At 39.2% G+C, this 72,089-nt stretch overlaps 2 protein-coding genes and 1 long non-coding RNA gene across 3 annotated transcripts; 1 reads left to right on the top strand and 2 right to left on the bottom strand.

Annotated features, from left to right (window-relative positions):
• The first annotated feature begins 14,141 nt into the window (after window positions 1–14,141).
• Window positions 14,142–15,806, top strand: LOC145443137 (uncharacterized). The gene is made up of 2 exons (XR_013916302.1): window positions 14,142–14,269; window positions 14,638–15,806. It is a non-coding gene; the product is annotated as an uncharacterized LOC145443137 (long non-coding RNA).
• A 12,449-nt stretch (window positions 15,807–28,255) lies between these two features.
• Window positions 28,256–59,660, bottom strand: LOC145443188 (relaxin receptor 2-like). The gene is made up of 19 exons (XM_080321178.1): window positions 59,636–59,660; window positions 59,416–59,568; window positions 57,709–57,790; window positions 57,477–57,544; window positions 57,256–57,306; window positions 55,559–55,697; window positions 50,580–50,696; window positions 49,960–50,023; window positions 48,397–48,483; window positions 47,479–47,608; window positions 47,274–47,419; window positions 45,965–46,146; window positions 44,782–44,910; window positions 41,054–41,152; window positions 39,625–39,846; window positions 37,078–37,229; window positions 36,340–36,516; window positions 35,788–35,871; window positions 28,256–28,417 (listed from the first exon to the last, which is right to left on the bottom strand). Exons 3-19 carry the CDS (start codon window positions 57,711–57,713, stop codon window positions 28,413–28,415), a joined length of 1,857 nt encoding a protein of 618 aa, XP_080177304.1. The 5' UTR covers window positions 57,714–57,790; window positions 59,416–59,568; window positions 59,636–59,660; the 3' UTR covers window positions 28,256–28,412.
• Window positions 59,661–63,451: 3,791 nt separating this feature from the next.
• LOC145443678 (low-density lipoprotein receptor-related protein 1B-like) lies at window positions 63,452–67,221 on the bottom strand. Its single transcript, XM_080321615.1, has 2 exons — window positions 64,085–67,221; window positions 63,452–63,910 (listed from the first exon to the last, which is right to left on the bottom strand). The coding sequence occupies exons 1-2, from the start codon at window positions 64,306–64,308 to the stop codon at window positions 63,718–63,720; spliced, it is 417 nt and encodes a 138-aa protein (XP_080177741.1). The 5' UTR covers window positions 64,309–67,221; the 3' UTR covers window positions 63,452–63,717.
• Between the last annotated feature and the right edge of the window lie 4,868 nt (window positions 67,222–72,089).

The raw sequence follows: 72,089 nt of genomic DNA, 5'->3' as shown, positions 1-72,089 counted from the left end.
TTTCGTTTATCAGTACTGTTACTTACAAAATAGGGCCTGAAACTGTTGAGCGTGAGGAAATGGTATCTTATGAATGCGAGCATTCGATATCACTCAAACATAGTTGTCAAACAGTGAGATGGATATTACTTGAACTCTAAACTGAAGAGTGGACGCAATGACTTGGACTCGGACTCGAGTCTTCACTCTGTGACTCCAACTCAACCCTCGGCTTCCCGACTTGGGCGCGGACGTGACTCGGTAATGAATTGGAAATGACTCGACTGAAATCGAGTCAAAACTATAAAAGTGAGATTGACTTGTGACTCCGAACCTTTTTATTGTGGTTGGTTACTGCCCTCATAACACCAACAAACGCTACCGCTACACACGCATGCATTGATTAGGATATGTAAAGTGATGCAATTCCTGTAATATGAAATGTCTTATTGCAAATTAAAGGTTGATTTCAGGCAGGTGGAGCCCATCAATTTAGTGGCTTGCGCTCACAATAGAATGTCGCGTGGCTAATCACTCGATAATATTTGATAAATCACGCTTAGTTTTCAGTCTGGGAAGGGTACCCAATGGTTAAAACACGTAGCAACATTAAATCGAGCGCAGCGCGAAAAAATAGAGTAAAGTTGCATAAATTCTCCCAAATATACTGCTTTATTTATGTTTATTCACCGAAACAATTTTGGGCCCCGCTTCGAGCTTCGAGGGGGATTTGGGTTGCGGCAGTTTCTGTCCTGGGTGTGAGGGCTAGAATAGAGGAGTCCATTCGATCCGCAATATTGTTATAAGCCTGATGATATTGCAATCCAGTAAAAAAAACTATGAATTTGGAGCTAGCATGTAGGAATCAAACCGGTCAGGCCCGCAAGCGTTTGAGATCCCTCTTTAAAAAACAAATTTGGCGGCTAATCGCGACACTGCATGTTTACCTCGATTGGGAACTGTAACACTTAACATAACAAAAATCATCGAGCTGTTCTCACGCCGATATACGTTTCCTTTTGTGGAAATGATTTGTATGGCTCCGTTAGCATTGCTTTGACCAAGTAGCTTTTAATGGCTTCTTAGCACAACCAAACAAATATAATTTGATGTTTAATGGCACAATCCGATGAATGGTAAATTCCGTTCGTCCCTTTTTGCGTTAGGCAACAGCTCCATTTACATTGTGAGTGTGAAAGAAACAACCCGAACCGCGAACAAAGGCACTCACATCCTGTACCAAGATTGTGGGGAGATTTGCTTAGGTTTGGAATTTCACCGAGTAAGCCGTCGAGATAATGAAATTTCCATTTCGAGTGTCGATATGCAAATCGAATCCTAATGGTGTCTGACATAATGTTACGATGTCTTAAATTCGGTCGACCGGTCTACAGGCTCAATTATTCGTTGTTACCAAGACAGCGTCTCGGAGATCTTTTCAACATATACAATATTCTGTAACCAAACACGGGAATGCCTTGTGATTTGAGACTGTGTGAAGCAGTCAAAATATGATTTTTAGTCATCAGTTTGATGTGTTCCTTTTGCACAGTTTGACAATTATATGTGGCACGAAAAAATATGTTGTACACTCAATGACTGTATTTAGTATTGATTATTATTGATTATTATTAAGCTCATTCGTTTCTCCGATTGGACCGCTCAAAATTTTTGCAGCAATTCAGCACTGGTGATTTTCATATAGATACAAAATTAAGCCGCGATACTCAGATACCGGTGTGATCGAAGTTGACAACATGCAGGAACTCCCATGGATATCGTGGCAGCATTGAATATTGTGGGGGATGTAGGAGCTCGAAATTGAATAATATTTCAGCTTGAATTGGGTCCAACGTCCAATCAGCCGTCACTTAGATTTTTTAACCGGTGTGTATTGCTTAATTGACTCGCATATTGTCATTATTAACCTTATTATGGACGTAAAAATCGCTTTATTATGCGGCTGTTGTTTTTGTAATTGCTATGGTGTCGACTTGTCTGGTCAAGGGATGTCGGCTTCAAGTCATCCACAGCGAGTCATTCTGTATTTTGCCTTTCAGTCGCAGGATGTAGCGACTATAGTGGACGAGCGAAAGTTTGAAGATTAACTTGTTCGCAAATAAAACGAAATGCGCAATCTTCATGCAGGAACCGTCGCGACTTCACAAATCATATACAACTTGAAAGCTTTTTCTTCATGTTAAGTGTTTCCGATTACTTGTATATTCTGTTGATGTTGAGATGACGCCCTGATTGACCAATGACGTGGATGACAAATGTCGTTGGGGTACTGGGTTTGAATTTGTGAAAAGGCGAGTCCAGCTCCATTATGACAGTCGGACTCAAGGCGGCTTCACACCCTATTTACACGACACGAATTGATGTCTAAAATATAGCTTTGGAAATATTTCAGATATGCAATTTTATTGGTCCTTATCATACGAATTCGTATTAAAGTTGCTTCCATCTTATTGAATCCAAATTACTTATTATAATATTAAATTAAGTACAATTTGCATGAATTAGGGGTAGCCAACCCGTCACATTACCACCAAAATCAGAGAAGGATAATACGTGCACAGTCAATTCGGAGTTTTCTGCCAAAATATACCACGAATCAGTTGATCACAGGGATGTGTACGTCAATGCCAGAATATTATGCGAATGCTTAACTTACGGCTTAAAAGGTCACCGTCTCCCATAGAAATTCGAATAGGGATTTAAAAATCATGACCAAAATTCCAATGTCCGCGTTTATAGTTTAATCTTCTCACAACGCAAATGAAGGGCCAACACCGCATCACGACTAAACTAGAGAGAGTATAGAAATATGACAACATATATCGTCGTTGGAGTCAGTGCGGTATAGACTATAGTAGGGTATGATTGTATTCAATCGGTAAATCCTTGTATTTTTGCCAATTCCATTTTGTGCAAGTTAGGGCGTTGCTAGTATAGAACCCCCGATCCGTAATATTATGTGGACCTATGGATTAAAAGGCACCATTATGGAATCATTCAACTGATCCAGCCCACAAGCGATCAAAAATTTATAATCTGACTTTCAACACGAGTTGAGATTGAAACCCTGTTCTGCAAGAACAAAGCTGGCGGCGGAACGCGACGCTGCTTTGTTCATCTCAATGTGGGAACTGTAACATTCAGCATAACAAAATTCATCCAGCTGCCCTCCCACCGATATCAGTTTCCTTTCGTAGATATAACTTGTATACTCTGGAGCCAGCACTATTTTAACCACACCCTGTACCACGATTTGGTGTAGGCTATGTGTTATTCTACGTTTAGAATTTCACTGAATGAGAAATCGAGATAATCCATCCGCGTCTCAACACGCCAATCGAATTCTAATGGTATATGATGTTACGGTATCTTTATTTCAGTTTAGAAGTCGGCGACCCAATGATACGTTGTTGGCGAGACAGCTTCTTGAAAATCACTCTAATGAAAAATAATGTTCTGGAAACAAACACGGGGATGCCATGTGATTTTAGATGACAGCTTTGTGTAAGGCAGGCAAAATAATTCCTTTCCATCATGAGTGTGACGTTTTCTTTCAAGAGTTTCAAAATTGTATGTGCCATGAAACTTATGTCATACTCTCTATGGCAGGAGTGGTCGAAGTTTTTTGCTCGCGTGCCGCATTCAACATGCTAATCCATTCGTGGGCCGCACTATATAAAATTGGGATTGTATAACAAAACGCCCTATTGGTATTTAATTATATAGTTGTGGGGATATGGAAATAATATATAGACCTATGCTTATTTAAAACAAACCAACCATCGATTTGTTGATATCGTACACCAGAGGTCGACCGATATTGATTTTTGCAAGCCGATACCGACACCGATTATCAACACACTTACAAGGTCGATAACCGATATCATAGGCCGATATTAATATGGAAGGAGCAGAGAACTATTTCGCCAAAAATATTATATATTAGGCTAGATGACCCTTGTACAAGCGACAGAAAGCTGAACGACAAAAGGGAAAACTGAAATTAAAAAGAATTATTTCTTAATTGTGCACATTAATTGTACTTTGGGATATCCCAAAAAGCAAAACGCGATGCAGAATTGAAGATCAGTCCAGTAGAGGCAGATTGTAATACAGGAAACAATTAGTTTCTCTGCATCACCCAATCAAGTAAAATGACGGCTGTAACGATGTTCAAATAAATGCTCTGAAGCTTTGAAACTGTTCTTATCTATATCTTACTTCCTTTGCATATCTGCTGAATGTATTGGGGTTATCGGTCAATGTGTGAGATATCGGTTTCATCGGTATCGACCCAAAATTTTATTTCTAAATTACATTGTTAATAACTGCTACTCAGTGCTCAGTGAATATGTTGATATTAGGTAATGAGAAAGAGACGGTTAATTAAAAAATATCTGTTAGCTGTCATGATTCGAAACAATGTTAAACATGATACATTTTAGCTCTCTTTAAACCCCTATCCACGTTCCTCTATCAAGACTCTAAAACAGTGGCTCCCAAATTTTTTTAGGCTCGTGTCCCTTTATGATAGTGAGCAATTTAGCGCCTACTTATCATGATATCACAAAATATCAAACAGTGCAACCAGAATGCTAGCAATTCCAACGGATAGTTTGATGGCATGGAAAATTATGGTTGTTGATGAGAGAATTGTGAAATATCAAAGTCGGACAACACACAGAGTAACAACCATAAACTTGGGTCGCTGCCTTCCGAGCAGTGTGCAGGTTAAATAGCCTTTATGTTGAGCGAAGCTAGCAGTTTTTCTGAATTTCGCCCTCCCTTGACTGAGTGTTTCGTGCTTTTGTCATAAGACCGTCTTTAATTAAAATCCCTAATCTCGGCGACATGATCGGCAGAAACTGAAAGGATGAGTTTACCCCTGACTCCAGTATGCGAATATTCAGTGCTGTAAGTTCTAGACCTAAACCTTCTTGGACTTCTTTCAGTTTTCGGCTTTGTTTGGCATGCCCGGTAATCCTTTATGGGTGATAGATAGGGCAGTTCAGATCAGAGTTGGATCAATTACATTATTTTATTTCAATTACAATTACAATTACAATTACTTCCTTGCATGTTTCCATTACATTACAATTACAATTACTCAATGCTAAAAATATCAAATTACAATTACAATTACAATTACTTCTAAACATGTCATTAATTACAATTATAATTACAATTACAATTACTTTAAAACAGGTAATTGATTCAGTAAAGAGGTGTTGTTTTACAACCGTAGCGACGTTATTAGCAACAATCTCAAGCTATTCATGTTTCATTCCTGATATGTAGAATATCCTTTATTCAAAAAATAGTCGAAGGTATTCGAACTATTCCTAATCATGAGTACTGAAAACTACAAGCACTGAAAAATGTTTCAAGCGACTGTTACCAACCAAAGGTTTGACCGACTAACCTCGAATAGGCTACAGGACAGTCAATGCAATGTAATCAAACGATCAGGCTACTCAGAGCTGAGTCAGGATAATGAAATGCAATTGGTAAGGCGTCAGCGATAAGGATGATACCGATAAGGCGCGTAAAATTAAAATAAATGCAAAAGCAAAGAACCTCCTAATAACTAAGAATTACAATATTTTGGTTTGCATTTATATTTTCACTTGCTCGGAAACTGTTAGATTGCATTTGATGAACATTCGGGTGCGAAAAGTTACTGGCTCCAGTAAATTTGGTCAAGATTGCAGGTAAGATTCGGATAACATATCTACAAATGCGTGATCAAGTTTGATGAAGCCTTGGTTGGAAACTTGAATTTTTTTTTTGCTATTGTTGCAACAAGCCTCGGTACTGGTCAAAGATTAAAAAACTTTGACCGTGGTGTAGGAAATGGTTCAGCACAGGTTTCAGAAGAGTTTATTTGCTGTTCATCCATTTTTGAAATATTTAGATTTAGTTTAGCCCACTGGTTCTCTAACTTTTTTAGTCACGCCCCCTTTATGACAGTCGTGCCCCCCTTATCGTCATGGCACACAGTGAAACCAGAAAGTTAGCAATCCTTACATATAGTTCGATGGTATGGAAGGTTATGACTGTTGATGAGAGAATTCTCCAATACGATATTCAGACTATACACCGAGCAATAACCATAAAACGGAGGTGAATCGGGCGAAGCGCGGAAAAGATTTCAATTCACTGGAGCGTCGCGCCCCGTTCAGATGCTTTCACGCCGCCCAAGGGGCACACCCCCAGTTTTAGAACCACTGGTTTAGCCTATATTGTAATTCACAAAGTTTTCTGTTGCTACTGAAGTATGGCAAACAGTTTAGTGTGACTTAATTATCTAGTTATAACGCAGCACGCCTAGAACACCGATGTGAATAGGCTAATTATTATTACATGTGGTGACTGTTTACTAAGGCCTTAAGGCCCCTCGTCATCATCCTGGTTCGTACCGGATTTTCACTGGTGCGACGAATAAATGATTGATTAAATGATTATTTTATGTTGTAATTGTCAGGTTTCCATGAAAATGTAATTGAGATTGTAATTGGGCAAAATTTTGATCAAATTACAATTACAATTACAATTACACAAAATAGAAATGCTTCAATTACAATTACAATTACAATTACAATTACATGAGAAAATGTAATTTATTACATTCAGCTCAATTACAAATTACAATTGATCCAACTCTGGTGTACATTTACCATACATTTGCCATTCTCTAGTCTACGAGAAATAACTCTGATTTGATATGAGAACTTGATTCAATATACACGGGTTTGCGAATTCAATAAGTGTAGTTCTAATCTAATTTGGAGCAAGCTATTTAGCTATAATTATAATTCAAGTGTTATTTTAAATAACTTGTGTGAGCCTATAGATATGATTCTAATTGTAATCTAATTTGGAAAAGCTGAAAATTCTGGGTTTGTCCAAGTATGGCCTATTCACATAAAAATCGAGGTGAATATAATTATACAGTGAGTTCTGTATATCATATTTAATTGGTTCAAAACACCACAAGCTTTCAATACCATGAAAAGATATGAAGCATCCGAAGAAAGATTCCCTTTGTCTTGCAGTCTCTGTTGATGTCAACTAATAAACTATGAAAAAGGACCGAATATTACGGAATATGGACTTGAAATCAGTGATATCTATTTTTGGATAAAGTGATATAGTTGGAATCATAAGCGCAACTTCAATGTTTAATGGAGTACGAGATGCTATTTAATTACCTGCAAATCAACAGAAAGTGGGATACCATGGGTCAGATTTCTTCAACTCGAAAATTTTCTTCGCGCTTCGCGCCATTCCATCTCAAGAGCTTCGTTGCTTGAAATTTGGATATGCCATTCTCGCCGAAAAAGTAATAGTAGGCACAATAAAGGATACAACATTTCTTACAGAAATGAGTATAGACTTTTTAGCAATTCTGAGAGAATGGTGCCTTTAGGCCAGGGGTCGGCAACCTTTTGGTAGTCACGGGCCAAATTTCGACTGTACAACTTTTTCGCGGGCCGGAATTTTTCATAATACTATATTTTATGCTCGCTTCGGTATATTATCATACATTGCTGCAATCTCAATCATACCATTACCAAAACACATTTATTTACACTTCAACAACGCAGAATAAATGTGACAATTGACGCAGCTTGCTTTGTGAAAGGTTTTCAACTTCTGGTAACAAGTCAGATGAAGCAAGAATCTGATCATATTTTAAATGGGCGTCCGAAATAGTGATCTTAGCTTGCTCTTCGTGAATTTCATTGTTGAAAACTATTGTTTACATGCGTACGTGCTACCAAATATCGATGCAATTTCTTTTGCATTGATGGTCAAGCTGGGATAAAGACCAATTTCAAGAAGGTAAAGTCATGCAGCGGTATGCTCTTTGTGTGAAATTTGTCATTCAATTCAACTGCATCGCATTTCAAAACGGCCCATTGGAAATTTTCAGGCAATGGTATTGGCGTTCACATTAAACGGAGTACTGAATAGTCGGAATTTATTTTGTAGAGAAGGAATTTAGTAAAAGCGGGAAATATTCAGTAATTAAATTTCGTATCACAGTTACAAATGTAGTGTTGGTACTAGGCTTCTCTCCTCCAGTATAGGAACGTGAGCATAATTTCTTTGTATTGTTGACATTCCCAGGGTCGCAGATTTGTTTCGAATGCGCCTCAACATCTCATGTATTCAGCTGTTTTCCCCCGAAGTTGCAAATTCAATTTGTTCAGATGTGACGTTAAATGTATAGAAAGAAAGCAAGATTAGATAACCATTTTCGATTACAAGATTATGAGTCGGCGATATTTATATTTTCGAGGAGAGTTGCTAACTCATTTCTCGGTTCGTACACTCGTGCAAGCATAGCTGCTCGACTTAATGCGCCAACATAGCAGATATACAGGACATCGCCATATTAATTCTCTGCTTCTAATATTATCTGGCGTAAATGTTGGTGATTCAGTTTGTGAGACGAAATCATATAATCAGTTTTCATCATTGTGGCCAAAACACTATTCAGGTTTGTTGTCTTGGCGCACAATGCCTTCTGGTGAATTTAACTATAAATAACTAACCTGCGGAGGCTAGTTATCTATAATTAAACAGTACAAGTTTGAGATTTTGTCACTGCGTCTGAGATGTTCCAAGCGTTTTTGGCGGAGGGCATAGCGTATAGTGGTGACGATAAACGCCTACCAATCTGGCGGCCCGGCTCGATTCCCGTCGGAGGTTTATCTGGGCTCCTCTTCCCCCGCCGTCGTCGTTCTTATTACGACAAAAAAAAACAGAAAAAGACCCGAGAGAAGAAAGAAAGCACTCACTAGGTATGGAAAGAACTAGTAGAAACGGAGGCGGCTTCAAGAAGATCAACATCGAAAAGAACTGTGATATCGGGCACTCTAGGCCGAGGTGGATGTTAGAATGATAGGATCGCAACTGCGTGTCGTTCGACATCCTCCTATCTGTTCATGACATCGCATTGTGTCTTATCGTATTACACATTGTGTATGACTTGTTCAGATGAAAAATATAACTCAACGATTGATTGATTGATTCCAGCAAGCAGACGATAAGGACACCTTTGTTGCCACACCCCATCAGAGTGGTAAACCATTTAAAAAGTACGGAACACCTTCGGTTGCGAGATACACCCGATTGATAAGTAGCCTACTGATGTAGTCTACTCTACAGACAATCTCCATCTCCTACTTCAACCACCTTCGTTTTATGGCGCAACAATAGACTAATACCATGTAGGCTACTTATATCGTAGCAATGCCGCATTCTTTCCAAGCAGTGCTGCACTGCAGATTGAAACTCATTATGAAACGGCGGGTCGTATTCTTGTGATAACTAATTATGATTTCGCTTGGCGGGCCGTAGGTTGCCGACCCTTGCTTTAGGCCATGGACGGGCAACATACGGCCCGCGACGTGATTTTAAGCGGCCCGCGGACAGTTTCCGGTCGTTCATGATAATGTGGCACGCGGCCACAGTCTGCTGCAATCCCTTACTATATACTTGCTTACTATACATCAAATGTTAGTGACTATAGGTTATACTTTAGCATGCCAGTGTGTATAGAGTGCGAGAGTGGATCTTACAAGTAGTCGTCAACATAAGAAAGCCTGCATTACCGGTATTTACGCATGAAGTCATCCAGACTGAATTGATACCTTGGTAAGTTTAAAAAAATCTAAACCCCCAGTTCATATACAATACATATTTTACCAGAGGCTGGCAACGTACGGTCCGCAAAGGGATTTTGAGTGGCCATCGCAGACAGTTTTTGACTTGTGCACAACTTTGATCGACCACAGAGGCACATATGTCTCATTGACTTCAACAGCTATTGAAGTAGCCTACATACATTCATTGAATACTGTTTTGGTCTCTGCTTCAAACTTACAGTTAACATTAAATACGAATAATCACATAGGTGGATAAATCCGCGTTTGATGTATCGATTTAGGCGTCTGACCCGCCAAATATACAATATTTTTTATATATCCGGTCCGGCGACTGCAGACGTTGCCCTCCCCTGCTTTAGGCCATTAAGCTGATTTAATTCAGGACGGTAAAACCCACACTGTAAATCCGCAAGGTCGTATTGAACACTTCATAACACTTTTTTCTGCGTACAGACACACTTTTTGGGCATATAAACGCATTGGGCCATTATCGTCGCAACGCTTCTGCGTATTTCTCCGTTTACTTGTAACACTTCGTCACTGCGGCTTATTTTCAATAAAATTTATACTTGGTAATTTATCATCAATTTTGCATTCATAAACCATCGCTACGTTTGGAGATCACATTAAATCACGGTATATGTAAAATAATATTACTCACTTGACCCAACACTAAATTTAAGGGTAATATTTCAATGAAATATACATATTTCCCTGTGACGCAGAGGGGTCACAACCTTCGTCGCGGTAGAGCGCGCTCGATTTCAGTTTGGATTTGAATTGGTGGTTCGTCAGGCTTCAGGCAGAGAGTAAGGCACACGAAAAAACTTGGCGAAATGGATATATTGAAGCAGTTTCTGCTACCTGATGGCGTAAAGGATCATAAATTCCATGTACTGTAAGGTATGGAGATGCGGTAAATGTTATTGAATGTATGTAATGTGAGAATAGTCATAAAATTAACTCGTTTTGACATTGCAGTAACGTCGTTTGTTTTAGATGTTTTAGCAGGCTACTCATATCCCTTATTCATATGAATGTTCTTTAGATGTTTTGTAGTATATGATTCGTCTGATCTTATTGCTGGATGATCGAGCTTCGAATCTGATAATATACCAGGCTGCGACCAGGTCCAGTACTACGGTACTGATGGGAAGCTGCTATAAAATTAACTTTTTTGACATATGGATAAAGGGATGTTCTCTCTATCCACACTGAAATATCACTATGTAGGCGATATCGTGGTCCATTGTGGACAAGTACTGCAATGTCAGCAATTGAATGCCGGTATGACAGTCATGCAACGGTTTTGATTGTTTTTCAACTGCAACACGTTTTACACTGTAGGCCTACTGTTTATTCCAAGTGGTAAGGTGTTAACTAAAGCGATTTTTGAAATGTCAAAATAGGTCAGAATTTTGTCAAAATTGTACCGTTAGGTCAAAAATTGCCAAAATTCTTTACAAAATCAAAATTTTGTTGGCAACTTGCATTTCGTTTGTATCATAGATGATTGCACTGTCGGTGAACTTATCATTTTACAATTTACATCTTGTAGCCTACTTTATAGTCCTACCGTTGTAGACGGACCATCGTCTGCTCATTGTGAATCATAAACTGTCAAATGAAACAAATACTCAACGTAGCCTATTGCACTATCCTAACTGAAGCAAGACTGCGTGGGCATTGGTTCTTCGATTAAAAACCGTATGATGAATACTTGCAATGTAGACAACTTTGTCATAATGAGAGAGAGAGTGCAGTGTACGCACAACTTCAGTGTTGCCGGCCAACAACTGCAGCTGGTGAACGTTCTTTCTTCATTCTTGCCAAGCTACTTAGTTAGGACAGACACTTTCTACCCGAAAATGTAGGAAAGTATCTTTCGTTGTACTACAACAAATTTTTAATTATTTCTACCATAATACGAGATGTAACTAATACTAGAATTATTCATGGGTCCAGATTTCGATAAAATAAGTTCTTTTTCATGTAAAAATTTGTCAATTTTCATGCTAAAAGATTTTTTCAGATCAAATTACTTCGGAAGAACAGAGAGCTCCAGCCAGAAATAAAGATAAGTTCTGGTAATACAATTCTAACACTATGTGAGAAAAACCTAATTTAAGTACATGGGGTCAAAATTAAGTTTTTCATCATCAAAATATGTGTGAATTTGAATTTTTTAGTCAAAATCTTACCTTTTTAGGTCCAAAAAATCGCCCCAATAATAGCACAGCCAAACAAACAATCTTTTCAACAAACCATGGATCACAAGGGGTAGTATTTGTTTTGCCCAATCCCCAAATTTGACTTTTCTGAGTTTATTGTGATACGGTAACTGAACTAAACTCTATTTTGCAGGTAGTATATATTGAACTTGGCACCTTTTTGAAATGCATTTGCTGTATGGAATACTGGTAAGCATCACGTTGTTTTGTAAGTGAACTGGTATATCCTTAGAGAATGAATTTGATTCTGTTGCAATCGGTTATCTTTGTGATAAAGATTTTTATGAAAGTTTACTGGTAAAATTTCACAAAAATTGTTAACAATCCAGGAAGTATACTAACTGCGCCAGAGTAAAATTGGTGGTAACGTCATGTGCAACTTTCCATTCCATTACTCAATTATTCTATGAAATACACCCTTCTGTCACGCACAACTTATTGCAGAAAAAAAAAACTGTATCCAGTATGATATCTGCGTGATTACTGAGCAGTTCAATTGAATTGCGAAATTTTGCAACAAATATTTTCTTTTCAATAGTCTTGGATTGATCCTCAAATTCGTTCAACTGATGTCCACTCTTTAAAAAGAGCCCCCTGGGTCTACCGTGCCTGCGCTATCAGACAATGTTGACAGTGACGTGAGGAGTCGTTCGTAACGGGTTTTGTGCCGGCACAGTCATCTTATGTGATACAGACCTTTGTCTCAAGAGCCCATGGATACATGTGATTATGTAAGCCTATTTTTTCATTTTATATATCACCATTGATTATGTAATTTGCTGGTTTTTGGAGTCCTACTTTTCTCACGAACTATCTCGCAGAGTAGCTTACGGGCTATTCGATATGAGCTGAAAAAGGCTTCATCTGTGTACACTAGGGCTGTTCAAAAATAACTTTTTTTCCTGAATCTTGCGGGTTACGTGATTAAATCGTTAGGTTGCCTTAAAAAACGACGCACACCAAATTTGAATTCATTCCAACCAATATTCGCGGATTTCGTAGAGTTTGAAACTTTCGAATTTGCCTATGAATGCAAAAAAAAAATTTTTTCAAATTTTTCTTCCAACCCCATAAAATTGTTGCGCTGTCTTCAATAACCATGCAAAACAAATTTGACTCAATTCCAAGCCGTAGAAGCGGAGTTATTTGAGTTTTTCGATGACAATTCTGGGATTATCCCCCAATCAAGGATTAAAAAATTAAGAATTAAAAATATTTGTAGTGTAGCTTAGCTGTTTGGGTCGAACAAATGATTAAGAAAGACTGCAAGTCCCAATCCTTGAATACTTGATTAAGTACATGCAGACTAGACATAGGCTATGGTCTTTGACTACTTAACTAAATTCCATTTCTGACCAATGTCTATTGTTAGCAGTAAGACTGTATGTGCTTGTAATCAGGATAGTGTGCAATGACAAAATTAGTAAGTTCAATTTCTTTATTAGTTGCTGAGTCATACGTAAGAGCTACACTTGGATTTTTTATCTACATTTTTATTAAACAGGATTGGATATCTGCCATATTTGAGTGATTCATACATTTCAGGATATTAGAGAGTCCATGTTATAAAAACTTGAATAAGGAAGGATATTTAGCAAATCTTTATTTCATGTTAATTGCAAGTGGATAATTCGAGTTGTGCCACAATGAAACAATTTAGCATGCCACAGTTAATCATATGTTTGCATATGTTTAATGGTTGTATGATAGTCATTCAACCGACAATGTGGCATATGATTTTCGAAGTAAATTGGTAATAATGCTGGAGTTGGAGTCGGTACGTTTAAAGACCCAGGAGTCGGAGTCGGTACGTTTAAGAACTCAGGAGTCGGAGTCGGTATATTGAAAATGTGTGGAGTCGGAGCCGGAGCCGGTGGTAAAATTTACCGACTCCACAGCCCTGAACAGAGGTGTTGTTGAATGTAAAGAGCTGGGGTAACTTGTATTTAAACTACTGCTTACTGATCTATACTTGGAACATCAAATTGAGATCATTTCCCATTTCGTGCTAATTCCAAATAATTTCGTTAATTAAATTTAATCTGGAAGGAAGTATTTTGAAAGATTGAGAACAATTACAATTACTGCAATGAAGGAAAAGTATTCAACACCTTCGATAAGATGTCACAAAGTTTTTTGTACTAAAGACAATCAATGTGTCCTTTGTCTGGTCAATTATTGTAATGGAAATCCAAACCCATAGAAATAACGATTATACTATATTTATTTTCGGATCTTGTTTGCAATCAATTACATTTTCAGCAAAACGAGGTTGATGAAGTCAACTGTCTTCTTCTCCAAGCCAAATTGAGAGACAAGCAAATACAATCCAAGACCCAAGCGCATGTCTTATTGAAACAGGTATCGTAATCTTCCTGTTTTGTGGACCATACAAATATACATAGACCGTTCATAGACGTACATAGACGTTGTGCTATAAATTTCATCCTGAGTTACAGTTCTGCATTCTCACTGTGGCCTGTGCGTCTGAATGTCAATGTAAATGTCAAAATGGCCGAATTGAAAAAAGCCCGGACCTAATTCAAGATATTTTTATTAGTCGTTATGCGAATTTTAGTCCTTCTCAGTGATAGGATTTCACATGTACCCGAGCGCCTTTCCTGCGCTTGGGTAACCTGAATGTGTGAAATATTTATATTTATTTCTGCATAAAATTTAGAATTTTCATTGACATATTCAAAACTTTGGAATTTAATCACATTTTCAAGGAGCACAACTTGGAGTCGACCAGTAGAAAAGAAGCAAACATCATGGCACGCCACGAATCAGAGATTGACCGATCCTGGATTGTAGCTGATGCCAAGAATATAAAACTGCTTCAGTGAAAATGAAGTATTCAGAAACATTGTTGACGTTTTGAGCTACTATGCATTGGATTGTCATACCCTGAAGGAGTGGTTCTCAAACAGGAGAAAGCATTTGAAGGGGCGTGAACCCGCTGTCAACTAAAATCTTTTTCGCACATGGCAGCTTCTACTTATTTCTCTGTGTATGGTCAGAATTTAATATTTGAATATTCTCTCATCAACAACTATTACCGTCACTGCCATCCAACTATCAGTTGGGATTTTTAGCGTTCTGGTTGCTTTTTTTAATTTCATGATACGACGATAAGGGGTGTGTGAATTTTTTTTGCTATCATAACGGGGCGTGTCCAAATATGTTCATGAACCAGTGCCCTAATGACTTCCAGATTTCATATTTTGCAGCAGACTGGCAAATAACAACAAAATCTTTTCTGTAAATCTGCAAAATTTGTATGGACTGAAAGAAACGATTTCTTTGTTATTTAAACAAAAGTGATTGGCATTAACCTGATATAAATCCTTGTAATGCAAGCCCAAGAATATTTTTGATGCATGGTTAGCAGGCCCAATTTCATTAAGAGTAAAAAAATACTTTGGTACTTGTTTATCGTGGTAGTGGTAGTGAAACTGATATATTCATTGTTTGTTTTTTTACAATAAAATTAGAAATTTACAAGCCATAATTTGATCAATTATAAATATGTTTTAATGATTTGTGTTGATCATGTTTTCCGTTAACGAACGTAACCAATGAATTTGATTCCATGCCATTGTCACGAAAGTTAAAGATACTAAATGATATTTTGTTATCACTATCCCTAATTCCCTATGCATTCATTTTCATGATTGAACGAGTTGCATGATATTTGTAGTGAGTTTGCTCTTGATCATTTGTGATGTTCGTGATTTCATGGACTATTCCGGAAACGGTTTCAACTGCTGATCTGAATTTATGAAACCCTGTCACAGCAGCTATTGGAAATTTCAATGTTTGCACGTATTTAATCACCCAGGTTGGGTATTATAAGCGTCATCTATTCATGAATCAATAAAATCTGATTTTATTTTGAGCCCTGCGTTCCGGTGACTAGTCAACCAGCCACTTTGAGGCTGAACACTTTTTAGGTAAACACTTTTAATTTAAACACTTCGCAACACTTCTAGGCGTTCAATTTTTCGATCACGTTTCGTGTTCAATTTTCCGTGTTGAGCAACACTTCAGAATTTACAGTGCAGTGTTGGGATCAAGTCACTACCTTCGAGTCACGAGTCATTTCGAGTCATTGCACATTTTGACTCGAGTCAAGTCAAGTCAATCGATTTTCGAAGATGACTCGAGTCAAGTCAAGTCAGTCGATTTTTGGAGGTGACTCGAGTCAAGTCGAGTCAAGTCAAGTCAAGTCACGAGTCAAGTCACAATTCAAGTCAAATTGCATTTTCGAGGTATCAGGAGTGATTACGTCATTGTATTTTGCTAGCTGTCTGAAATACAGATTGAGTAGTCATTGATTTTGAACAGAAGAAGGAATGTAGAGTTAAATATACACGCAAGTAAGGCGCTGTATCGCTCACATACAAGTAGAACTAATAAACTACGTAAGTAATTTCACAGCCTCAGCTTATAGTTACCAGCCAAAATAGAGAATAGAGAAACGAATTGATAAGATGCAATACATTACCCTTTTGCAAATTGATATGATACAATTCGAGCCTGTCCCAATGGTTGAGGACTATATAAACTATTTTCGAATTCAATTTCAATAAAACAAGAGGTTAAGTTAAGTTAAGAACACAGAACAGAAATAGAAATTCTGCTATTAAATTACTTTACTATACTATAGTTTAAGACAACGTAAGCTGTAAGCTTCGATCACTTCGTTTGTGATCAATATATTTGTGAGAGAACAATCGAGGCTCAGTAGAACGCACGATCATTGAATGATTGGTCGCTCTCACGGGTTACACCAGCGTTGCGCGAACAATCCGAACATATGCAAGATACAGTGATTTTTATCGACACTGATTACTTGATGACTTGAAATTGACTCGTGAATTTTGCTCCAAGTCACGAGTCAATCCACATTTCTGATACGCCGAGTCAAGTCAAGTCAAGTCATTTTAGCAAAGTGACTCGAGTCAAGTCAAGTCATACGAAAAAGTGACTCGAGTCTGACTCGAGTCAAGTCATGACTCGAGTCATCCCAACACTGATTGCAACCCAGTAAAAAACTATGGATTTGGAGCTAGCATGTAGGAATCAAACCGGTCAGGCCCGCAAGCGTTTGAGATCCCTCTTTAAAAAACAAATTTGGCGGCTAATCGCGACACTGCATGTTTACCTCGATTGGGAACTGTAACACTTAACATAACAAAAATCATCGAGCTGTTCTCACGCCGATATACGTTTCCTTTTGTGGAAATGATTTGTATGGCTCCGTTAGCATTGCTTTGACCAAGTAGCTTTTAATGGCTTCTTAGCACAACCAAACAAATATAATTTGAGGTTTAATGGCACAATCCGATGAATGGTAAATTCCGTTCGTCCCTTTTTGCGTTAGGCAACAGCTCCATTTACATTGTGAGTGTGAAAGAAACAATCCGAACCGCGAACAAAGGCACTCACATCCTGTACCAAGATTGTGGGGAGATTTGCTTAGGTTTGGAATTTCACCGAGTAAGCCGTCGAGATAATGAGTTTTCCATTTCGAGTGTCGATATGCAAATCGAATCCTAATGGTGTCTGACATAATGTTACGATGTCTTAATTTCGGTTTACCGGTCTACAGGCTCAATTATTCGTTGTTACCAAGACAGCGTCTTGGAGATCTTTTCAACATAAACAATATTCTGTAACCAAACACGGGAATGCCTTGTGATTTGAGACTGTGTAAAGCAGTCAAAATATGATTTTTAGTCATCAGTGTGATGTGTTTTTTTTTGCACAGTTTGACAATTATAAGTGGCACGAAAAAATATGTTGTTCACTCAATGACTGTATTTAATATTGATTATTATTGATTAATATTAAGCTTATTCGTTTCTCCGATTGGACCGTTCAAAATTTTTGCAGCAATTCAGCACTGGTGATTTTCATATAGATACAAAATTAAGCCGCGATACTCAGATACCGGTGTGATTGAAGTTGACAACATGCAGGAACTCCCCTTTAAGTGGCCATGGATTTCGTGGCAGCATTGAATATTGTGGTGGGATGTAGGAGCTCGAAATTGAATAATTTTTCAGCTTGAATTGGGTCCAACGTCCAATCAGCCGTCACTTAAATTTTTTAACCGGTGTGTATTGCTTAATTGACTCGCATATCGTCATTATTAACGTTATTATGGACGTAAAAATCGCTTTATTATGCGGCTGTTGTTTTTGTAATTGCTATGGTGTCGACTTGTCTGGTCAAGGGATGTCGGCTTCAAGTCATCCACAGCAAGTCATTCTGTATTTTGCCTTTCAGTCGCAGGATGTAGCGACTATAGTGGACGAGCGAAAGTTTGAAGATTAACATGTTCGCAAATAAAACGAAATGCGCAATCTTCATGCAGGAACCGTCGCGACTTCACAAATCATATACAACTTGAAAGCTTTTTCTTCATGTTAAGTGTTTCCGATTACTTGTATATTCTGTTGATGTTGAGATGACGCCCTGATTGACCAATGACGTGGATGACAAATGTCGTTGGGGTACTGGGTTTGAATTTGTGAAAAGGCGAGTCCAGGTCCATTATGACAGTCGGACTCAAGGCGGCTTCACACCCTATTTACACGACACGAATTGATGTCTAAAATATAGCTTTGGAAATATTTCAGATATGCAATTTTATTGGTCCTTATCATACGAATTCGTATTAAGATTGCTTCCATCTTATTGAATCCAAATTACTTATTATAATATTAAATTAAGTACAATTTGCATGAATTATAGGGGTAGCCAACCCGTCACATTACCACCAAAATCAGAGAAGGCTAATACGTGCACAGTCAATTCGGAGTTTTCTGCAAAAATATACCACGAATCAGTTGATCACAGGGCTGTGTACGTCAATGCCAGAATACTATGCGAATGCTTAACTTACGGCTTAAAAGGTCACCGTCTCCCATAGAAATTCGAATAGGGATTTAAAAATCTTTACCAAAATTCCAATGTCCGCGTTTATAGTTTAATCTCCTGTAATCCTCACAACGCAAATGAAGGGCCAACACCGCATCACGACTAAACTAGAGAGAGTATAGAAATATAACAACATATATCGTCGTTGGAGTCACTGCGGTATAGACTATAGTAGGGTATGATTGTATTCAATCGGTAAATCCTTGTATTTTTGCCAATTCCATTTTGTGCAAGGTAGGGCGTTGCTAGTATAGAACCCCCGATCCGTAATATTATGTGGACCTATGGATTAAAAGGCACCATTATGGAATCATTCAACTGATCCAGCCCACAAGCGATCAAAAATTTATAATCTGACTTTCAACACGAGTTGAGATTGAAACCCTGTTCTGCAAGAACAAAGCTGGCGGCGGAACGCGACGCTGCTTTGTTCAGCTCAATGTGGGAACTGTAACATTCAGCATAACAAAATTCATCCAGCTGCCCTCCCACCGATATCAGTTTCCTTTCGTAGATATAACTTGTATACTCTGGAGCCAGCACTATTTTAACCACACCCTGTACCACGATTTGGTGTAGGCTATGTGTTATTCTACGTTTAGAATTTCACTGAATGAGAAATCGAGATAATCCATCCGCGTCTCAACACGCCAATCGAATTCTAATGGTATATGATGTTACGGTATCTTTATTTCAGTTTAGAAGTCGGCGACCCAATGATACGTTGTTGGCGAGACAACTTCTTGAAAATCACTCTAATGAAAAATAATGTTCTGGAAACAAACACGGGGATGCCATGTGATTTTAGATGACAGCTTTGTGTAAGGCAGGCAAAATAATTCCTTTCCATCATGAGTGTGACGTTTTCTTTCAAGAGTTTCAAAATTGTATGTGCCATGAAACTTATGTCATACTCTCTATGGCAGGAGTGGTCGAAGTTTTTTGCTCGCGTGCCGCATTCAACATGCTAATCCATTCGTGGGCCGCACTATATAAAATTGGGATTGTATAACAAAACGCCCTATTGGTATTTAATTATATAGTTGTGGGGATATGGAAATAATATATAGGCCTATGCTTATTTAAAAGCAACCAACCATCGATTTGTTGATATCGTACACCAGAGGTCGACCGATATTGATTTTTGCAAGCCGATACCGACACCGATTATCAACACACTTACAAGGTCGATAACCGATATCATAGGCCGATATTAATATGGAAGGAGCAGAGAACTATTTCGCCAAAAATATTATATATTAGGCTAGATGACACTTGTACAAGCGACAGAAAGCTGAACGACAAAAGGGAAAACTGGAATTAAAAAGAATTATTTCCTAATTTTGCACATTAATTGTACTTTGGGATATCCCAAAAAGCAAAACGCGATGCAGAATTGAAGATCAGTCCAGTAGAGGCAGATTGTAATACAGGAAACATTTAGTTTCTCTGCATCACCCAATCAAGTAAAATGACGGCTGTAACGATGTTCAAATAAATGCTCTGAAGCTTTGAAACTGTGCTTATCTACATCTTACTTCCTTTGCATATCTGCTGAATGTATTGGGGTTATCGGTCAATGTGTGAGATATCGGTTTCATCGGTATCGACCCAAAATTTTATTTCTAAATTACATTGTTAATAACTGCTACTCAGTGCTCAGTGAATATGTTGATATTAGGTAATGAGAAAGAGACGGTTAATTAAAAAATATCTGTTAGCTGTCATGATTCGAAACAATGTTAAACATGATACATTTTAGCTCTCTTTAAACCCCTATCCACGTTCCTCTATCAAGACTCTAAAACAGTGGCTCCCAAATTTTTTTAGGCTCGTGTCCCTTTATGATAGTGAGCAATTTAGCGCCTACTTATCATGATATCACAAAATATCAAACAGTGCAACCAGAATGCTAGCAATTCCAACGGATAGTTTGATGGCATGGAAAATTATGGTTGTTGATGAGAGAATTGTGAAATATCAAAGTCAGACAACACACAGAGTAACAACCATAAACTTGGGTCGCTGCCTTCCGAGCAGTGTGCAGGTTAAATAGCCTTTATGTTGAGCGAAGCTAGCAGTTTTTCTGAATTTCGCCCTCCCTTGACTGAGTGTTTCGTGCTTTTGTCATAAGACCGTCTTTAATTAAAATCCCTAATCTCGGCGACATGATCGGCAGAAACTGAAAGGATGAGTTTACCCCTGACTCCAGTATGCGAATATTCAGTGCTGTAAGTTCTAGACCTAAACCTTCTTGGACTTCTTTCAGTTTTCGGCTTTGTTTGGCATGCCCGGTAATCCTTTATGGGTGATAGATAGGGCAGTTCAGATCAGAGTTGGATCAATTACATTATTTTATTTCAATTACAATTACAATTACAATTACTTCCTTGCATGTTTCCATTACATTACAATTACAATTACTCAATGCTAAAAATATCAAATTACAATTACAATTACAATTACTTCTAAACATGTCATTAATTACAATTATAATTACAATTACAATTACTTTAAAACAGGTAATTGATTCAGTAAAGAGGTGTTGTTTTACAACCGTAGCGACGTTATTAGCAACAATCTCAAGCTATTCATGTTTCATTCCTGATATGTAGAATATCCTTTATTCAAAAAATAGTCGAAGGTATTCGAACTATTCCTAATCATGAGTACTGAAAACTACAAGCACTGAAAAATGTTTCAAGCGACTGTTACCAACCAAAGGTTTGACCGACTAACCTCGAATAGGCTACAGGACAGTCAATGCAATGTAATCAAACGATCAGGCTACTCAGAGCTGAGTCAGGATAATGAAATGCAATTGGTAAGGCGTCAGCGATAAGGATGATACCGATAAGGCGCGTAAAATTAAAATAAATGCAAAAGCAAAGAACCTCCTAATAACTAAGAATTACAATATTTTGGTTTGCATTTATATTTTCACTTGCTCGGAAACTGTTAGATTGCATTTGATGAACATTCGGGTGCGAAAAGTTACTGGCTCCAGTAAATTTGGTCAAGATTGCAGGTAAGATTCGGATAACATATCTACAAATGCGTGATCAAGTTTGATGAAGCCTTGGTTGGAAACTTGAATTTTTTTTTTGCTATTGTTGCAACAAGCCTCGGTACTGTTCAAAGATTAAAAAACTTTGACCGTGGTGTAGGAAATGGTTCAGCACAGGTTTCAGAAGAGTTTATTTGCTGTTCATCCATTTTTGAAATATTTAGATTTAGTTTAGCCCACTGGTTCTCTAACTTTTTTAGTCACGCCCCCTTTATGACAGTCGTGCCCCCCTTATCGTCATGGCACACAGTGAAACCAGAAAGTTAGCAATCCTTACATATAGTTCGATGGTATGGAAGGTTATGACTGTTGATGAGAGAATTCTCCAATACGATATTCAGACTATACACCGAGCAATAACCATAAAACGGAGGTGAATCGGGCGAAGCGCGGAAAAGACTTCAATTCACTGGAGCGTCGCGCCCCGTTCAGATGCTTTCACGCCGCCCAAGGGGGCACACCCCCAGTTTTAGAACCACTGGTTTAGCCTATATTGTAATTCACAAAGTTTTCTGTTGCTACTGAAGTATGGCAAACAGTTTAGTGTGACTTAATTATCTAGTTATAACGCAGCACGCCTAGAACACCGATGTGAATAGGCTAATTATTACATGTGGTGACTGTTTACTAAGGCCTTAAGGCCCCCCGTCGTCATCCTGGTTCGTACCGGATTTTCACTGGTGCGACGAATAAATGATTGATTAAATGATTATTTTATGTTGTAATTGTCAGGTTTCCATGAAAATGTAATTGAGATTGTAATTGAGCAAAATTTTCATCAAATTACAATTACAATTACAATTACACAAAATAGAAATGCTTCAATTACAATTACAATTACAATTACATGAGAAAATGTAATTAATTACATTCAGCTCAATTACAAATTACAATTGATCCAACTATGGTGTACATTTACCATACATTTGCCATTCTCTAGTCAACGAGAAATAACTCTGATTTGATACGAGAACTTGATTCAATATACACGGGTTTGCGAACTCAATAAGTCTAGTTCTAATCTAATTTGGAGCAAGCTGTTTAGCTATAATTATAATTCAAGTGTTATTTGAAATAACCTGTGTGAGCCTATAGATATGATTCTAATCGTAATCTAATTTGGAAAAGCTTAAAATTCTGGGTTTGTCCAATTATGGTCTATTCACATGAAAATCGAGGTGAATATAATTATACAGTGAGTTCTGTATATCATATTTAATTGGTTCAAAACACCACAAGCTTTCAATACCATGAAAAGATATGAAGCATCCGAAGAAAGATTCCCTTTGTCTTGCAGTCTCTGTTGATGTCAACTAATAAACTATGAAAAAGGACCGAATATTACGGAATATGGACTTGAAATCATTGAAATCTATTTTTGGATAAAGTGATATAGTTGGAATCATAAGCGCAACTTCAATGTTTAATGGAGTACGAGATGCTATTTAATTACCTCGTTATTACTTGTGCAAATTAACAGAAAGTGGGATACCATGGGTCAGATTTCTTCAACTCGAAAATTTTCTTCGCGCTTCGCGCCATTCCATCTCAAGAGCTTCGTTGCTTGAAATTTGGATATGCCATTCTCGCCGAAAAAGTAATAGTAGGCACAATAAAGGATACAACATTTCTTACAGAAATGAGTATAGACTTTTTAGCAATTCTGAGAGAATGGTGCCTTTAGGCCAGGGGTCGGCAACCTTTTGGTAGTCACGGGCCAAATTTCGAGTGTACAACTTTTTCACGGGCCGGAATTTTTCATAATACTATATTTTATGCTCACTTCGGTATATTAACATACATTGCTGCAATCTCAATCATACCATTACCAAAACACATTTATTTACACTTCAACAACGCAGAATAAATGTGACAATTGACGCAGCTTGCTTTGTGAAAGGTTTTCAACTTCTGGTAACAAGTCAGATGAAGCAAGAATCTGAGCATATTTTAAATGGGCGTCCGAAATAGTGATCTTAGCTTGCTCTTCGTGAATTTCATTGTTGAAAACTATTGTTTACATGCGTACGTGCTACCAAATATCGATGCAATTTCTTTTGCATTGTTGGTCAAGCTGGGATAAAGACCAATTTCAAGAAGGTACTCTTTGTAAAGTCATGCAGCGATATGCTCTTTGTGTGAAATTTGTCATTCAATTCAACTGCATCGCATTTCAAAACGGCCCATTGGAAATTTTCAGGCAATGGTATTGGCGTTCACATTAAACGGAGTACTGAATAGTCGGAATTTATTTTGTAGAGAAGGAATTTAGTAAAAGCGGGAAGTATTCAGTAATTAAATTTCGTATCACAGTTACAAATGTAGTGTTGGTACTAGGTTTTCTCTCCTCCAGTATAGGAACGTGAGCCTAATTTCTTTGTATTGTTGACATTCCCAGGGTCGCAGATTTGTTTCGAATGCGCCTCAACATCTCATGTATTCAGCTGTTTTCCCCCGAAGTTGCAAATTCAATTTGTTCAGATGTGACGTTAAATGTATAGAAAGAAAGCAAGATTAGATAACCATTTTCGATTACAAGATTATGAGTCGGCGATATTTATATTTTCGAGGAGAGTTACTAATTCATTTCTCGGTTCGTACACTCGTGTAAGCATAGCTGCTCGACTCAATGCGCCAACATAGCAGATATACAGGACATCGCCACATTAATTCTCTGCTTCTAATATTATCTGGCGTAAATGTTGGTGATTCAGTTTGTGAGACGAAATCATATAATCAGTTTTCATCATTGTGGCCAAAACACTATTCAGGTTTGTTGTCTTGGCGCACAATGCCTTCTGGTGAATTTAACTATAAATAGCTAACCTGCGGAGGCTAGTTATCTATAATTAAACAGTATAAGTTTGAGATTTTGTCACTGCGTCTGAGATGTTCCAAGCGTTTTTGGCGGAGGGCATAGCGTATAGTGGTGACGATAAACGCCTACCAATCTGGCGGCCCGGCTCGATTCCCGTCGGAGGTTTATCTGGGCTCCTCTTCCCCCGCCGTCGTCGTTCTTATTACGACAAAAAAATCAGAAAAAGACCCGAGAGAAGAAAGAAAGCATTCACTAGGTATGGAAAGAACTAGTAGAAACGGAGGCGGCTTCAAGAAGATCAACATCGAAAAGAACTGTGACATCGGGCACTCTAGGCCGAGGTGGATGTTAGAATCGCAACTGCGTGTCGTTCGACATCCTCCTATCTGTTCATGACATCGCATTGTGTCTTATCGTATTGCACATCGTGTATGACTTGATCATATGAAAAATATAACTCAACGATTGATTGATTGATTCCAGCAAGCAGACGATAAGGACACCTTTGTTGCCACACCCCATCAGAGTGGTAAACCATTTAAAAAGTACGGTACACCTTCGGTTGCGAGATAGGCTACACCCGATTGATAAGTAGCCTACTGATGTAGTCTACTCTACAGACAATCTCCATCTCCTACTTCAACCACCTTCGTTTTATGGCGTAACAATAGACTAATACCATGTAGGCTACTTATATCGTAGCAATGCCGCATTCTTTCTAAGCAGTGCTGTACTGCAGATTGAAACTCATTATGAAACGGCGGGTCGTATTCTTGTGATAACTATAATTACGATGTCGCGGGCCGGACGATTTCGCTTGGCGGGCCGTAGGTTGCCGACCCTTGCTTTAGGCCAGACCTGGGCAAAGTGCGGCCCGCGAAGCTATTCTGTGCGGCCCGCGAAAGGTTTCTTCGAATTCAGAACATAAAACTTGCTTTTTGAATGACCAAAACCGTAGACTGTATCAAATGAACAGGAAATTCGTTTACTTTGAAGCCTGTTCAGTAATAAGCCACGATTACGCTGCCTACGCACCTGGCATGCGTAATCCAGATTCAAAATAAAGGCAATGTGGCAAAGTATGAGTAGCAATTGAAGTCACAAAACATTACTCTTTCCATATAGTTTAGTTCAAACCTTCCTCGTTGCCATTGTCACATTACGCGTTATAGGGTATGTGTTTCAATTTGTTACGAATTCTCGTAAGACAAGTCGATTAGTGCTCGCGATTACTATGACTCTGTCATATCTATCACACATAAAAGATTAACGGGCATGCCAAAAAAGAAAGTCGAAAACTGAAATTCAAAGAAGGTTTAGAATTTAGAGCACTAAATATTCGCATACTGGAGTCAGGGGTAAACCCATCCTTTCCGTTTTCGCCGAGCATGTCGCCGAGATTATAAATTTTAATTAAAGTCGTTCTTTTGACGAAAACACGAAACACTCGGTCAAGAGAGGGCAAAGCTCCGAAAAACTGCAAGCTTCTCACAACATGAAAGCTATTTATGCGGCACACTGCTCGGATGGCAGCGACCAAGAAAATACAAGCTTTTTACCATTGCATATTCATTTCAGTGCAGTGGTTCTCGAACTGGGAGACGTGAAAACATCAGAAGGGTGGCGCGATGCCCGAATTTATCGAAAAAATTTTTCGCGCTCCGCGCGATATACTATAGCTTGTAGCTGTTGCTCTGTGTATTGTCCGACTTTGATATTTCATAATTCGCTCACCAACAGCCATAATATCCAATGCCATCAAACTATCCGTTGGGAATGCTAGCATTCTGGTTGCATTTTGTCATGTCATATGATAAGGGGGCTCAAATTTGTTCACTATCATAAAGGGAGACGTGCCGAAAAAAGTTTGAGAACCACTGCGTTAGAGTCTTAATAGAAGAACGTGAATAGGGGTCTGAAGAGAACTAAAATGTAGCACGTTTAACATTGTTTCGAATCATGACAGCAAATAGATATTTTTTTAATTAACCGTCACTTTCTCATTCCCTAATATCAACACATTCAAAGAGCACCATTCATTAACAATGTGATTTAGAAATAAAATTAATATACGCTGGAGAATTTAGCTAAAAATGTTCCCTCGGCCCGCCAACGTATTTATTTTTCTCATTTGGCCCGCGGAGGAAAATAATTGCCCACCCCTGCTTTAGGCCATGGACGGGCAACATACGGCCCGCGACGTGATTTTAAGTTTCCGGTCGTTCATGATAATGTGGCACGCGGCCACAGTCTGCTGCAATCCCTTACTACTTGCTTACTATACATCAAATGTTAGTGACTATAGGTTATACTTTAGCATGCCAGTGTGTATAGAGTGCGGGAGTGGATCTTACAAGTAGTCGTCAACATAAGAAAGCCTGCATTACCGGTATTTACGCATGAAGTCATCCAGACTGAATTGATACCTTGGTAAATTTAAAAAAATCTAAACCCCCAGTTCATATATACAATACATATTTTACCAGAGGCTGGCAACGTACGGTCCGCAAAGGGATTTTGAGTGGCCCTTGCTGACAGTTTTTGACTTGTGCACAACTTTGTTCGACCACAGAGGCACATATGTCTCATTGACTTCAACAGCTATTGAAGTAGCCTACATACATTCATTGAATACTGTTTTGGTCTCTGCTTCAAACTTAAAGTTAACATTAAATACGAATAATCACATAGGTGGATAAATCCGCGTTTGATGTATCGATTTAGGCGTCTGACCCGCCAAATATACATTATTTTTTATATATCCGGTCCGGCGACTGCAGACGTTGCCCTCCCCTGCTTTAGGCCATTAGGCTGCTTTAGTTCAGGACGGTAAAACCTGCTGGGGCAGGACTACCACACTCGGACATTTCGGAGCTGACCGTAATTACCGTTCCAGAGCACGCCAAGACCTGTAACATATCTGTGCACTGGCGGCGGCGATTAACATTTTGACCTTAAAATATCGCACTGCATCGGCACAACCGTCGATATTAATATCTCCAGTCGCTGAAATGTCTCCTGTCCCTGAAATCCCGATGACTTTTGTTAAAAACCCTATGGGGCCCAAAACCAGCCTTTGAAGGGGGCTTGACAAAGTGCTGTTTCGATCCTGAATAAATACAAAAATAACTTAATTTGGTGATATCTAGAAAACTGGAGCCAATTTGCAGAAACTATTGCCATTTTCGAGCTCAGCGCCCCTGATGTACCCGTAAAATCGTTCTCACTGTTCATGTTGAAATGATTTTGTTGGTCAGTGTAATAATAAGTTGATAAACCAACCGAGGGTTCATCATGCAATGAGATACTATCGAAGTACGAAGTCAGTTACCGTGATTTCGACCGATCACGTGGTAGGCTGTCACTGCGAAAGTGTTATATTTCATTTGTACCAGCTACATCCCGTTGCGCGGATCCAATGGACCGCCACAATGTGGATAAGATCTTATCGAAATGGTGAGACACTTTATTCAAAACTGATCTCGACTCAACGTCGTTATTTATGATACCAATCCTCGAAAAACCATGTTTATTCAAGTTTACAACTCTCACAGATAAATTGCTATCTATGGAATCGAATTGAACGCTGCGATGACATGATATATTAAAAAAACATGCAATTCGTGTGACGTGTGTAGTCTTCCGCGTCTGGTTTTCCTCACGACCTTGCTTTATCCTTTAAAACATGAACAGGTTATTAGGATCTATCATAATAATGTTGAACAAGAAGACATGTTAGTTTCTTGGCAATAACAGGCTGCCATGTGCGGAAGCCACATTCTAGTCTGTACTGCTCCCTGTGACAGTTATAGTATAGTGGCGTCTCTTATATATATCTGCCTCTTTTGTATCCATTCGCTTTGGCGGAAGGACGCACATTAGAGTATCTGTAGCAGTTGTTGCGTCGTGAGTGATCAACTACAGACGTAGGTCTTTTACACTTTGTATAATATCATACGCCAACAATTTCTTTCAAAACGCACGACATGTTAGATCGATCCAAGAGGAAATCAGGGGTGCTAAGTCCGAAAATGCCATAATTTTTGTTGAATTAGTTCTGATTTCTGAGATATTGCTTCTTAATACATATTGCAAGAAAAATTGCAAGCCAGTGAGTAACATAGATTATTTCTCGCTTGGGGGTAAATAAGGCATTGATATCATCTTCCACCCAGCACTAACATAAACAATTTCGTGCTCTGATAAGGAAATAGGTAATGTTGTCCTGTAATGTATCAGTTTGAGGCTAATATGTTGCCCTGACAGTTTACGCTAACTAATCACCAAATTTAAGCTCCAGAAAGAGTCGAATGACAATATCTCATCTCGGAGGATTAGTGGGCTCAAAGGTAGTAGCCTTTTAAAACTCAGATAGTGTCCCTTGCTAATATGTTCAGAAATTTTACTTCATGGGTGTTTAAGGTATATGTTATGAAATGAGGGATAGGCTACGGCAATACAGAGAAATTGTTGCAATGACCGATATTTTGACAAATCTATGCCATTCAGAATCCTTGCGGTTTGGCGCGAGTCAAAGAATCACCAGGATGATAGTTATATTTTCCATGACCGACATGTCGGGTTGGAACCGAAAGATGATGTTATGGTACTATACCCTAACATTGACTGTGCTTTACAACCAGTTGCACGATCCCCTGAAATTCATGTTGTTGTTTTCGCGTCCCTGCAAGATCTAATTTCGGATCATGCTGCAATGTTAGATATAGTGGAAGATGTGGATGACAATAGTAGCTGCTGTAGCAACTACGGTGACATAGACTCAACTCAACATCTTCGCGAATGACGGGTAAACGGAAACATTTTACTTGAGTTCAGCCAAACGGCCCAATCATGGAGTAGGTTTCATCTAAAATGGGTCTACCGTGGCTATTTCTCGCCTCATTGATCATGTATTCTGATTCGGCAACAAGAATAAAGTTCTTCCGGTATAGGTTAGGAATGATCATGTTTTTCCATCACATATGACTGAAGTTGATAAGGCAGCCCAGCACTCATTTATCAGGGCTGTGAAGTGAGTTCCTTTTACCACCAACTCTGACTCCGACCCCAGACGTTTTGAATATACCGACTCCTACTTTGAATCCGACTCCAGGAATATCAAATTCACCGACTCCGACTCCGGGAATTTCAAATTCACCGACTCTGACTCCAACTCCGACTCCGACATTCCTGTAAATCTACATGGAAAATTATACCGCTGTTACATTTTTTTACGTGGGATATGGTTCACAGAAATTATGACATCTGTAGTCACAGAAAGAAATTAACTTTGTGATGGTGTGAAAACGTAAAAACTTGATGACATCTATAACTGCAACAACACTTTTCGGTAACATTTGGTTCGATTTTAAAGTACCTGGAGTCGAAGGTAGAGCATTTTAACAAATTTCGACTTCGACTCCAGCCAGCAAGTGGTTCTCAAACTCCAACTACGACTCAGACTACAAGGAGTGCTACAGAATTTCTATGACTCCAACTCCAACAAGAGAATATTTAACGACACTCTGACTCCGACTCTACAGCACTGCTTTTGACGCAGTTATATAATGATTGATTGGAATCACAGAAGCAAGCAACTATCTATTCAAGGGCTGGCCAACCTTTTCAGCCAAAGGGCCACATTCGATTGACGAACTGTTGCGCGGACCACTATCCGCGCGAAGCGCGAAAATTTTTGGAAGTTCACAGGTCAATTATATTGTCACCTGACTATATTGCGGGCCTGCTGTATATCGCTGGGCTCAGTTTGCAAGGACTGGGCGATTGGCGTCTGGGCATATCGATATCGAAAGTTTCGACCAACATGCGTCAATAATTTTGTGCCTAGGTTTCATAGTCGACGGTCTTTCTGCGAGTGAAAACGCAAAGTCGCATATGTTGAACGACACTCTGTCTCGTAATCGCGAATATAGTTAGATTCAATCTGATACATTAGGCGTTCTTTCATTTTCACAAAGGGGCAACAATATTAAAAGCAAGAAATCTAGTGACAACATGTTGCGCGAAACGTGTAGAAAATTTTTACTTTTGATAAATCTATCACAAATTATTCTGCTTTATTGTAGTGTACGAAGATCTATCAATATGTGACTGGCTCATGGATCTGCGAATGCGTCGGAACTGATATTTTAGTCATCACATCTCAAGTGTTGCGGCCAGACTAATCAAATTTTTGGTTGGCCTCACAAGTTCGCAATCTGTGTAATCCATTTTTGATAACATTAGAAATTTCGGAAATTACCTCGCGGGCCACTCAAAACCTTCTCGCGGGCCACATGTGGCCCGCGGGCCACGGGTTGGCTGGCCCTGATCTATTCCATATCGACCAGATGTGATGCTTACGAATTTTCAAGCTCTTGGATCCAGGACGAGCATGAAAACCCACTATCAATTCAGTCGCGTATATCACTTCCCTGAAAACCTCGGAAATATGAGTGAGGAACAAGGTTAGATGCTTTGACAATATATCAAATAAATAGATGATAATATGACAAAAATGCTTGCTACTTGATTTCGTCTGTGCTTACAAATTGCATTCTTTCTTTTGTAGGCTTGGGCATACCGGATTTGTTATTACTACGGCACTTTCTTTTACATAAACACGGAAGATTCTGACTAAAAATTCAATATGTTGTCACTTCGTTACCTTAAAAAACTTCATTTTTCCCAAATTTTGACCTCATGTATGACTATTAGCTGTTGTCCATCATAATGTTAGAATTGTACTACTTATCTTCACTTTTGGTTGGAACTGTCTGTCATTACGAAGTAGCTTGGCCTGAAAAAACCTTTTTGACTAAAAAACTGACAAATCGAAATCTGGACCTATGAAGAATTACAATAGGCTAGTTACATCACGCATTACGGTAGGAATAATCAAAATTTGTAGTAGTACAACGACATATACTTTCCTACAATCTCGAGTAGAAAGTGTCTGTCCGTAGATTGTCAAGAATTAAGAAATAACGTTCAACATCAGCGGTTGTTGGCTGGCAACACTGAAGGTTTGCTTGCACCGCTGGTGACATACCGTGCTGCTTCATTCTGACAATGTCTTCTACATCACAATTTTTCATCCTGCGCTTCTCGATTTAAGAATCAATGCCCACGCAGTCTTGCTTCAGTTAGGATATTGCTAGGGCCATTTAAAGTCATTAAAGTCATATTTTTTTTCTATGCAGCAGTAAATCGTGAAATAAATTCAAACGTAAAATCCGCATCCCTATGAGGTATATTAAGAAAGTTATAAAGTCATATAATGTCATATTTTCCTGGTTCGGTCATAAATCGGCTTTTTAAGTTATATAGTCACATTTCTGAGTTATAAAGTCATATCGTTGTATACTTTGAATAAAAAATACCAATTTAAGCGGCGAAGCACTTGAGCACTAGGAAAGTAAGGCAGTTACTAGTTGGGGTAGCTGGTTGAATGCTGCTCAATATGATGCCGAGAGACCTCCACAAGGCAATGAAATACTCAGTGCGTAGGAAGGTGAAAGAATTATTGTAAAGAGCGTCAAAAATTCAAACAACGATCCAAAGTTTACTATAGTTAGTTAACATAAATATGCCTCCACTATACCAAGATTTCAAACTCAATATTCGAAATGGAAAGTTGTACGTACACCGTCAAATAGGCCCATGCTGATCTAAATGCAGATGTGGTCAAAGTAGTCAAGAAAGCTACTCAAGTAGAAGTAGAAGTAGCGACGCAGAAATCTACTCAAGTACAAGTAGAAGTACTTCTTCCCTAAGCAACCTAAAACTACTTGAAGTAGAAGTAGAATTTGCCGGCTTTAAATCTACTCAAGTAAGTAAGTAGTTTTGAAAACGGTCATATAATACGTTCGCATGGACTTTCAAAAGCTGCAAATTGAGATATATGCGGAAGGTGCAGAGAGCTTCATGAACAATGTATATTGATGCATCCCAGAAGGTATAAATTTCCGACAGCATGAGCATTCGACCGAATCATGAGATGCAAATGATAGTTTTTCTATGGAAATTAGACACTAATCTTTTGTTTACTCGAACATTCCGTTTTAGAAAATGTCATGACATGTTCTCTCCCCAACATATTAAGGCCTTTAGTGTAGTCGAAGAGCAGTACGGAAGAGTTGTATGAACACGATGTTAACACTTTGCGCGATTCATATTCGATGATTAAAAATATGGCGTAACGTAAAAATGCCATATTGTGTAATTGTAATTTAGGATAATAGACGGCGATGCTACACTTGCTTTTAAACTTAAACATGTATGTTCTCAAGACAAAAGAACTGAAACTAATTAGAACTCCAAATAATGATACTATGAATTTAACGAGAACTACAAATACTACATCAGAAAAGCGGAAATGTATTTTATGTCTTTTGTCGAGACAGTTTTAACGGTGGTCTGCTAAAACAGATCTAACGCTCAAGAAGTCAGAGCCCACTTTCCCAGATTAGGACACACCATTGGCTGCTAGATTACGATATGATCGGTAAATGCTTGAATGCGGAACGCTAGTTTCAAACGTTATGATGGGTCATATTTACCGTGATGAAATATGTCATAGGGTCGCCAATGCGGTGCAATGCAACCTGCAACCTAAATAATATTCACTTTCGTGAAAACATATTTGTAACTCTATTATCTACTTCATGTGAAGCGCGACGGAAATTCCGTGTTTGACTCAATTTCTCCTGAAATTGAAAGTTAGAAATCAGTGAAAACAACCCGAGAATTCCCCAGTTTCTCTTTCTAATTGGTGGGTTATACTACTTCTACTTGACAAACTGAAAATAGCGAAAAGTAAGTAAGTAGATCACTAAATATTACGAACTAGAAGTAGCGGAGATTATATCTACTTGAGTAAGTACCAGAAGTAGAGGAAAACTACTTGAGTAGTTCGAAAAAGTAGAAGTACTTCGTTACTGACCACCTCTGTCTAAATGCCATTGATTTCGAAACAGATCCGTTTGAGCTCAGAAATTACATTAAGAAGCGATTGGACAAAACGATGTGAAACAAATTATGGAGCTACAAACACAAGACATTTTACCAGCGCTTTATGCAAAACTGCAGAAGTGTCAACCCACATCAGCGTCTGTAGAGCACTCATTTTCCTCACTAAAGTCATTTTACGTCCAAATTGTAACTTCGAAGACTCTAAAACTCCACACTACATGGTTTAAAATAAAAATGGACGTGTATTACTGTTGTGTTGCGTATGTTTTACTCTTTGGTTCCGTGAGTGACGTTGTTCGCATGTGAAAATACACTATCTTCACATAAAGTCATATAAAGTCATATTATTGATTTTTAAGGTCATATAAAAATGGCCCTAGATATTGCGGTACGTTTAGCAGATCACCATGTCAACCTCTTTGTTTCTTTTGACCGTTTATGATTCACAATGAGTAGACAATGGGCCGTATGCAACGGTAGACCTACAAAGTAGGCTACAAGCTGCAAAATGTCAAATGATAAGTTCACCGACAGTGCAAACATCTACGATACAAACGAAATGCAGGTTGCAAAAAATGTGGATTTTGTAAACAATTTTGACAATGTTTTGCCGTAACGCTACAATTTTGGCAGAATTTATTTTGACGCGTCAAAAAATCGCGCTCGATATTACCTAACTACTGATATTAATTGTTCACTTCGAGCCGTTTTTATGTGGTATATGAAGCTTAGTCTCACACATTAGAATATGTTAGGAGAATGATCTGATGGAAATACGAATATATGGGGCATTTGTGGTGTTAAATCAGGGGTCATCAACACGCGGCCCGCGAGGTCATATTTTGTGGCCCGCGACATGATTTAAGACTTCGGAAGTAAGTCAAGAAATCCATTTTGAAATGCTGAAATTGGCTACAGTATCAACATTTTGTTGTTGTTCTTTCAAAACAAGCTATTCTCTTGTGCCCAACATCACTATTCGTCACTATAGTTAAAACGGCTTTGGCGATGGCAACAGCATTCCATCGAGGGAGAATAATCAGCTGATATGAATGGGCATATTGCCTTGGTGTACAATGACCAAAACACTGCCAAGACCGAGACGCTTAGTAAACGACATAGGGCATTGGTTCTCAAAATGAGGGCGCGCACTTGTTGTGGGGGCGTGAAAGCATCTGAAGGAGGCGCGGAGCTGCGATGAACTGAGAATTTTTCCGCGCTCCGCGAGATTTACATCGAATTCAAATTTTGTGTATAGTCCGGCATTCGTATTATTGAATTCTCTCGGCAACAGTCTTAACCTTCCATGCTTTCAAACTATCCGTTAGGATTACTAGCATTCTGGTTAGATTTTGTGATATGACGATAAGGGGGACCGAAATTTTTCAGTATCATAAAGGGGGCATGTCTAAAAAAGTTTGAGAACCACTGGCCACCAATAACGATTCCTTCGTCGCTGAAAAGCGTTTCCTGGTATCGTCCACAGCTCAGAGTTCAAAATGAAATGAAATTGACGATAATTTTTTTTTGTTGCATTTGTATTCCTTTATTAAAATATTACTTCTTTTTTGGTCAAGTTGCCAATCGCCTATATTAGGTAGCATGGTGTTGTACTGACGTGGAGTTTTATAACGTGGTTGCCTAGTTTATAACGATAATGAACTTATGCGGCCCGCGGCTGCTACGAAAGTTGAAAAGTGGCCCGCGACCCATTTTGAGTTGGCGACCCCTGTGTTAAATATATGGAAAAAATAGATTTATACAGCAGAGCACCGTAAAGCTGATTTCATTGGCCTTTATATTTTACGAATTCTTGGTAATTTAGTGCAGTTATACTTGGCAAAACATTTAATATGGGCTGTTCGGACAAAATTAAACCTGGCTTCAAACAAATAAAAAATATTTAAAAAAATATCAAAATTATTCGATATCTTGGAAACTAGAGCCAATTTGCCAAAGCAAATGGAATTTCCGAGTTCAGCATCCCTGAAAATCGTTCTTATTTTCCATGCCAATTTGTTTGTTTGTTGACCTTTGATGCGTCGTCAGCTTAATTAGGAGTTCCATACTAACCTGTAGAACGAGATTGGCCGAGAGTATCGTCAGTTTGTCTGATGATTGACAAAGGAATTGCGCTTTCATTCGCAACAGTCGCATCTAAAATGGAATGCTCGACATTACATATGCGACAAACGAGTCCGCCTGGTGTAGACCTACCGCATAATTCATTTTCTCGGACAACCATACGCGGGCCCAAGGTCCAAGTCAGGCCAAAATGAGGGTCAAATTTTAGATGAGTTCAAGGCAATGTTCCCTCTGAATTTTCATGAGGCTGCGCGCACTCACCAACTCACTGCGCGGTCCCTTGGACAACAGTGCCTAATATAACGACTAAAAAGGTAATCATTTCGGCTTTTTTTGTGCGCAGAGACCGTGTCATCAATGCGCAATTGCGCACGTGCGCGGCTTAGAGGGAACATTGGTATTGGTAATATGTGTTTGTGTAATTAAAAGCCCGTTATTGTCGACTGAATATTATTTGAAGAGCTTCTTGGAGGTACAGAACTACAGAATATTATTTGCGAATGAATTTCCAATGAAACGTATCGAAAGAGGTATACTCACCCAGAGAAGACATGTTTCTGTTATAGGAGAATGTGTTGCTAATCCGTCTCAGAGAAGTTCTCGTCTTCCTGCATATTATGTCCGGTATCGCGGAATAGAGAAATGGATTCAATGCGCTGTTGATCGGAATGATGATCAGACCGATTGGCAAGTATGAGTCGCGTGGCACGTCCAGTCCTGGCAATACAATTTTCGGATGGCTTTTTATCGTCCATATATATATATATACATGAGCAATAAGCATAGCCGAAAAGCAGAAAAGACATTTTAGGCTATTAAATTGCATTTGTATTCGGTGTTGGTCTACATGTACTGTCATAGTTGGAAAAGTAATAATCTGCAGCTTTTCTAAATTAGAATAGAATTAGAATAACTGAATTCGCAAAAACTTGGAAATTGAATGAACTTCCAAAGTAGAAAGAAATACAAAAAAATCAAAGTTCATATCAAATCAGAATTCGTTCTCAAAAGCATGATAATGACGAAATTCTGTTCAGCAAGCTTCATTCGTTTTGTTCTATACAACTGTCCGGTATCATATTCAGAAGAAACAAACAGAAAATATATTATGATTAAAATTAGAGCATAGAAACATCTTACAACTTAGACGAGAACGACAATAACGATATTTCGCTTTAAATATTCTAATTGGACACCTAAAACTATACAGGTGTCAAGTCTGCTTGGTATACAAAACAGGCTGCACCGCTGCAACTGCAACTGAATATCACGCCTCACCGGCAAGTTGCAAAAAAGCCATCGCGCAAACTGGCATCCAGCAACAGAAATCAGAGGCGACGATGCGGATGAGTTTCCTATGCATTCGCGCGTCCTGCTCTCTCCTGTGCTTCTGTATATTCACGGACATATGCTTCGGTACCATTACCGCTCTACAACGTCACAGAGATATGGTCGATGGTAGGCCAAATATAATGTAACGAAAGTTTACAATAAATATGCAAAAACGCTCTCGGCGTAATAAAGTACTTCAGAATTACACGTAACAAAAACAAACATTTATGTCAACAGAGGTGGTCAGTAACGAAGTACATACACATTTTAATGTACTCCAAGTATAGGTTTTTCCAACTTTCGCTACTTATACGATTGAATAGTATATTCATATTGAAATGCACCCGAATATTGTTGGCTGTCACTCATAAGGGGTAATCGTCAGCAACTAGTAGAGAATTGGACAAAACATTGTATATCAACAATCGTGTGGTATAAAATGTTCTTTCCAATTCTCTAAGAGTTGCTGACGCTTTCAATATGAACATACTATTCAATTGTATGTTGAAGTTCTGCACTTTCAAGAAGCTTTTCAATATACTTATTCGGTGTATTCTCTAAGGCAGTGGTTCTCAACCTTTTTGTCTTCGCGGACCCCTTTTAGACCTTCACGGACCCCCGCGTACCCCCTCAAGTTTGAGTTGAAATTTAGCTCAATTAACACGTAACCGTCATCTGTCTTGTGCAAATATTATTTATATATGCTAGTGATAAACAGCAACAAGATTGCTTTTCGTGGAAATAACATCATACTATGTGTAAAAACTCGGTATGTACGCACTGCGCAGACGTGTCTTGGAAATCCTAAACGATTGCCGAAATCTATTTCCACAAAGATAGGTGATGGCGAATGCAATATTAACGCGTAACGCTTCCAACGACACCTTTGGGTATGATCACAACATATATAGCACCAAAATTGAGAAACAGATTTTTTAATGCTGATTTGTTTATGTTATTCCTTGTGTTTGTCGACTACAATGGTCATTTAAACCAGGCCAATATTTTTCATTTTGCTCCGTAACAGCCGGCTTGCAGCACCACCCACTTCTAATAAGCTTTTTGACACAGCTTATGCGGATCGCGTGACGAGGAGGAGCCTAGATAAACCTCCAACACATAGCTAGCAATTCTAGACTCAACCTCGGTCGGACTCGAACCCACAGCCCATTGGTGTCGCAGCCGTGGATTTTACTACTACGCTGTCTCGCCTCTTCGTTTCCATGTATCAGCTCACCTTCAATTTATTCTGGAATTGCGTTAATGTACATCAGCCTACAGATGAAAATGGATTCCGTCGCGAGGTTTTGATCCCGTTACTGGGCCATATCAGGAATAGAAACTTCAGGAAGTTCTATTTCAAACTACTGTTCACTAATTTGCTGACACTTGAAATCCAAGTTGAAGACCTCTCGAAGTCACCCTGATTGACTTTACTACTGCAACTTGCTATTTTTTTCCACAAACTTCATCAAAACACCTATCAACGCCAATATGTTTGTATCATTAGGCTATTGGGACTTTGGGTTCGACTATGCATTTGTATGGTAGGATGTTTCATCTCAGACAACCATGCTGTTAATGTGAGTCCTGAAGTTTTAGCGGAAATTAAATGAAACTGCATCGTGATCTTCCTATAATTTAAAATCAGGTTATTAATCATTTTTCAAATTTAGAGGCTTCGCGGACCCCCTGAAAAAGATTCACGGACCCCCGGTTGAGAACCACTGCTCTAAGGCAATTGTTCTCGACCTTATTGGACATGCGCCCCCCTTGGCGATGGTCAAAAAAATTGCGCCCCTGACCCCCCTGCACCCATCGTCATGTCAAAAAGAGCACATAATCTAATACAGAGGTGGGCAACATTTTGCTAATCACGGCGGCATTTCAATTACTTATGTAGCCTAAGGCCGCATTCCTGGGAAAAGCCGTAATGAGCTAACTGGACGCGAAATACATATGTTAAACTGTCCATTTTCATTCCCGGTGAACTCCGGACTATTCCACTTTTCACAACGACCTATTGTACGCACCGAAACCGTGAGTGGCAATGTTATGAATGGTTGCTGCCATAGCATATCGTCGCGCAGAGAGCGAAAATTTTTCAGATTCACGAATGAATTCCGTAATTAATAGTAGCACTATCACATATTACCATCAAATATTTACCCTTTCTCAGCTCATGTAATCAGATTCACCGGTACAGTTGATGGAGGGAGTGCGTTCGAAAATTTAGGGCAAGTTATAAATGATAATGCATTTTTGGCTGGGCGAAATGCGACAATAGTATTACCAAATATGATATACAATGTTCTTTTGTATTATAGACCACTTGTTAATGACTACGCCTGCCGAATGCTAACCGACTATTCGGGTTTAATTCAATGTCAATATACTATTGTATATTGAAGTTCTGTATATAGAAGCGTCTCTTCATTTGCCAATATATAGGCTACACGTTCAAAACAATACCAGTCTCTTTTGTCTTTCTACCTGCATACTAGTCCGTATCCGATCGCTATGAAGAAAAACGCGACGCAGTTGATAACGATAATCATGGCCGAATAACCCCAAGAAGTATTAAGCTCTGGGTCCGGGAAGAAGGTCGGAAGACAGACTGTGTGCGTCGAGTACATTCCGTACTTATGGGTCAAGCCGAGACTACCATCAATTTCACGGATAGCATTTTCCAACGATTGCCACGAAGTGTAATCTCTGTGAAATCAGGAGACAAAGTATAGTCGGTAAGAAGTTTGATTACATGATGATCTCGTTGGTGTAGGGTCGTAATGTACATCAGTGGCTTACTCTTACATATTCAGTCCTACTTAGGACCGGCAAAATCAAGTATGTAAATGATTCGTTTCTGATGTGATTTTATTATAATTTCAGTCGAGTCCAGTATTCGATCGTCACTCATTATGAATTCGCGAGAGTATGAATGATGTGGAAAGTTCAAATATCTAGCTTTAATGCTATCAAAAATAATATAATGTCTGTTCTGCACCGTATAACAAAGACAATTTGGTATTTTTTATCTTATTTATTTCATATCACTATATGTGTCATAAAGGTATGAGTTTATCACGTTTTCTCAGATCTTTCATTTTAGCTTTGTACTACATGTTTAGTAAGCTGCAAGACGACCAATCAAGGTTTATAGCCTACCACAGCGGAAAATAGTATTGACCCTATAATTCTCATTGATCAATTATAATTAGAATTAGAATTATCTCTTAGTGGCAAGGAGTTTATAATTTCAGTTCTCGAAAAATTCATATCTTACTACTCCACTTGAATCATTAGGTTTAACACTCGATTCAGATTCTTATAATTCCATAGCTTTCCTTTTTTCAAGTTACGTCCTCTATTGAGCAACCTTGAATGCACTAGCCTCGATATATACTTCTACTTGCAAAGTATGCGATATAATCTGGCTAATACTTATGTTGATACCTTTAAGTTAGGGTTACCATACGTCGTCCTTTAGGAGAATTTGTCCTCCCTTTTCAAGAAATCGAAAATGTCCTTCTTTTTGGCAATCGGTCCTCTTTTATAGCTTTGCCAGGCAGGAGAATGCACAGACACAGCTGAAGACGCACTAAATGGCACGAAAACTGGATGTCGATGGCAACGATGGTAAGGAAGACAAAAACACGACGTTAGAGCGGGTATAGAGGGAGTCGATTTTGATAAATGACCTTTTTTAGTAAATATATCCTAATTAATATTAAATTTTATAAGTTTTGTGATTTGTAAAAAGTGTCCCCTTCTCTGGATCTCAAAATATTATAATCCTATTTACGTAGCACCAATAATCGCCTGGGATCGTGTACTCTCGAGCATTGTAATCCTACTCTATGACGAATAAAAACAATGTATCTCCAACTGTCGAAAATCTATTTACGTTTGCCCGACCTACCCATTTGGTACTGAATGATTCATGTAGAATGCAATCCACGAAACAAGCTTTCCCACGTCTCGTTTCCGTACCGTGGTAAATATCGGACTGCCAGCGATCCTGAATTTGAGAGGTTCTAGTATTGTGATATCAGATTTGGGCAACTAGAACAATTTCAGCTTGTCTATATTAGGTTAGGATGAGAATTATAGCTACAGATTTATTTTCGAATTAGGTTGGAATTCGAATTATTGTGTGCGCAAAAACTTGGAAATTAGATTAAATTCCGAATAAGAAAGAAATACCATAAAAATCAAGTTCATTTGATTTCAAATCAGAGTTCATTCTTATGATAATTAGAATTGCAAATGTGTGCACGCCAACTTGGCTCGTTTCGCGCTATCCACTCTTGGCGAAAAGGACGTGAATCCACACCCAAAGGGTGGTACATGATAGCAGTGTCTAACTCAGACCTGGGCAAAGTTCGGCCCGCGACGCGATTTTGAGCAGCCCACGAAAAGTTACCTTGAATTCAGAACATAAAACCTACTTTAGAATGTTAATTCGTGGACTAACATAATGGGCCGTATAAACTGAAACGGACATTCGTTCACTATGAAGTATGTCAACTTATGTGCCGCAATTACGTTGCAGACGTATAACGTCATACGAGCAGTCCAGATTCAAAATAAAACCAATGTAGCAAAGTGTGCCGTAACAATTAAAGTCACAAAAAAGTCACTCTTTCCATATAGTTTTGTTCAAACCTTCTTAGTTGCCATTGTCACATTAATTACACACTCCGTGCTTCGAATTGTTACGTGCTACGTTTCCACATCTCTAATTTGTAAAACAAGTCGATCAGTGCTCGTGATTAAACGATGAACGGGCGGGCATGTCAAAACAGGAAGGGCGAGGGCCGACGGCCGAAATTCCGAAAAGATTAGGAGCACTCAATATTTGTTTACTTGAGTCAGGGGTGGACCCATCCTTTTAGTTTGTGGCGAGCAGGTCGCCTTGGAGTTCAATTTAAGTCGCGTTATTATGGCAAAAACACGAATACAGACACTCGGCGAATTTAGGAAGCACTGATAGTTTCCATCAACAACAAAGGCTATTTCACCAAGCTGTACACTGCTCGGGAGGCAGCGACCAAGACAAGCTATAATGCTTGTAGTAGCCTATCCTGAATATATTTTAATGTCTTATTAAAAAACGTGTCCGTAACATAAAAATGAGCTTATAATGTATCATGTTTACTATTGTTTTGAATTACGGCGGCGATTAAATATTATCTTTTTAGTAATTAATCGTAACTTTCTCAGTGCCTAATATCAATACATGCACTGAGCAGCATGTATTAACAATGTAATTCACTGCTTTCAAGTTAGAAATACAATTATTACACTGTAGAACAGGGGCGGGCAACTTCTCCAGTCGGCGGGCCAGTGGCCAGATATAGGAAAATTAAGTACTTGGCGGGCCGGATTGCTGAATCGATACATTATTCGCCCTTTTATCCGCATATACAAGGAATAAATCGTATATAATGAATGTAATTTAGCGACAGCAATGTAACTTCGAAGCTATTTCTCGTCGATAATGACGAAGACAATGTGGATTTGAGAACAGCATTGTCATACAGGCGCCGCCATGTCTACTTCTCTCTGATCAATTAACACGGTCCAATCCCTAATTATAAGATTTCAAGGCGTTCGATAAGCCCAGTACCCAAACTTTACCAATATATCAATTCATTAGGGTTGAGTACATGGTAAATGTCGATAAAGCAAGTCTTCTCGTTTCGACGCATTTACGCGCAAGCTCTACTCTCGCACGCTGCGCACACACGTATATAATTAATAACATACAGTCACTAAAATTTGGCGTTTAAGCAAGTATAGTCGGGAATATAGGCAGACTGGGGCCGCGGGCCACATCATCATGTAATTCGGGAAACTGTCCTCGGGCCGGACAAAATCCCGTCGCGGGCCGTATGTTGCCCGCCCCAGCTGTAGAATAAAGTTAAAATTTGTGACTCGGCCCGCCAACCTATATTCTGCTTTTCATTCGGCCCGGTGGGAAAAATAATTGCCCACCCCTGAACTCATAATTATATCGTGGTTACAAATCCTATAGTCAGTGCATACATGCATACCGTCCTACCTCCCTATGTACAGTCACCATTTGTGTGAAAATGTTGCGTTTAATTAATGCATTGGAGTTCTGGTTTCAAGAACCACGGGTTTATAATTCACACCCGTATATCACGGGGGGTACACGGCTGTGAATTCACACTTTTTCGCCTAGAGTGTACAGCAGGGGTCACCAACACGCGGCCCTGTTACTGTATCTCTATTCCTTTAATAAAATATTACTTCTATTGTGGTCACTATGCCCATCGCCTATGCTAGGTAGCACAGCATTGTGCTGACGTACAGTTTGAAAACGTGGTTGCCTATTTAATATCGATATAGAACTCTAGCGGCACTCGGCCGCTACGAAATTTGAAAAGTGGCCCGCGACCCGTAATGAGTTGGCGACCCCTGGTCTACAGCTCTCTCAGTAACTAGATTACTGGCATTTCGCTCTTATTAGTGTAATTATATAATAACAATTATCTAGTTGTCCAAGTCTGTATAAGATAACTTTAACTCTACAGTCTAATACAGGCCATAAATGTCGTATAAGCGGCGTCTTAAAAAGCCCAGGACTCATGTGGCCCTTGCTACACTTCGGTAGCTGACGAATCATAAAAAAATCGGCCGGGTATAAACTAGCGTTGGGACCCCGGGAAATCCCGATCCCGGGATCCCGGGATTTGAAGCAATCCCGATCCCGGGATTGGTCCCGATGAAATCCCGGGATTTGTGAACAGCATCTACCAAGGCTTATGTAGCGCCATATCTCTTATTTTGGTAATAAAGCAGTGTCACAAACTCGGCTGATTGTCTAGAACAGTGGCCTCAAACACGCGGCCTGCCAGAACTGTTTTTGCGGCCCACGTCGGCGTTTTGACTTTTCAAGCATTCGACAATATTAAACTCGAAAATTTCAGATTTCGGATTTGAGAACTTGAAATTTCATTCTGAAACCACTCCAAAAACCTGAATCGCTATCACACATCAAACGTCCACTAGCTGCTAAATTATAATGCGACAGCTTTTACAATGACACGATGCATTTGTCGTCTCGCATGGTTTCTAACTGTCTATATAACTCCTTATGTCACCAAATTATGCCAAGCACAACAATATTTTTAAATGATATTGAGAAATATGACTTTTTCGTGGCAACCGTGAATATTACAATAGTGTATTACATTTTCACAATGTGTATGGAATGCCAATCTGCAAGGTCCGACAAAAAAGGCGTACTGGGAAATACATATTATACCCCTATTTGATGCTGCTGCCCGCCGCGTCATCAAAAACTACGAAATTGGCCCGCGATAAAATTGGAGTTTGGAACCTCTGATCCAATCGATGATACTCTTGATGCTCTTATGTTTTGCGTCAATTCAATATCACAAGGACTAAATGTTATTTGTGTAACCTGTATGTCTATTTTACTATTTTTCTAATCCCGGGGAATCCCGGGATTGAGGAGCGAAAATCCCGGGAAATCCCGATCCCGGGATTTCAAATTTGATCCCGAAGTCCCAACCCTAGTATAAACTGACCTTTGATGTCGAAACACCATGAATATCAGATAGCGACCACAATGACGCACATCACATAATATCTCACCAGACTGTATCAGCGAAATAGTCTTCCAATGAAGAGATGACGGGACAAACTGCGATGGCGGTTGATATGATCCAGGTAATTGCCAATGTCGCCCAAAGCCAGTTCAAGTTGATATTTCGAAGCAGTGGCCTGTTCAGAGCGGACGAAGCAATAATTTAATGTGTGAGACTTGCACATCAACAATTTCTTCGTTAATTTTAAAATCGATATCGCATGACTTATCAGCTTATTATTACTATTGAAATTAGTGGCTTGACACCACTACGTGATGATCACGAGATATGTTGTTCCGCTCATCCACCAATTTCACGCAAACGATAGGCTGCGATCGAATGAGTGCTAATTTAGGTTCGACTTCGAGTGACAAATATCAGATAACCTGTGGGTTTTCATTGCGTTGATGAATATATCGGGCAAAGTGCGCCGAGTCAGTTGGGAATGACCCGGCGGGTTCAAATTAGGGTGAGGCAAAGGTGAACGAATAAGAGGTTAGGGATATAATGTTAGGTTCGGTAGGAATATGGATTTGGTTATTGATTTTACTCCAGTTCAGATTTGTGATATTGTTTCTCGTGTAACATTTAATCTTGCACTTATTTATTGCTCGGATGATGTATACACTGTGCAGTAGTAGCCTACACAGTAAACCAGGGACGGAGAGCTTTTTCAATCGGCGGGCCTGATATGGGGAAATGTTCTTGGCGGGCCGGATTCCTGAATCGATACATTGATCGCGTATATATCAACCAATACATTCAATGTGAACTTTGTGTTTAAAGCATTGAGACCAAAACAGTATTTAATGAATTATTCAACGTCATGTACCTCAATAGCTGTCGAAGTCAATGAGACATCTGTGGTTGATCAAAGATGTACTTGGTATTAGGTAACAATGAGTTCCTAATATGATGCGTAATTAAACTGAGCCGTGACAGGAAACCGCGAAAACATATATAAGTAGGTATTCCGTAATAATTGCGTTTATAGGGTCCTTAGTATAAAATATTATCGCGTTATATAGTTAGGATCTAAGACAATTCTTTTAAGCATACAATAGATGAGCAAAGGGATATGTCATGTCCGGACCATGATTGCAAGTATTTTGCATGGTAGAATGCGACAGAACAAGTCCATTTGGCATGATAATTCTCTTATTCACGAGTCGCATCGCTCTTACGCTCACCTGAAAATAGCTTTCATCCTGATCAGCGTGATCAAAATCATCGTCAACACAGACTCTTCCGAACCGATCACTAATAAAGCGCCAAGTGCCGCGCAAGCTCCACTACTTCTCCAAGCTCTATCTACCAGGCAGTATTCACCTTCTACTTGTAAAGTTTTCCCGCAAATAGATATAATGTAGATCTGAAAGGCATAAAAATCTCAATCGTTCATAATAAATCTTCGGAATCGATGGCATATCCAGGGACGAACAGAGTAATCACTGATGATATTACAAATAGAAGTGGCGACCTTCAAGACAAATTAAAACTATACTTCAAGTGGAAGTAAAAAAGTTATGAAAATTTATAAGAATAGTTTTAAGCAATAAGCTGGAATAACTTGGTGTCACAACTATAAAACTATTGTATTCTGTTACCGCCATGTAGGCGCTAGATCACCCAGTTTAACGATAAAATCGAAGCAAATTTACCACCACACTACATTCTATAGATTCTACCTGACAATATCTAAAATTGAAAGGTAGGTAGTTCGACTGCAAATACTGCTGAGGTGGAAATGGAGGAGACCATGTAGTAAATGACACAAGTATAGGCAAATATAGGTTGGTACTCCGAAAAATTAGATTATTACCTCATATATAACTGTTCACTTGGGCCGGGCAAGAACGAGTGCCCGGATATTACTATTATTATTATTATTAAAGGATTTCAGTGGCACTTTATCACCTGTTAAGGTCTTGAGTTTCACGGACGCAAATAACGTCAGGAAAATTCAAGGAAAAGTGGTTCGGTTCATAATCGAGTATAGCTCACAATGACGTCATAACCGCACGAATCTTGTGCAGCAGCACATTGAAGGTAGTTTGGTGATTTTTCGACCATGCCTATTTCATTGTACTTTGTGCCAATGGCGGGTTGATCATGACTTCACCGATATGTCTTTCCACCAACGTGCGTAGCTTTGTAACTACATGTTTCGTATGCTGCGATACAGCCAATCGAGGTATCAAGGCACACCGTGGAAATAGTATCGAAACTATAATTCTCGTTGATAAATTTACACTCAGCGGCAAGGAGCGTATCATTTCAGTACTCAAATAACCACTATTCGACTGGAACCACTGGAATTACTACTCGATTCAGATCCGAGCACTCGAATCATAATACCCAGTGACCAGAATCATAGTGAAATAAATCCTGAGATGTATGGAACTGTAAATATCCCGGGATGAACTCCACAGCAGAAAGTATCGAATGAATGCCGCAGTGTTCAACGTATATATAACAAATACACCCACCACAACTTACCCCAACGAGCAGGTCGGACAGCGATAGATTCAATATTAAGATGGTATGTATCGTTTCAATAGGAGGGCTTAACTTCGACTTGAGTTTGAGTAGATTTAGCGCAGTCACAACGACGACAGCCATGTTTCCCGTTATGGCGATTATACCTACAACATGTAATGTGTCTTGTACACAACCGATTAACCCCATACTACCTTTACTCTACCCAATAACCGAACCGCAGACCGAATCACTTTGCTTTTAATCATCGATTTTTCGTCGGAGAACACGCTCTCGATGCACTGCGGCTGGCATTCATCAAGCCCGTCTTTGCAATCTTGGTTGCCGTCGCAGACCTAATTTAAATAACATGATCAAAATGCACTCACATTCAAACATGGATGAATTGATAATTCTAGTTATCAATTACACCAATTAGAACGAAATGCCGGTGATATAATGCCTACTGTAATTTGTGAAATGCATAGATGGTCGGTACTGCAGTAGAAGTAGAAGTAACACCGTAAATCTCAATTAGACTTTAAAGTTGCCGTTAACAAGTAAGTAATAAAAGGTAAGTATTATGTGCCTAGTTTTCCCTAAAAACTTACAATTGTCAAGTAGAAGTAGAATTAGTCTAATATCGTAACCACTTGATGAAATAGTGCGAGTAGGAAAAGGGGATTTGGAATACTTGGAAAAGTACATGTGTTTCGTTACTGATCACATCTGGTGAAATGTTTCTATGCTATATTTTTACTTCTAATAATTCAGTAATTGTAATAGTTATCTAATTTAAAAACAAAAACTATGTAACTATAATCCTAATTTAATTTTGAAAAGCTTAAGCTATTCTATTTGTTTAACTCGGATCACATTGCTGATATTGGAATGCGTGAAGTTGAATCTGCAAGCCGCATCGCTGTTATACAAATGCATTGGAGTGGGATGTCCTGTATCCGAGTCCAGACGCTGATGCAATGTATTTACGAACGTGTGATTTATCAAAGCTAAAATCCTGACAATTTTCGGGAGATAGGTTGATAGCGAATTTATAATGCTTATCCCATATCGTAACGACGTTACTCTTATCTATAGTGCAGCAATCAACAAGAATAACACAGGGAATAAACGGTGACGGTACCTTATGCATGTCCAGGTATTTATTGCTTCCCCCATCTTCACAATAAAAGTGCGGGCAGTTGGTCTCGTCAGATCCATTTTCGCAGTCCTGTTTCTCAATATAGCTTAGGTTAAGTCCACATCGATCAGGGTTGTAATGACTCGAGTCGCAATTTTTCATTGACTAGACTAGACTCAAGTAAATTTGTGTATTGATCGACTCGTACTAGAGTCATTGCGCATGACTCGGGACAAGTCATATGACTCGATAAATTCCATATGATTTATTCAATTCTCGTATATCATACGGTTACCATACGTCCTCTTTTAAGAGGGCTTGTCCTATTTTTTTCGACGTTTTTGAAACTGTCTTCGGAGGACGCCCAAATGTCCGCTTGTTTGAGAATTTGTCCTCTTTGAGAATTTTGGTCAAATATAGGGTAAAATTTAACTGAGATACAGTAAATCTTCACTGAAGAAGCGATTTTTTTTAGTCAACCAACGGAGAATTCAAGAAAAGCGTCAATTTCTGGTGCCAATCCGGAAAAATTACTATTTTTTAGTCAACATACCACAAAGTCGGGAAAAATTTACCATTTTTCCGGATTTCACTCCAGTATTGTAAGTCTGAAAATTTTGAAAAGGTGTCCTCTTTTCAGATTTCCAAATTAGGCCCAGAAACTATCTTTCATCTGCACTCGATACTGAACAGTAAACACTATGACTTGGACTAGGAATCGAGTCTTAGTAGTATGACTCGGATTCGACCCGTTCCTCCATGACTTGGGCACGGACTTGACTCGGTGGTGAATTGAAAATGACCCGACTGGACTGAAGTCAAAACTATAAAAGTGAGATTGTGACCTGGTTGCAACCCTGATCTTGATTATACTGGCATGTTTCGATAACATACTCCGGTAACTTCATGAACATTTTTTATTGGAATAAATGTCAAATTTCATTCGATGAACTCGCTCTGTAGCCTATATACGATACGTGGGAATAATGACAATTTGTTATAACATAACAAGGAGAGTTGTACAGACTACCAATCTAATGTTCGTTGGCCGATAGTCCTATAGTAGCGAGGTTTAAAAAGTGAGTAGTTCTAGGTCTAGTTCTTGTTGCGCATTATCAAAAGCGAGTGGGTCTAGCTCTAGTTGTAATTGTGAATTTTGGAAGGTGAATGGTTCTCTTTCTAATTGCGCATTTTGAAAATACAGTATAGTCTGTACCAGTCTGTTGAAAATGCATGCTGATCCAATTTGATCTGTTGACTGCATTCAAATTCATCATAGAAACTGTGCAATGTGCATTTTTATGATACATGGATGTATTATAGTAGGATATTCCGTATATTATGTGAAACCGATCAGATCGCACCACAAGCCATGAACACGCGGGCTATTTGGATGAGATTAGGTGTGATAATAAGGGTTTATATATATGTGTAAAAATAAACTTTAAACACATCCTCAAAATATGCATGCTAATCAGCAAAGAAATATTTTATTATAGAATTTTGAACACGCCGCAGTATTTGAAATTGCCGCAATTACCATACCGTAGTAGGCCTACTGCTTACCTCATGCTTGTCGCATCGTTGATCCAAGGCTATGTTCGGCAATGATGTATTTCCACAATAAAATCTAGAAAGCAAAACAATCATCTGCTGGAAATTGTACCTATTATGATCTGCGTCAACGGTATTTTCTTCATCACAGGATTTTGATTTAGCACATAGCTACTGGTGTATTTGATTTGCGATTATATCGTTCTAACCTAGAATTACACTTATCCCATTCTATTTCTGAATTTTTCATGCCTATTCAAATCTCATTTATAATATTAAGCCAAGACTTGGGAAATGGGTCCTCAATACTAGCAACATGGTTGGATGTGATCAAATGTGGTCAGTAACGAAGCACGTACACTTCTCGAAAGACTCCGAGTAGGTTTCAACTACTTGCACTACTCACTGAACGAGTTATAATTTGAGAATACTTCTACTTAGCAGTGTTCATTTTTTTACAAAACCAGAGGTCTCAAACTTTTGCACTTACTTGACCACTTACTTTGACAACCTTTGGACGGGATTGGAAGGTGAACCGTCTATTATACTCTTTGATCCAAACTTATCATTACATTCATCATTTTCAAAGGCACATTTAACCACAACGATCAACTGAAAAGGGTGTAACCGACCTTCTACTGCAGTTCCTTTCGTCTTCATGACCCGCACAGTTAGCGATTCCATCACAAATTTGAAAACCTTCTAACGACCCATCGTCAAATTCTATGCGTAGGGAGCTGCTCTCACACCTGTAAGGGTAACTTGTGATCTATTATCAAAATATGTTTTCCATCGATTCCATGTCGCATGACGATATAGACTACCAAGCAGGGGATTCCTAATAGAATTGGACATCTAGATAACTATGGTTGTATAATTCAGGAGTGACCAACGTGCTGCCCGCGTTCACCAGGTCGCCTGTAAAGGTCAGATGAATGGCACGTGGTGATAAATATGGTAGCAAATATTCAAATGAGAGCTTTGAAAGTCGAAGAGTGGAAAGGTTCCATGTGAACAGCAGTTCATCTTGGTCAGTCGACGCTAAGGAACATAGGAACGCAGTTTTCGATCGACGAGTGTTCGTCTTCACCCCCGCGGATTCCGAAAAGGAAACTGATTAATATCCCCGAGCCTCGACGCGGAGATTGGCGTATGGCAGTGCGGCAGCTCAATCGAACTCGAAAACACTTGAGTCAGTCCCGGGGAGTGTTTATTTTACTCACTAAATACCGGATAACCTGCTTAAGGCCCTGAAAGTCAAAGTGAAAAATTTAGTGAATCGCGGCTAAATGGCAGGAGTACCAGGTAGCCCTTCGCATCCAAAGTAGCCTACCCCAGAAATAGCCCTTGGCTTCAAAAAGGCTGGTGACCACTGATCTAATTGGAGTGGAATGCCGGTAATCTAATCCTAAGGTAATCTTTGAAATGTTTGTTTGCAATCTATAATTTTTGGCATTCCTGAAAATGCTGCAGGAGAACTGCATAGCGATGTGAAACGAGATAATCGTGGTGTGCAGATATAGGCCTAGAATTATCATTAGGGTTGCATTTAAAAAAAAATCAATTTGAAACAAACATGTTTAAAACATGGCCCTTGTTTAAAACATGTTTAATATTCTTTTATTTTTATTAGATATGACGTCACGACACCCTAAAAGTGACGTCACAGTGTGATGGCATTGAAAACTGAAATTTAGGGTGAATATGGATCCTTTGTCGAAAAAGGCTTCCGACCCCTGTCTTAAACAGAGTAAATATCTTTGACCAGGTCTACCTTGCAATGCAACATTTTTACGGTCGGCGGTCATCATCATCAGAACGTCCATTCCGTATACCGATGATCGATAAGTACGTGCTATAACTATTGAACCGACGACGATTTCGAGGGTTCCAACCATTCCATATCGTGTACGTCGACTATCGGTTGCAAATCGTCGGTAGGCTCATACTACATGTTTTTTTTTTAGAAAGTGCTTTCACAACTGCGGCATAATTATAAAACTTTTGAAAATAAAACGCGATTTTGTTATTTTTTAAATAGCAATTGTTTAAATTTACAACACAGTCTAAAACAGGGTCGCCAACTCAAAACGGGTCACGGTCCACCTTTCAAAATTCGTAGAGGCCGCGATCCGCATGACTTCAATGCCTAGATTAAATATAGCAAACGGATGATTTACGAGCCACGTTTTGATAACTCTACGTCACTACAACGCTGTTCTCTCTAACATGGGCGACGGGGATAGTTACCGCAAAGGAAATAACATATTATTGAAGAAATATAAATAGCCTACAACGAAAAATATCATGATTATCACTTTCATTCTATTTCGAACTATGAGCTGCGCACGATACCTGACATCATTCTTCAGCAACTAAAGCATATGTGCCAACCTTTTTGCTATATTCACGGCCGCATTTCGATTACTTATGCTGGCTATGGCCGCATTCTAGTGCATAGTGGTAATGAAGTAACTGGAGGCCAAATACCCACGTTAAACTGTCCAATGTCCATGCACATTGCCGGTGACCTCTGGACTAATCTATTTCCTGATATCGGCTTACTATGCGCACCGAAATCGTGAGTAGTCATATTATGATTAAGCACATGTATTCGTTGTTTAGTCGAGCGAAGCGCGAAATTTTTTTCATTTTCTTGAGAGAATTTCGTCATTAATACAAGTATGGATTCACATATTACTATCAAATATTTATCCTTTGTCAGCCCATGTGATCAAATTCACCGGTAGAATTGATGCAGAGAGAGTCTTCGAATATTTAGTTCAAGTTTTTAATGCAGAGCTGAATCTTTGGGTGGGCCAATTGTTATTAGTCCGCTTTGTTGCATGCTATTATTTCTTGACATCCCATCAGGATTGTCAGTATAGTGGAAAGATGTTGGGTTCACACAAACGTAGGCCTACCAGATACAAAATTCCTTCGTGATGAGGAGAACACGATTACGCCACCGCATCCGCGTAAGCGATGTCTAACAAAAAGCCTAGAGGTGGGTCTTGCTATAAGTCGGCAGTTACGGAAAATATTGAACAATATCGGCCTGGTGTAAATGAACATAGTAGTCGACAAACACCATGAATACCACAAACGAACAAACACGATTACAAATTGATATTTCTTTATGGGGCGCATCAATTTCTCCTGCTGTTCGCATCTGTACTGTAGGGATCAGATTACAAAGGACACTACTATATTAAAATCGAAAATCAACTCGCATTGAACCGCGACCAGCACGAAGTAAATTTCAAGAATAATGCAAACCTCTCATTAATTAGATTGGTAAATTCAATTCACATATTGACGGCCGCAAACACATCCTGATCGAAATAAGTGTCGACGGCCGCATAATTTTCCTTCAACTGCCGCGGATTGGCCACCCTTGCACTAAGGAATCTATATTGGGGTTAGCTAGACACGGTATACTTGCTGGAAAACAATCTCCTCATAAAGCTCAGTCTTTTGGGGAGCCCGAATTCGTTTTCTAAGCGTCTCGGTATTGGCAGTGGGGGGCCATTGCACGCCAAGGCAATATGCCAATTCATATTGGCAAATTCTTCCTCCATGGGATGATGTTACCTTCGCCGAAGACGCATCAGCTAGTGAGGAATAGTAATATTGGGCACGGTAGAGTGGCTTATGTCGAACAACAGCAGCAAAACGTTTCAATTGAAATCAATTTCGGCATTCCAAAATGCTTTACTAAGCGTTCTTCTGAAATTACAAAATCAGGTCGCGGGCCGCATGCGGTCCGCGTGATTCGTGTTGGTGACCCTTGGTCTAAAGCAGAGGTCTCAAACACGCGGCCCGCGACGACATTTTAGATTTTTATTAATTTGACAATATATAAGCGTCACATATATCTTTTCAGGTTATAAAGTGAAAATTCCCTCTTAAACTGCTCCGAAAGCCTGAAACTATTCATCAAACTTCACTATCACATCAATTGCAAACGCTACCATACAGTGGACGATTCACTATTTCGCCACATTTCCACATCATGATGACAAAACCTGACCCTTAGACGATTCGTGTCTAATATTTGTGAGTTGGACTTGGACGCGATCTTTCTTAGAATTACTCAGACTCGCGCTAACTCGATTGCAAAATGAAAATGACTCGAGTGGACTCGGAGTGACTCGGAATACCGTGAATTTGTTAGAACCACGAACGCAACAAACTAAACGCGTATCAGGCGAATAGTAATAGATCAGAAAGTCGCAGCTTGGTATTTTGCTAACTAAGCAAGTAGTTATGACAACCATTGGTAATCTGTTAGTTACATCTTTGGTCGCTAAGCCATGTTATTAAAGCCACTTAATAGTACCGAGTACCGTAGTGGTACGCACCAACGATGTAACAACAATGGGCCGTTCGGCGTTCCGACAATTCAATCCCTAGGACACATTCATTAATATATTTATATTATATTTATATTTTTTCTGCTCCTATTTGAAGATATTTGGCCATGAGATTAATAGCCTACTTATCAGAAGCATACCCGAATCCTGGATTGGATTTACAATGCTCAACTTAAAAATGTTTTGATATCAGATCAGTCTCTATAATCAATCTGTTAAATTCAAAATATTCATAGTAGCTGAAAAATTATAACCCGATAGCTTTTATGATGACATCATACATTTGTCCGCCCATATGGTGTCTATTTCTAATAATTAATATGTATCAAGTACAAAAACAATTCTGTTCAAATAGTTAGGCCTATAAATGCGATGATTCTTTTCGTGCCAGGCCTAAATTGATACAAGAGTAAATCAAATTTTGACGATGTGTGTTTACTGTCAGTCTTCAGGATCGGCTCACTTTCAATAGAACAATTCACTCCCGCCAAATAAGGCCTACTTGGAAAGACATAGAATACCCCTATAAATGCTGCGGCCCGCGTCGTCGTCAAAACTGGAAAAATGGCCCACGAGCACATTTGAGTTTGAGACCTCTGGTCTAAAGCATGTTTTAAACAAAGTGTTTTATAACAGCGTATGTTTTAAATGCCACACTTATTGTCATGCTTCTGTGTAAAACTTCTGAATTTATATGATCTGAACTTGTTGTTATTGTTGTTTTGCGGTGTACATGGTGTTTGTCGACTACAATGGTCATTTACACCAGGCCGATAGTCCGTAGTTTTGATTCCTTAAATGCCGACTTGTAGCACGGTGCACTTCTAGACTTTTTGTATAAGATACCGGCTACGCGGATAAGATGGCGAGGAGGAGCCTAGATAAACCTCCAACACTTAAGTAGGAGTTCTGGAGTCGACCTCGGTCGGACTCTAACCCACAACCCATTGGCGTCGTAGCTGTGGATTATACCACTGCGCTATCTCGCCACATGAACTGAACTTAATTTTTGTTGTATATCGTTCTAATTTGGAATTTAATGCAATTTCCAAGCTTTTACTAATTCACCAATTCAAACATAGTCCGTGAGAAACGGTGTAGCTATCAATATAATTTGGCAAATCTGAACATTGTCTAGTTCTCCAACTCTGGTGCCTAACGGGTACGACTTTACAATGTACAATTGTGTGCAGTCTGTGCGATGGCCAGGAATATCTTAAAGTTCCTGTACTTACTGGAACATTGTCGCGTTATCTTCGTTGGTGGTTGGTTTGAAATACTTGCAAAAGGTGTATCCCTCGATGCAGTCTGTACACTCCTCTTCATAAGCCCGGTACTCGCATTCCGGGTTCCCGTCACACCGAGTCGCAAAATCTTCGATATGGAAATATTAGTAAATTAGATAGTTAGTGGTGTGGTGGGTTAGGGATAAGTGTTCGAACTACAATCTTTTAGGCACCTCAAAAGTGGTAGTTTTTCGGCAAGTAAAGCGAAAGTAGAATTGTTACGTTTCGGTTTGAAGATGTTATCCATTTCCTTGATATAGTTTTAGACAAATGTTACAAAAACAGACACACACAAAAATCAAATTTATATTTCAGATTCAACCCATTAATATTCTGCGTTTCCATGAACTTTTGCTAATAATCAAAATCATTTTTAACGCGTTCATGAAATTATTTTCACGAAAAATCAACGAAATCATTTACAACCATCAGGATGCTCGTAATTGATTTAACTAATACGGTGGTTCTCAACCTTTTTGTCTTCGCGGACCCCTTTTGTATCGTCACGGACCCCCGCGGAACCCCTCAAGTTTTTCGTTTGAAATTCGCTCAATTATCGCGCAACCATGATCTGTCTTGTACAAGTATTAATTGTAGGCAAGTGATAAACAACCACAAAATGAGTTTCATTGAAAATAACATCACACTATATATGTAGAAATTGGGTACACTTTTATTTTTGCGAAGCGGATTTGCAGCTGCATTTATTGTCTTGAAAATCAGCGTCTTCGATTTTATATGAACGAGTGCCGAGTGACGAACGCTTCCGACGACAGCTTTTGGTGTGAGATTTTAATGAACATATCACATCCAGCCTATAGTCATTTCTATCTAGCAATGTTTGCTATTGGCCATTTTACAATTAAAATGAGTTTGCAAAGTCGGATATTTCATCTCAGACGACAATTTTAATGCTGTGAGTCCTACTAAAGTTTTAGCGATTATGAAGCGAAACTGTCTAATGCTTTTCCTAATTTAAAAATATTAAAATTAGCCTAACAATCATTTTACAAGTTTCAAGGTTTCGCAGACCCCATGAAAATGCTTCGCGGACCGCGATTGAGAACACGGAACTAATAGGTCTGTTAGGAACTAACTTGCGCCTGAAAAATTGCGACAGATACCCCTCGCATGTAGAAAGGCCCGGAGGGCCCTGCAATGACTAGAACTAATAAATCAGCTTTCAATTAGTGATTTTAGGATCGATTTACAAACCTTTTATCGACCTACGAATTCACACCAGCTTGTTAGTGGCGAGATAGCGCAGTGGTATAATCCGCGGCTGCAACACCAATGGGTGCGGGTTCGAGTCCGACCGAGGTCGACTTCCGAATTCCGACACCTAAGTGTTGGAGGTTTACCTAGGCTCCTCCTCGCCACCTCATCCGCGTCAGTGGTGTCTTACAAAAAGCCTAGAGGTGGGCCGTGCTATAAGTCGGCAGTTACGGAAAATAAGAAGAATATCGGCCTGGTGTAAATGACCATAGTAGTCGACAAACACCATGAATACCCCAAAACAAACAAACAAACACCAGCTTGTTTTGCGCTTCAATTTCATTTTTGCGCTAAAACTGAGGTGTTTCGCTTCGGATGGTACGCATTTATCTCAGAGCAGTATAAAGCAGTAACCGCTAAATGATACTTACACTCACGACTTTGCTCACTGTCACAGCTGAAACCATCTTCAGGTCTTTTTTCTGATGTAATTGAAGAGTTACAGCAGTATAGCATGCATATAGGCAACGTGTAGGTTTATCGTAAAAGTTCACATCAAAACCATAACTGAGTACATATCTATGCATCTGCAGACACTCTTAATTTAAACATCTCAATCATGTTATTGATAGGTTCAAATTATTCTACTCACTTGCCGCCTTCTCATTGATCAACATCGCTGAGCAATAGTGTGTAGCATTTGCATTTTTACAATCGTATCTATAATATAATCAAGTTTTAATACTTATAGAAGTGACGAAACTCAAAAATTAATTCATTATTTTCTGCTTCTAATGATAAAACGTAATGGCGATATAATTCGTCGTGCAATATATATAAATGTGTTCGGAAATCTTGAACACCAAAGAATTGGTATGCTGTACCTCATATCGCACAAAGAGTCTACTCGCAGAACTACGGACCCAGTAGCAGTATCGCAAATGAAACTAGGTTTCAAGCTTTTATCTGAAATATATCATAAATATCGATAAAAACGAGACTTGCGTATTTGCTGTCAGAGAGGGTTAAGCATTTTACTGCCGTTGCATTCAAATTAGCACACGCATGTCAGGCTGGCTGTTATACACATCGTGCAGGGCTTATTGTTAAACGATTATTTTCTATACCCCCGTCCGAGAAGTGAAGATGAAATCGTAACCAGGTCTAGGCAACATCGGCTGCCTCAGTGACTCCATTCTGAATCGATTATGGCGCTTCGAGTTGAGTGTTCCAGCAACAATCATTGTGACATTATAACAGCATTTATCATTATTATTATATGTAATATCATTAACAACAAGGCAGTGGTGCTTATCGCCTATTTCAGGCTTTGTGCACCACGACACGATTTTTATAAATGTTAATAGCGTCATTGACTTTCGCACATTTGAGGACGACGTTCATTCTTTCTCTCAGTCAATCGTCAGTCTCTCTCTCGCACCCAGCATGCTTCCCTATCGTGGTCTCTGCTGCCTACAATTGTAGCACGGCTCACTTTCAGTCTGGGCTTTTCAATGCACTACGGCAGCAGAGCCGCCCGACGAGGAGCCCAGGGAAACCTTCGACACGTCGAAGATGGTCAAACCGGAATTCGAGCCCACTTCCATTGGTGTCGTGTCTATGTAACCAACTGCGTCACTAGCTTCCCCCGTCATAACAGTACGAATGATGTGGAAAGTTCAAATATGCACCGTTTATGCTAGTATATACAGAATTCAATGCCCGTTTTACATCAGACTAAACATTATTTGGTATTTTGCGACCATACCTATTTCATTGGACTTTGTGTCAATGATGTGGTTTGATCACGATTTCAGGGATGTGTCAATTCGACTAACATGCGTAGCTTTGCGCTACATATTTCGTATGCTGCGACACGACCAATCGAGGTGTCAAGGCTACCACGGTGGTACAGACGATCAAAAGTAAAATTTCCGTTCACTAACGGTTAGTGGCAAAGAGCACATAATTGTAGTGCTCGGAAAATATCGTCTCTCACTACCTGACCAGAATCATTCTAATTAATACCCGATTCAGATTCGAGTACTCAATTCGTTGTACCCAGACCTGCTCTTAAGCTTCTGCGATTATAAACCTATATCGAATAGCTTGTGTATAGCAAAGCAGAAGAGTAGCAAATCAAGGACGCCGAAACGCCAGGGACACTTTCAGGCAGGCGCGTAGGCCGAATATTGGGAAAATACCTTTAGCAAAGCTACAGATATATTTTCGCTAATATCTGTGGTTGCGACGCGTAGCGTAAGAAGTTGTAGGACACCGCCCATTAACGGTACTCTAAATCGGTGCTCTGCAAACCCCATGAAATTGTTAAGCTGTCCTTACATTTTTAATCGAGAGGGTTGCATCACTAGCGATAACTTGACCACAGGGCCAGGGCAGTAAGGTGAACTGACCATTTTTTTAGTCATCAGCACACGTCGAATATGTAACTTAGCGGGCCCACGCTGATAATCGTACATGAGTCCGTCACAACAATGTTCCTAACATAACACAAAAGCGAAATATTACTGCCCTAGTTCAATATATTCTTTTGAATGGTGATGATGTAATGTGTCTTCTTTGCAACTCACCCCATGTTACATCTTTGCATATTGAGATACTTTTGCTGCAAAGGCATTCATCCGACGCGTCCGCACAATCAACACGTCCATCGCAGAGTTGCCCAGCTGATATCACGAAATTCTTGTCCGTTAAACAACCGAAACAGTTCTCATCCACATACACTGGATTAGAAGTACCAGCAACAAAATTAAATTGAAAATATCGTTTCGCTGTTTGCTCAATGCTCACCAGAATCGGAACAGAGGCATTTGTCAATTCCTGAAACGTAAAGTTATTTATCACAAAATAATGAGTTCCAAACGGATGTCGCTTAAATATAATGGACTGAGAGGAGGTCAGTGAGCAAGTACTCCCACTTTCTCGAAGTACTCAATCAGATTATGCATTTACATGTAGGCCTACTTGCAGTACTTACTCGATTTTTTTTTATTTCTTAGACAGCTCCCACTTCAACTTGAACAGTGATTAGGCAAAACTATATTCGATTTTTACACTCTGGATTTTTAAAAAGTTGAAAGTACTTTTTGTATAAATCTGTATTACTCTCTGTGTCGTCACAACGCCATAACCACGTGCATCACAGTAACTTTTGACTGTATTTTCGAGTATAGTACAAATTTAATTCAATTTTCAAGTTTTTGTGAATTCAATATTTCCAATTCTATTCTATAATTGGGAAGAGGTGAAAGTTTTCAAGGTGTTCAACCTTGCTCCTGTAGAGCTCATACCGTGATAATAGACTCACCATTATGGTAGTCCAAGTATAACTTTCTTTCAGACTTTTTCGGCCATTTGCTAAAATTGTTGGCTGAAAGAACGACTAGTAGAAGCCAAGCTATCGGAGTTGGAAAATTTTGCATTTATTAAAAAAAAATGATTTTCCAAATTTACTGCATACCTCGTGTAATTGCCAAGTAGTCGAATAAAACGATACACGGCAAATTTGGCTCAATTCCAGCTAATAGAAGCAAAGTTATCGGAGTTGCAAAATCTTGGATTTGAAATAGTATTTACTATGGGTAATCCACGAATTATTATTATTACAAAAATTCGAATAACTTAACGTCTACTGACTGGCATTGATTCAAATTTGCTTGGAATAGTTTTTGTAGACAAATTTACAATTTCATGGATTAGCCCATTGGTTCTCAACCGTTTTGACCTCGCGGCAACCTTTGGAAATGCATAATTATTCGCCGCACACCTGTACAGTAGTTGTTAAATTTTTTGGCTCACGGCACCTGTAAACTACCAGACAGAATACTTAGCAGTACCCACTTCAGTAGTAACGCTGAATATTGTGACCACCTCTGCTATCAATCCAAAATGTTTCCGTATTAAATTAAACAGTTCTACCGAAAACAAAACAATTTATTTAATTTCATCACGAACAAAGTGAGAGCGAAATTTGCGCTTGACTTCTAGCGCATATCCTTTCAATGTCTCGATGCACATATGATAATGCTACTATCACTCTCATCTCTTCTTCAATAGCAAGAAATCCAAAATTCGTCGACAGACATCTCATTGTACTGAAGCGAGAGCTCCGTTATTGCGAGCGAAAAGAGAAACTGACGCGTGAACGCATCGACATGCATGCATTAGAAAGGGACGCGGAAGCATTCACAAATTGCTAATCAAATAATCAACACGATCGATGAGCGCGCCTTGTAGAGCCGCTACAGTACAATATCTTCAAACTTCCGTCATTACGGATGTCAATCAGCTCTATGCCTACTCTTTGAGATTTAAAGTATCACAAAATGCAACCAGAATGATGCTAGCAATCCTAATTAAAGTGAATCACGCGGGGCGCGAATTTTGTTTCTGGTAGACCGCAACTTCGCGCCTCCAAAGAGGCCGTGCCCCCAGTTTGTGAACCGCTATCAAAGGGAGGTCATTTCTCGCTGGTGATTGATGAGACAATGATGATTAGAAAACTGCATTGTCATACAGGCCCCGCCATGTCTGCTCTTGTTTTCGATCAAACAACGTATCGTGCAACACTGAATTCAGCCTTCCAGACACGCGATATGTCGGGAGAAGCAAATTCGCGAGGGATATTTAATACAGGCATGATATCAATTTAGATTTGTCTAATGTACAAACTACATAACAAGCTCGATTTAGATTATTGATCGTCTACCATATACTAGAATTATTTTGCGCATAGTTTCAAAATTTTTCTTATGATAAATTCAAAATTTTCCAACTGTAATAACGTCACTTCTACTCGTTGGAATTGAGCAAAATATGTTGTGCAGCGTTTTTTTTTAGCCAAACTAACAAATTTAGCCGCAAAAATTTGAAAAAAGTTAGTTTTGAACAACCCTTCTCACCATCTTTGCATATTTCGTCTCCCGAACCGCAGATATACGTTTTCGGCAGCGGACATCTGCGCTTGGAACGGTGTCGATCGAACGCGTCGCACATTCTGCTGTCTGGATGTGGACGCGTTGGCTCGTCGCTGTCGTCCCTGGCGATGACATACAGGTCCGAATATAGAACATAGTAAAATTGCAGTCTATTTGCGAAAACGAATATACGGGCATAAACCATTGGTCAGGGCTTGAGATTCAGAATCGGTTTTTCGTTCGATTATTTTCATTGATGGAGTCGGAGTCGCAAAAATTTTGTAACATCCGTTGAAATCTGAGTTTGTTAGAGTCGGCACGGGCAGTAATGACTAGAGTCATGACTCGACTCTAGTTCGACTTGAGTCAATACTTTTTGTTGACTCGATTTGACTCATGGCATTTTCTTGAAATGGAAAATAACTCTACTCGACTTAAGTCAATTTATATATGATTCGAGACATTCTTCGAGTATTCGAGTACCGTTTATATCAGTGCCGACGATAGCAAATTAGGCCCAGGTATAATGACTTATCTGTTTCAACAAACATGTTAAGAATGGAACAAGTATTTAATGAATGAGAAGTCTTCGATGCCTCTCAAATGTTAGTCGGACCTGCCTTGAGCTCGATAATGGACTGTGAACGCTATCACTTGAACTCGGACTCGAGTCTCCACTCTCTGACTCGGACTCGACCCGTTGTTCCCCGTATTGGAATTGACTCAGTGGTAAATTGAAAATGACTCGATTAGACTCGAGTCAAAGCTATAAAAGTAAAATTGATTTGTCACTCGGAACCTTGTGCTAGGTCACAACCCTGGGCGAGGGCATGGAAAGGAATTGCTATAAGTCCGAGAATCGAAATAAGATCCGTACCCACAATTGTCTTCGCCGTCGCAAAACCACGCCATGCTGACACACTTTCCTCTATGGGCACATTGAAAGTAATCTTTTCCGCATTGCAGATTTACTTATGACAAAACGGCTGTAATTTTGTAACCAGGCTGGGACAACTATAGGCAAATATAGTTGTCAAAATAGAGCGAAATGCCGGTAATTTATTTCTAATTTAATTTTTGAAATGTTTCCATGTTCTCGTTCCACTTATAATATAATTTCCGGGTTTACCGAAAATGCTACAGGAGAACTGTGCGAAACGAGTCATATACTCTGCCTGTCTGATTGCAATTCTCGCGCTTATGAAAATGGTCTCTAACTTGATGTGAACTGATGTTGATTTCTGTTGCATTTCTAACCAATTCGGAATTTTATTCAATTTTCAAGTTTTTACTGGTTTAGTAATGCCAATTCTAATCTAATTTGGAAAGAATGCGTAGTACGGTTGTTCAAAAATTTTGCGGATTCCTAGCATTGACTGATATTGTTAGGATGCCTAAAAGAACGCTTCACACTGAATTTGGCTCGATGGTAGATATGGACGCACAGGACTTTGAAAATTTTGAATTTAATATGAAAAAATTGAAAATTCCTTTTTCGAATTTTACTGCCAACCCCATGAAATTGTTGAGTTGTCTACAAAAACGATGCAAAACAAATTTGATGCAATTCCAACCTGTAGAAGCTAAGATATGGGATTACCCACCGTCCAGTATCTTTTGACGAATTCAAAATTTTTCAACTATAATAACTTCGCTTTCACTGGTTGAAAGTTAGCGAACATTGTTAAGGGGCGTATTTTTTTAAAATATTGAAACAATTTCATGGGGTTGACAGTGATAGTTGAAAATGTAATTTAACATATAATAAATACAAAATTTTCAAACTCATATGAGTTGACATTTACCAGTTGGAATCGAGCCAAATTTGGTGTGCACCGATTTTTAGGCAACCCAACAATTTAATCAGTGAATCCCCGGAATCCGAAAAAAGGTATTTTTGAACAACCATACTGTGTAGCTATCATTCTAATCTCAATTGGAAAAGCAGGAAATCTTCTAGTTTTCCTCCTTTGTTCTCAACAGCATTCCCCGCATAATACCTGCCTCGCAGCACTTTCCCTTGTACAGCTGCGATGGCGCGGGCAGCTCGCAAATATATTCCACGTGATCTTTGCCTTGTTTCCGGCAGAACGAAACTTCCAACGAATAGTCTTTCGAAAAGCTGCGATACAATTCGTCGGACCCGTCTCTGAAAAATGACAACATCCACAGTACAAATTATGTACGAAGTCACGAAGTCGTGTTTACGCCGGATGTATTTCATGAAAATGATCATGCATATTTGTAAGATGATGCGACCGCATATGCGCATACAGTGCTTTAGCACTTTCCCTTGATGTCAAGCAATGAAAACTCATCCTACCCGCAGTCGACTTCGCCGTCACAATATTCGCTCATCGATATATTTTCTCCATTTGAACATTGGAATGGGACGTCCGTACAGTTGTAGTTTTCTTCGTCGCCCGCATAACCTATACGTTTGGTAAAATAAGTGTCAAGTACATATGTTACCCCCCCCCCGTCTTCCAGAAAAATTAAACTTACACAGAAATCTGTCAAAATGTCTACAGACAGTAAATACTTCATTTCATCAGAATGCGACGAATTAAGGATACCCCAGGTTGACACGTGCTGCTGTGATATTGTTTTCTCTATTGCTCATTTCGCCACATAAAAAGCCTTGCAGTACACGAGGCGCATTTCTAAAGTGACCCAATGACAGTCGCCTGCTTTGTTATGTTGCTGTTATATTGTTTGATTTATTCTTTATCCGTATTAGAATAGTAACAGTGAATTTTCAACGGTTTAGGTAAATATCAAGAAATAGGCTACTACCATTTGGGCGTCTCAATATACCCGTTGCGAAGGGATATTCATACTTCAGAGCCAATTTATCAATTAGCCTACTTCAGTATTCGTTTTCGGACGCGACAGCATGTGAACCATAGACCTTGTCATCAAAATATCTAGAGTCACATCGTAAATTCTTGTTAAAATAATTCACCCGAGATACAATTCGCACAAATCGTCATCATGAAGATGGAGATTATCGGTGAGGGAAATGCCACCGAGTGTCCAACCATACTCATCTCTTTAATTATCGGTTAGTGATGTTCGTACCATAAATAGGTACCTGGAAGTTTTTGGCAAATTAGTAAAGGCATCAATTTATCGAGACCTTCATTGACCCTAGTATCTTAAACTGCAGCGGCCCGTGGGTGTATAAGCATGCGTGGAGCAGGTTAAGCGGGGTCTGGGTCTAGTACTTGGGATATAAATATTTTAGGCATAATGACCGTTGTGGGGTTTAATATTCACGTATTAAAATGTCACATTATCAAATTCCAGGCAACAATAAGTCAATTCTTGAGATATGAAATACAACCAAAAAGTGTGAGCTAAGACGCTGAGTCCGAGCCTACTATTATTTTCAGTAACACGGGGACCTTCGACCTATGCGCCACGCGGGTGTAATGTGGCAACATGGAAATATGCGGCCTGGGAGGATATGAAGAAAAGGCGTCTAATGAAATCAGTTTTCAATCCCGTTTAGTCTGACGTGTGTGTAATTCCAATATTTGATGATTGGAAAAACCTCTGCGGTTTTTCAATTGATTTTCCTCTGCCTGTGAGGCGACAAAATTCCCCAAGCACAGAGCTCAGCTGACCAGTGATATTCCAAATATATACCGAAAGGCTCGCGACGATAGACTCCGAATGCTTATACCTAGCAAATCGACGTCAATTATCCAAATACGTAATAGCATTTTGCTTGGTTCATCTTATTTATGCCACTTCATATTTATGGGGCATTAAGTAGGGAAATCAAATTATTCTTTTCAAATCATCAATACTTTCAAAGTTATCAGGTTATCACCTCTCATTTTTCTGGAGTAGTAATGAAAACGCCTACTTTCAAAGGTGTTTGGGAAAAGTAATTTAGATAAACTAGGAATCAAATAATAACGACTAAAATATGTGTGGTAGGTCCCTCATTAACTCAACGTTAATTCGTATGATACGTTTCTTTCCAATTTTCGAGTAAATAAAATTGACTAATTTGAATTTGATTAATTTTCGAGAATTAAAATTGACGATTTTATAGACTATTGTAACATTTCTCATTGGCAGGACTGTCTTCCCCAACGACACATCCATTGTCGCGAACAAACCCGATTACTTAGGCCAGTAGGCTAATTGTTATAAAGATACTGCAATCAGAAGCCTAATTCACATGCCCCGATATAGTTTCGGGTGCTGTAAGCCAACAACAATTCAGTTCAGTACCAAGTGGGCCGCGAACTATTTTTCATTTTCAAGGGTGCCGCGAGGTCAAAAAGGTTGAGAACCACTGCTTTAAGCCATGCATCAATCAGCACCGTCTCTCCCGCGCAATAGCCAAAAGAACTAAACTATAGGGTTTGAATATATACACATACAGAGAAAGGAAAACGCCGATTGATAATGGTCATTCGCTAAATTTGGTTCTAAATTTAAACACAGAAATAGGGAAATGCTGTTCAGTCGCTGAACAACGCGGTGGAATATTCGATCGACGTCCCTATAGAACTCGTTTCGGAATTCTGAGGTCGGTTCTATTGTCTTGTACCACATTTTGGATGTTAATACACACTCTTCCATGCAATAAGTTTATATGACATACAAGACACGCCGTCCCCATTATGTGATACGATTGTTGATATACAATGTTCTTTCAAATTCTCTACTAGTTGCTGACGACTACCCCTGACGAGCGTCGGCCGACAAAATTCGCGTTCATTTCAATATGAATATACTATTCAATTGTATATTGTAGTTCTGTACCTCCAAGAAGCTCTTTAAAAGTACTGGACCTATAATATGTACATTATTATAGTATAGTCTATAAGCAGGGTTGTAGCCATATCACTAGGTTCCGAGTCACAAGTCAATCGAACTTTTATAGTTTTGACATGAGTAAAGTCGAGTCATCTTCAATTCACTTCCGAGTCAAAGTTCGAGCCCGAGTCTTTGAGCAGAGGGTCGAGTACGAGTCATCGTGTTGAGACTTGAGTAAGAGTCTAGCGTACAGTTCATATTGTTCACCGTTCATTATGAGGTTGAAGTCGAGTTAAACTCACTTTTTTGAAACTATCGGGTGACATCGAAGGTTTCTCATTCAAACTAATAATTTTTTACTCTTAACGTGTTTTTTTCAAACAAATAATGGACAGTAGCTGACACTATTCTTAAAGTATCGGTCTTGATACACGAGACTTGAATCAAGTGACAGAAAATGTCTTGAGTCATATGTCGGGGCATAGTAATGCCCAATAACTCGAGTCCAAATCCTGTCAACACACGAAGTGACTGAACTCGAGTGAACGAAACATTGCGACTCGAGTCATTACACTGCCTATGTCCTGTCCACTAATTGGAATGAAGGACTACTTATGAATCTCTTCATAGACGAATATGTTGAAATTTCTATATTTCCAGCGTGGGTAAAAACAATATGCCGGTGTGACAGCAACGAGCCTCTACTCTTGTCTGAATGCGTTACTTAGCTATGACTCGTGGCAGACGGGGTATAACTTCCACCGGCGCCGCGTTGCTTAGCTAGATTAAAACTGGCATTTCCGGCTTCAACTTGCACTAGGATGTGAGTTTCAAACACACGCTAAGTAAAACGTATGTAGCAGTCAGATATATACAATGTTGGTGAATGTTAGTCTGAATCGATATACCACTTTTTCAAATTGTTAAAATAATATACGCATAGAGAAATATTTCTAGTTGTTTTTCAGTTTCACTCTTTTATCAATTCTGAAGAGCTTATTTCAATATGAATAAATTAGTCAGTTGTACATTCTGTATAATTTCATTGGATACATATCAAACCATCCCAGGTATCAAAACCGTCAAACCATCACTCGAACCCCAACCTCCCACGCGTATACCCCACTGCACATGAGGTGTCACCGCAACAGTGAAAATTCGACTGCCGAACGGGCCTAATTGCCTGCAGCCAATGATGGCCAAGCCTGGCGTGTCATCATAAATCGTATGTATACTTCGAGTGTGTGTCTTGATCCCTAGTGAAACCCTGAGTCATGACTTGACTCGAGTCAGACTTCAGTCACCCTTTTCGTATGACTTGACTTGACTTGAGTCACTTTGCAAAAATGACTTGACTTGCCTTGACTCGGCGTATCAGAAATGTGGATTGACTCGTGACTAGGAGCAAAATTCTCGAGTCAATTTCAAGTCATCAAGTAATCGGTGTCGATAAAAATCACTCTATCTTGCATATGTTCGGATTGTTCGTGAAATGCTGGTGTAACCCATGAGAGCGACTAATCATTCAATGACCGTGCGTTTCACCGAGCCTCGATTGTTCTCTCACAATATTGACCGCAAACGAAGTGATCTGAGTTTAAAGCTTACGTTGTCCTAACTCTAGTGGTAAAGTAATAGAATAGCAAAATGTCTATTTCTGTTCTCTGTTCTTACCTTAACCAAACTGATTGTTTTATTGAAATTGAAGTCAAATATAGTTTATATTGTCCTCAACCATTGGCGCAGGCTTGAATGGAATCATATCGATTTATAAATGGGTAATGTATTGCCTCTTATCAATTCGTTTCTTTATTCTTTATTTTGGCTGGTAACTAAAAACTAAGGCTATGCAATTACGTAGTTTAACAGCTCGACGTATATGTGAGCGATACAGCGCCTTCTTTCGTGTATCTTTACCTCTATATCCGTTCATCGGTTCGGAATAGGGATGGTGTGAACGTGAGGTTCACGTTCGCGTTCTGTGTGTGAACCTCGGATATTTAGAGGTTCACGTTCACAAACGAACCTTGGTAGGTTCTGCACTGTGAACCTTTTTCATATATTATAATTTTCACGTCATTATAACATCTTTGGTTGAAATTTATTGTATTTCAACTGCGGGCCACTCTATGCATGGGCGCTGGTAGCATAAAAAATCAACACTAAACGAACATGCATCTTGCCAATCTCAGAGAATTTACCAGCTTTGTTCCTAAAGTTTGCTCGAAATATCCAGCTTTCTGTTTGTTAATATTTAGTGACTCTCTGCTGTGAGCTTGACTCGCAATCACACAACATCAAGAGCGAATTACTCTACAAGAGAGAGAGAGAGAGAGAGTCTTTATTTTCATCGAACCAAAATACATAACAAACGGCAGTGATGGTGGTACAGAAAATATGCGTGCACAGTATTCGGTATTATATAGGAATGATCGATAAGACCGTGAAGGTCATCTAGTCTGATCACACCAGCATCAAACAGGTACACTTGACTCAGAACAGTCTGGCTGTAAAAAAATGTTTAGTTACGAAAGGAAAATAGAAAAAAAATTAAACAATGGTAGCAAATGATCAATGAAGCAATGTCTGGGCGAGGTAGGGCAACAGTGTTAGTGTAACGACAAGAGGTGATCAAGTAGGGCTTTTTTGAATCTATTATAAGGCAATTCACGGATATGTGATGGTAATGCATTCCAGATGATAGGTCCCGAGTAGTCGATAGATCTCTTAGTTAGGTTGCTATTGGGTTGGGGTAAGTAGACAAGTGTAGGTAGTCAGCGAGTGGTGCTTATTCAACTAATCAATGGAATTGATATCGTTGTCTGATGTAAACAATCTAAAAAGCGTGCGAGGTTCATCTCGATTTCATATGTTTATTATATCATAAAAACTGAATCAGTGTCATTGAGGTGTTGGCTACTGCTGTGTAACTTGTTAATGGGGTAAAACCCGTTATACACTCTGCTCAATAACAACGTAGCAACACTCAGATGCCGAATACATTGTCCGGTCTGCCCTAGACCGTTAAGGCGAAACCTTATATTCCCTTGCAAGTCCTCGTTGAAATTGTTGGCAAATCGACGGCAGATATTGATTTTATGGGATTATTTTATCATTTGATTGCTTCAGTTGAAACATTTGGCGACGTTTGAGACGTCAACATGTACTTCAGTATTGTGGCATTATGTGGCCCGAGCCGTCGCTAGGTATCGTGTACATATCACTTCATTGAAATGTAGGGTTGGAATTGGTAATATGACGTCGCGTGACGTCATGAGGTTCACGTTCGCGTTCACACAGAACCTTTCAAAAAGGTTCGCGTTCACACGAACCTGAACCTTTCAGAGGTTCACACCATCCCTAGTTCGGAATCAATACCGTTTGATTTTTGCTGCTAAGCAATTAGAGCCGGACTGGTCGCAAAGAATCGGCTACGCCCGTCACATTGATACCATACCACATGGGGTATAGGCCACCGTTCGTATGCAGCGTGCCAAAAAAAGTCAATGGTAAAATATTACCACCTGGCATGGCAAACATTTTTTAATTTTGTCATATTTATCGTTTCAAGCAAGGAATCCCCTCCACTGCTTATCTTAAGCCGACAATGGCATCTGTTACGCCAGTGGTTCTCAAAGTAGGGATCTCGATGATCAATGCGTTATAGCGGCTTTGGTCGTTTCCAAGTCCACTGTGTTTGGTACTATAGCCAATTGTTGACACGTGCACCAAAGTTGTCACGACGTTATTGCTTGATCACTTGATCAAATGTGCCCACCCCTGTATCATAGATCTCGGTTTGCTGTCACACCAAGGTTGATCCGACACTAGGTTTGTCTGCAAAGCACCAGGGATCGCGTAACTATTTTCGTGGCTCCGATTACATTGGAATCATCTTATTTGTGTGTTGCGGGTCAGTGTGCAGCTACAGAGATATTCAGCACCGGTCATTTGACGCCAGTACATATCGCTATCTAACGTTTTGGCCAACATGCGACGAATATTTTATTTCAAGGTTTTATCACCGCCACGTTGAAATCGAGAAATCCGGATCCACTAAATCACGCAAAGCGCTGAGAACATATTCAAGATAAATAAAAAATACCTAGAAGACTTTACTTCAGGGGTGGGCAACTTCTCGACTCCGCTGGCGGATATGGGAAAATGAAGCACTTGGCGGGCCGGATTCCTGAATCGATACTTTATTCGCGTATTATCCACCATTACAATGAATAACTCGTATTGGATGTGAACTTTAAGTTTAAAGCATAGAGACTAAAATCAGCATTTCATGAGTTTATCAACGTAATGTACTTTAATATCTGTCGAAGTCAATGAGACATCTGTGGTCGATCAAAGTTGTCAACAAGCTCTTTGCACTCTGGCGGTATGTCAGATGTAGAAACCCGTATAGTAAAGACTGCACGTAAACGTCAGTTATATTGGAAATCAGCTTTGTTTTGTTCATGGTCGAAAACGTTTGCTCGAAAATGAATGTAGACCCCCGGGCCACATTATCATCTATAAGAAATGAAACATGTCTGCAGGTCGCTCAAAATCTCATCGTGGGCCAGATCCGGCCCGCGGGCAATATGTTGCTCGCTTCATGAATCCTTTTTGGTCACCTTCGATTTTCTTTTCATTTTGAAAACACTTGTTTCACTTTTACAACAAATATGCTACTAACATTTCGTGTGCGTCAATACATTTGGCGTGCCAGGAAAAATGATCTCGCTTGTCAGTTGTGGCACGCGTGCCAGGGGTTTCCGACTACTGCCATACTCTGTTGCTTTGTGTTTTTTTTTAATGTGCCGTGGGTTATTTGAAAAATTCCAGGATACCGTCGAGGGATATTGGTTGTAAGTTTGAGAACAACTATGTCGCAAGTGCTGATTAGTATTTAGCATTCCCTATACCTATCGGCCTTGCTCATTGCTCATCCTTATTTCGATTAGACTTACTACGGACTCGGTGTATTATGTGGACCGTGGTGTAGGAGTTTTGAGTGAAAGTTCATATAGGCCCCATCATAACTGCTCGACTACGGCGCTGTGGTTTCACTCTAGTTATCACTAGTGACAAGTCGGTGAACTTGACATCCGATTTTCAGAAGGGAAAAAGTGAAAACTATGTTAGGAGTTTCATACAAATTTAGACCAAAACGTAATTATTCACAGAAGCGAAAACGCCAATGTGGAACCGTTATATGCAGTTTACATGGAAAATATGTTAGTTCCACAAATATATAATTAAATAAATATTAAAAAAATTTAAACGCCCGCGTTTCGAATTAAATATCTTGTATTCCTCACAACGCATATGCAGAGCTAACGCCAAATTACAACTAAATCAAAGGGAGCATAGAATATGCCAACTTACATCGCCGTTACCGCCACTGTTTTGACAGTTCTTGACTGTATACAACCAGACAATCATCGCATTTTGCCGATCCCATTGTTCGCGAAAAAAGGTGTTGCGACTTCGAAATCCCTATTATCTATATATGCTTTCAAGGTATTCAAGTCGAAAGCAAGAGTACGAGGTAACAT

Source organism: Botryllus schlosseri, chromosome 7 (genome assembly GCF_051294905.1).
Source record: "Botryllus schlosseri isolate E-star chromosome 7, Bs_hap1, whole genome shotgun sequence".
Taxonomy (NCBI): Eukaryota; Metazoa; Chordata; class Ascidiacea; order Stolidobranchia; family Styelidae; genus Botryllus; species Botryllus schlosseri.
This window is presented reverse-complemented; position numbering and strand designations above follow the sequence as displayed.

Excerpts from the sequence above, each read along its gene's own strand:
- LOC145443188 (XM_080321178.1), bottom strand. Across the intron at positions 47,420-47,478 it reads GTCTGCGGTTCGGTTATTGG|GTATAATCGCCATAACGGGA; the intron begins GTAGAGTAAAGG and ends TACATGTTGTAG. Across the intron at positions 35,872-36,339 it reads CAGAAACATGTCTTCTCTGG|ATGCGACTGTTGCGAATGAA; the intron begins GTGAGTATACCT and ends ATTCCATTTTAG.
- LOC145443678 (XM_080321615.1), bottom strand. The coding sequence starts at position 64,308 with ATGAAGTATTTACTGTCTGTAGACATTTTGACAGATTTCTGTGTAAGT. Across the intron at positions 63,911-64,084 it reads GACGGCGAAGTCGACTGCGG|AGACGGGTCCGACGAATTGT; the intron begins GTAGGATGAGTT and ends GTCATTTTTCAG.